Source organism: Homarus americanus, unplaced genomic scaffold (genome assembly GCF_018991925.1).
Source record: "Homarus americanus isolate GMGI-L3 unplaced genomic scaffold, GMGI_Hamer_2.0 scaffold14467, whole genome shotgun sequence".
Taxonomy (NCBI): Eukaryota; Metazoa; Arthropoda; class Malacostraca; order Decapoda; family Nephropidae; genus Homarus; species Homarus americanus.
This window is the reverse complement of record NW_024733734.1, coordinates 4653606-4725694: the sequence shown is the minus strand read 5'-3', so window position 1 is coordinate 4725694 and position 72089 is coordinate 4653606. Positions and strand designations below refer to the sequence as shown.

General features: G+C 36.6%; 1 protein-coding gene across 1 annotated transcript; it reads left to right on the top strand.

Annotated features, from left to right (window-relative positions):
- The first annotated feature begins 34835 nt into the window (after positions 1-34835).
- Positions 34836-39396, top strand: LOC121869879 (zinc finger protein 572-like). The gene is made up of 2 exons (XM_042371444.1): positions 34836-35042; positions 39091-39396. Exons 1-2 carry the CDS (start codon positions 34836-34838, stop codon positions 39394-39396), a joined length of 513 nt encoding a protein of 170 aa, XP_042227378.1.
- Positions 39397-72089: the final 32693 nt, after the last annotated feature.

Genomic DNA, 72089 nt, shown 5'->3' with positions numbered 1-72089 from the left:
TGTGTTTATGTATTATGTTTGAGGATTCTGGTGATGTGGAAGAAGCTACAGTACACTTAGGATCGGGATTCATTATTTTATTTTTTTAATAAACGATAACGGTTAATTTGTGCCCAATTATATTTTTGTAGTTTTGCATTTATTTTATACATACACTGTGCAGTATAATACAGTACGGAAACATCAGTAGTTAATGTTTTTATTGCTTCTGTTGTCTTAGTTCTTTTTGTCCTCTTCATTTTCTAGGTGGTTGCCTTGGTAGCAGAGTTGTAAAGTAACAAAATAAATTTACTTGGGTACTGTACTCAAGTAACATTTTTGGTTATCTAATTTTTAAAAAGTTCTAAGAAAAATTAGTACTTTTACTTAAGTATGGTTTTCTAATACTTTTACTCATATATATATATATATATATATATATATATATATATATATATATATATATATATATATATATATATATATATATATATATATATATATATATATATATATATATATATATATATATATATATATATATATATATATATATATATATATATATATATATATATATATATATATATATATATATAAACAGACAGCCAGGCATGAAGGATGAGGTACTATGGAGAGAGAGAGTCTGTCAACAAGGAAGGGACCTTTACCTTTGACCAGTGTGACCACTGTCTGTGACCCCTCTTGGACTTACCCAACCTTAGTTCATTCCCAAGTGACCCACCGTCACAAAGCAGCTAATCCATTAAACAGACCGCACAGAACTTGGCCCGTAAACTTTCACTAGTTAAAATGTTTATATTGTTGACTATTTATACTTATTTCGCTGTTACATTTTCGTAGTTACTCACTCTTATGTGATGAAACAGTAACGAATTGTGCGTGAAGATTCTTCTTTTAATAAATATTCCTTTACTCACCATAAACTGGCTGCATATACTTGAACAGCAGTCCACATTAAATAGAATTTCTCAATCACTCTGCAGACTGCAGAAAGATATGGTTCGGGCCGCATGTGGCCCATGGGCTGCGGGTTGCCTATGCCTGGCCTAGGAGATGGAATGGAGCTACTGCTTTCTTTGCCAAAATTACCTGTATGTGACTTACCTCTCAAGCTTAACACTCCTCTACCTGCATGTGCTGCTTGTGATGATCTGTATAGTCATTCTGGGCTTATTATTAATTATTTAATTGATTTATTACACCCCAGAGGGCGACAAGCCTAGTCACAAGACCATGCACTCAGACACTAATGCTCTGTACATTGGTACTCGCGTCTCGCAGGACACGCTATGACTTACGATATTGAGACAATATTGATATTATTTAAGGACAATGGGAGTTAGCACCCACCACAGCATGGGTAGCATACAAAATTAAAATTCCAGCATTACAAATAAGTAGGTGATGACATATAGTGGTTTGTGACTCTCCCCAAGGTAGGATGTCCCCAACAGTGGAACAGTTAAGGCAATACAGTAGTGTTGAAGGGTGTTAGCATTGGGACAGTTGCAGAGTTTACAGGAAGAGAAGTGTGGGTCATCCCCCACCTCAGATATACGCCAGCAGAGCAGAGACAGCATTATATCTGTGGACCATAAGTCCACATCGACGACATTTGCGTGGATAAGGAAGAAAGTGATTATAGTATTGGATGGATATATTTTCAGCCCATTCACCATCCCTGCAATGGATTGTAGGGAGAAGAGCAGCTGAACATACTGTATTATCTTTCAGTAGGTCATACTGGACTTCAATTTAGGCCTAAAAGATCCTGATTGCACAACCATCATTTAACTAACAAGTCCAGTACTTCTTACAACTCTGTTTGGTAGCCAGGTTTATGAAACACCATATCAGATTAGATGTTTGTTTTGGCAGGATTTGGGTGTTTTGACAAATTGTTACTCTGCCTGTGTGCATTATTGATATTCATTTCAATAAAGAAAGGACATTGGTATCAGAAGAGTCTAGTGTTTGCTTATGAGATATTTGAAAATATTAAGCAGGATTCCTTAATACAGTAATAATGTAAAGGAGCTCGGATATTACGTACAGTATAAGTTTTTTATTATTTGTCACTTTCATAACTTAATCTACATTCCACAGTAGGTACAGTAAATGACATTCTCTCCTTGTAGTGATGGTTACAACTACAGTACCGCTGTACATCTCCTCAAATTCTTACATTGCATTTGGTTATGAGATATCACATTTTTCTTCAATTGTAAATGCCATTGTGTAGAGTTCTTGAGTTTATACCCAGTGATGCAGTGTGAATCGTTGGACTACTGTACCAGGTATACTGTATGTTAACTACAGTGGCCATATTAACTTTAGGAGTGAGATCATGAAGAACACTTCTTGTTACAGAATAAAAGGTGTTTAAAAGTAGGAGAAAGTGGTGGAATTTGGCTTCTTGTCCAGTGTAGTACAGTACTTGGACCTCGATAGTTGTGCACTGTGCAACAGATCTGGAAGATTTGTTTGAGTGACCCAGAAATAAATGGAATACAGTAGGTAATGAGGGTAAGAGTATACATGAGTACAGTACAGTACGTATATGTGTTCATAATGAAGACAATTAATATGTTCTAGGCCTATGTAAGACAATGGTATTAACCATTTATAAATGAGAGCGGACGTAAAGGATGATGAACCTCTGCTAGAAAAAGTAGTTGATAAAGGAGGAAGGGTAAAAAAAAAATTGCAGCATGTAATCTTATGTAGTAGAATACTGTACCACAAATAAAGGGAAGATAGAAGGTGACAAGGAGAGTACTTATTGTATATACCTGTACAGCAATTAACAAAGGGGAGGACCACACTCACATAGTGTTTTAGAAGGATATTGAAACTATTATAGGGATAACAGACTTGCTGTTTACTGTACTGGAGTGTAAATTAAATAACATGAAGATTCATTTATTGATGAATGATGACAGTGGTGAATGCATCCTTAGACGATATACAACAGGTGTGATTGTTGCTAATACATACAGTACCAATTTCTAACACAAGTTGCTCATAAATATAGCATAGATATAAAGAAGTGAGAGGAGCGTGGTATTGTAGATATTTGGGTAAGAACAATCATGAGAGAAAGTGTATAGGAATTTGAAACACTGAGAGGTTTTGCTGAATCACTCGGCAGTAATATGTTAATTGATGTACTGTATGTGGAAGAAAAGAAGAAAATATGGGGGAAAATGTTCATGTTATTATTAATGAGAAATGCAATGTTTAGGTTTTGTGGGGTGACAAAAAAGTATTCTTTGAGGCATTCACAAAAGGACGAGGAAGTATTGTACAGTACAGGGTATAAGAATAAAAATTTGAGACAAGTAACAACGTGTTGAGTTGAAGACAAAATCAAGGTTGACAAAATTATTCAGTTCTCCAGTAACGAGTGAGGAAGAAACTTACAGAATAACAATTTTATTGGTTTAGCAACCGGAAAAAAGTACCCGTTCAAGTAATTAGTGAGTGAGTGAAGATTTTGAAAAGAATTTAAGATAAATTTTCAGGGAAAATAGAAAGTGACTGAGGAAGATATATGGTAATAGGAGGGAGATTAATGTGATGAGCAGTCATAAAATAGCATGACAGATTACTTCATAAAGTTCATTATACAGTACTGTACTGTTGTATGAGATGACCCCCAATTTTTGTAGTACTTCAAATTTTAGTTTTAGGCTATAGTTGATGTACAGTATAAGATAATTATAAAAATACAAACTTCAGTCATAATACCTCTATATTTTAGTTCCTTTGACTACAGTGCATTACTGTATTTAAGTTTCATTAGCATTTGGGTAAAGAGAAATAGTACAGTACATGATTATCAACCACTTTCCTTTTGCCTATGATAAGTAAACATACTTCAACAGCACCATGTTACAATAAAGGTACAGTATGTATTTGAACTTTAACAGCTGAAGAGTGGATGTATAATAAAAGGTCACTCTCTAGTGAGGGAGCTGGTGTTGATGAGTGAGATGATAATAGAGGTGGAGGAGGTGATGCACCGGCTTCTGTGGCTGTTGCACTGTCAGGCACAGGTGATCAGCTGACATTTACAGCCTCGGACTGTTCATTACGTACCACTTTTTATTTATTTTTACCAACGATAATTAATTGCTGTTTGCAACTTGATGTTCTAATAAAAATGCTTTAACAATGATAACTGAGAAGTGTGTATGTTTTTACAGCCATCTGGTGCCACCCACACACAGACATACAAACATATGATTAGGCTCATTTTTCATCTAAAATTTCCTAATAAAGGCAACCCCTCGTGTGTTGGGGGGGGGGATTTTTTTAGCTTCAAAAGTCGTCTTGTAGGCCTGTACGTTTAAGAGAAAATCCAGGTGATTTGGAGTTAAATTACTAATAACAGAAGTAAAAGCAGTATTTTACACTTGTAAAGGGAAAAATATAGAATCAATTAACATTTAACCCCTTCACTGCAGGGAGGCCACTTTTAATATTTTATTTGGCCAACGGCAGACAATTTTACTCGGTACAGAGGGGGCCCCGTATATACGTAAGGGGTTAAATGGAAACAACAAGTAGTGTTGTTGAGTGAGGTGAGGAATACGTATAGTGTACCAGGTAGGTGAAATTTTAGTGGGTACATGGGAAAGTGGATATACAGGTATATCATTTAATGATGGGGTTACGTTCTTGAAAAACCTAATGTTAAGTGAAATTATTACTAAACTAGGGATAACAGCAAAGCACAGAGGACAAACAACAGGTTCAAAAGGCAGAGCAGTACAGTACACCCTGATAATTTGCGGATTTTTATTTTGCGGTTCTCTATTATTCGCGGATCACACCCTTTAAAGCTACCCGCAGACAGTCTTGGGTAAAGAATGTCTGCGGGTAGTTTTAAAGTTGCCAGCTTATTCGCGGCCATGACAGGGAGCCATTCGTTCTAGAGACAGTAATGGGAAAATCCTCTCAAATAATCAGAAAAAAATTTATTAAAAGTGTTTAGTCTCCCCTCAAGTCCATTCCGTGCCTTGTTATTAATAAAGCACGGAGTGGACTTGAGGGTAGACTCAACATTTTTAAAACATTTGTTTTTTATTATTTTTGAGAGGATTTTCCCGTATTATTTATTTGTATGTGTTTCTTGTGTGTGTGTCTACACACACATATATACAATGCAGGTAAAAGAAATAATTGTCCTATTTCTTTGTAAACAAGTACAAATGTAACCCCCCTGGTCAGCAAATGTTATTCACGGATTTGGCGATTCGCAGCCATTTTGAGAACCTGACCCCTGCGAATTTGAAGGGCATGCTGTACTGTACTTCCTAATTATGATAATAAACAAGTTTATTATAAACCATTTTGAAGTTGAAATATTGATTTATTAACACCAAACTTTTATATCAACAATATGTTTCAGAGTTAATGATTTAGTGAACAAAGCGTGTGCCAGATTTGAACAAATTTCAAATTGCATACATCAAAAAAAAAAAATTGCTATGATAAACAATAAAATTTATACATTGCATATCATAAAATACAATTGCACATAATATTTTTGGCTGAAAAAAAAATAGCTTCTTCTATACTCAAATCATCCTCTAGGTGACATGACACGTTCAGCTGGGCAGTCACCCAGCTGACTCCAAGACATGTGGCTGTTGCCGCACTGTGCTGTGTGTATACCATGATGTCACATTGGGGAGGGAGTCAGGGAGCATGGCTGAGCTCGCAATGCAATTACAGCCCACTGCCCCCACAAATAAATAAATATATATACAGAAGGTCGTTTGTTAACCAAAAATTTTGTTAACCGAATCCATGGTTTCATTGGGATATTGGGTAATTGGTTCCAGCTCACAGAAAAGTACATACAAAGTAAAAAAACAAAATGCCATGCAGTACACTTACTTTGAGGAGTGTATGTAGAAGGTTCCTGGTTGATGATGATGATGGGAATTAGAAGTGGGGTTGGAGGAGAAGGGAAAAGAGAAGGAAGTGGGGATGGAGGAGAAATCACCTTTCAGGGGACCCATGCTTGATGCCGTCATTTCACCAATGAAATTTTAAGTTCACTAAGTGTAATTCAAGATTATTTTCTTTAAATCAACACTGCACTGCACTATATATTATCAATATGTTAACTAAAGTTCAGAATGACCAATAATTTCAATGAAATATTAAAAATTATTCAAGACACCAACAAAATAGATGCTCCCTCCACAGTTTTCAAAGCTCAACTGACGCCTTGTGGCCCACTCATGCATCTGATGGGCCCACAAAAAACTAGTTCCCTGTACTGCATATATTATCAATATGTTAAATAAATGTTAAAATGACAAATAATTTTAATATAAAAAAATGCAAAAATATTAAAGAGCACAGGGTCGCCCAGTCATCAAAACATTACCGAGTTCTTCACCCGCCACCCACCACAGCCGGCCTAAGTCAGTGATAGTGATAGTGAGATATGGACTTATATGGACTTTGAGGGGTTTGACAAAGAGGCCCTGCAAGCCTATGTGGTGGATAGTGATACAAGTGATACAGGTGAGGGCCAATAATCTGCCCTCTGCCTCAGAACCAACCCCCCATCCCTGTGTGCCCAGCCATCTTTTCTACTAATGTAAGTGTTCAAAAAACTAATATTATTGATATTTCTCTTAATTATTAATTGTGAGTGCATACCATCATAAAATTAAGATGTAATTTTTACTACAACGTAGGTATTGTGTCTGAAAAAGTGGAGTTTGGGGGTCGGGCCAGTCTCTATTGGAATTAATCCCATATGTTCTGTTGTTCACTTTACGCGGTTTTCACTTTCCTGAGGTACCCTGTGGGTTCAATTGACCACGTAAATTGGGGTACTACTGTATATATATACAGTGAACCCCGTGGGGGTTTCTTACGTGTTTCTACATTTACGCGGTACCCTGCCAGAACCGTAATTCCCACTTTACACAGTGCATCTACTCATATACGCGGGTGAAGTAGAATTTTTTTATTTAGCTCATAAAATTCATACAAATTACCCGGCCAGAATATAATTTACATTGCTGGAATTCTTACAATTTGATGATCATTTTGAATATAAACATCATAGATTTTGCATTAGACATAAAAATTTTAGATCTAATGTAAGTACAGTATTTTGTTTACTCTGAGTAAATATGTTATCTTTTGTGCAAAATATATGACATTTATATTAAAAATATTCCTGGTCTTACAAGGAATCCAGCAATGTCAATTATATTATCCTAACTTTAGTTTGAGGTATTATTTATTACTATACCTTAAAATCTAGTGTTTTCCCCCAAACATTTCTCAGAGAGGGAAGAGCCAGCGAGTGTGAGAAGAGGGGGAAGGAGTTGAGTCCATTATTTGAATGGACATTAACTTGGCGACTGTATTTCTCTATTTCTCTTAAATATTAATTGTGTGCGTGTACCATCATAAAATTAAGATGTTACTTTTAGTACAACATAGGTATTGTGTCGGGAAAAAGTGGAGTTTGGGGGGTCGGCCCGGTCTCTATTTCAATTAATCCCATATGTTATGTTGTTCACTTTACGCAGGCCTCCGTGGGTTCAATTGACCGCGTAAAGTGAGGGTTCACTGTATATTTATACAGTGATACCCCGATTTACTCGGTCAATTGAACCCACGGGGTACCGCGTAAAACGAAAAACGCGTAAATGGAATAACAGGACATATGGGATTAATTCCAATAGAGACTGGCCCGACCCCCAAACTCCACTTTTTCCGACACAATACCTATGTTGTACTAAAAATAACATCTTAATTTTATGATCGTATGCACACACAATTAATATTTAAGAGAAATACAGTCGCCAGGTTAATGTCCATTCAAATACAGTGGGGTATGCTATAACGAACGGATCCTACTACGAATATTCCTATAACGAACGGTTTTACCTATAAAATTGAGAATGCTATAACGAACGAAACTCCTACAACGAACATAATTTAATTTTTTTTTTTTTTTTCTTATTTATTGTTTTATTACAAATATTAATGATATTCTTTATTTCAGGGGTTTAGATGCATATGTATGCACTTTTTTACAATTTTTACAATTTTATATTATATTTTTCAGTGTTAAGTGGTTGTATTTGGGGGCCTGGAACGGATTAATCCTATAACAAACGAATGTTATAACGAACAAGGTTCTAGAACCAATTAGATTCGTTATAGCATACCCCACTGTAATGGACTCAACTCCCCCTCTTCCCAGCTCGCTGGCTCCTACCTCTCTGAGAAATGTTTGGGTGAAAACACTAGATTTTAAGGTATAGTAATAAATAATACCTAAGACTAAAGTTAGGATAATATAATTTACATTTCTGGATTCCTTGCAGGTCAGGGAATATTTTGAATGCAAACTTCATATATTTTGCACAAAAGATAAATTATTTGCTTTGTGTAAACCAAATTATTACATTAGATCTAAAATTTGTATGTCTAATGCAAAATCTATGATGTTTATATTCAAAATGATCATCATATTGTAAGAATTCCAGCAATGTAAATTATATTCTGGCTGGGTAATTTGTATGAATTTTATGAGGTAAAAACAATTATCTTCAGTAAATAAACAAATTATACTTCACCCAGACACAATACGCTATGTACTTTGTAGTAAAAATAACATCTTAATTTTAACATGGTATGCACACAATTAATATTTGAAAGAAATATCAATAATATTAGGTTTTTTAACACTTACGTTAGTAGAAGAGATGGCTGGGTACATGGGGATTGGGGTTGGTTCTGAGGCAGAGGGCAGATTATTGGCCCTCACCTGTATCACTTGTATATATGTTAGTGGCCCTCCGGTGAATCACTATCACTATTCACAGAGGTTTGCTGGGCCTCCCTGACAAACCCCTCAAAGTCCATATCCTCGCTGTCACTATCACTGACTTGGGCTGGCTGTGGTTGTAGTGGGTTGTGGGCAAAGAAGTCCGTAATACTACGTTGACGACTAGCATGGATGTTGTCGTGATACATCTGGACATGCGGCTCCATAATTTTCGACAGAAGGTTATTAGACACTTCATACCGATGCTTGACTGTGTCTTTGTCAAGGATGAGCTTGATTTTCTCCCCCAACTCGATGACTTCCTTCACATAACCATGGCTTGGTCCAGGTAGTTCAAGGTTTCTCGGGGGTGGTGGTCCCGCTGAAGCCATTGTGAGGGGAATAGCGGGCACAAGAGAGAACAGTATATACGCGGAGAACTGAGAACAATGAGACTGGCCCGACTAGGTCAGCGTCTTCTTCCCTCTGGTGGCAGGGCACGTCATGTTACATTAGACCAATCACAGCTTAGCGGCGGAGGGAAGTAAGGATGCTTGGCCCAGTCACAGTCTGGTATGTCATATGACGTCATCGATAACGTAAGAGCAACCTTATGCGCACCCTCCAGGCGCCGCTTCCCACGTAAATGATGGAATGAACCGCGTAACTTAAAATTTTCATTCTGGCAAGGTACCGCGTAAATGACCAAACGCGTAAACCAAATCCGCGTAAATGCAGACTATACAGTTGTACCCCACTTAACGCGGTTAATTGAACCCAGAGGGTCCCGCGTTAAGTGAAAACCGCGTTAAGTGAATAACAGAACATATGGGATTAATTCCAATAGAACCCAGCCCGACCCCCAAACTCCACTTTTTGACGACAAATAACTATGTTGTAGTAAAAATAACATCTTAATTTTATGATGGTACATGCACACAATTAATACTTAAGAGAAATAGAGAAATACAGTCGCCAAGTTAATGTCCATTCAAATAATGGACTCAACTCCCTCCCCCTCTTCTCACACTACACTCACTGGCTCTTCCCTCTGAGAAATTTTTGGGGGAAAACCAGGTATAGTAATAAATAATTCCTCAAACTAAAGTTAGGATAATATAATTGACATTGCTGGATTCCTTGTAAGACCAGGAATATTTTGAATATAAATGTCATATATTTTTCACAAAAGATAACATATTTACTCAGAATAAACTTTACATCTAAAATTTGTATGTCTAATGCAAAATCTATGATGTTTATATTCAAAATGATCAGCAAATTGTAAGAATTCCAGCAATGTAAATTATATTCTGGCCGGATAATTTGTATGAATTTTATGAGCTAAAACAAATATCTTCAGTTAATAAAAAAAAAAAAATATTCTTCGACACTATCTGTCAATCAAAGTACCCCACCTTGCCTTCCCCCCCTCTTCCAACCGCGTGGTCAGTCCCAACCCTCCCCCCACCCCCCACCAATCCTCCATTCAAGAGTTTTTAACATTTAGTATTAAATAATACCTCAGATTAAAGTTAGGATAATATAATTGACATTGCTGGATTCCTTGTAAGACCAGGAATATTTTGAATATAAATGTCATATATTTTGGACAAAAGATAACATAATTACCTAGAGAACAATTTTTATCTAAAAATTGTATGTTTAATGCAAAATATATGTTGTTTATATTCAAAATGATCACCAAATTATAAGAATTCCAGCAATGTAAATTATATTCTGACCGGGTAATTTGTATGAATTTTATGAGCTAAAACAAATATCTTCAGTTAATAAAAAAAAAAATAATTCTTCAGGGGTAACAGATGGTCGGTCGGTCGGTCCCTCCCTCCCCCCCACCCCCCACCAACCGTCCCAAGGAGATGTGTGGGATAACCACTAAATTTTAATAAATAATACCTCAAACTAAAGTTAGGATAATATAATTGACATTGCTGGATTCCTTGTAAGACCAGGAATATTTTGAATATAAATGTCATATATTTTGGACAAAAGATAACATAATTACCTAGAGAACAATTTTTATCTAAAAATTGTATGTTTAATGCAAAATATATGTTGTTTATATTCAAAATGATCACCAAATTATAAGAATTCCAGCAATGTAAATTATATTCTGACCGGGTAATTTGTATGAATTTTATGAGCTAAAACAAATATCTTCAGTTAATAAAAAAAAAAATAATTCTTCACGGGTAACAGATGGTCGGTCGGTCGGTCCCTCCCTCCCCCCCACCCCCCACCAACCGTCCCAAGGAGATGTGTGGGATAACCACTAAATTTTAATAAATAATACCTCAAACTAAAGTTAGGATAATATAATTGACATTGCTGGATTCCTTGTAAGACCAGGAATATTTTGAATATAAATGTCATATATTTTGGACAAAAGATAACATAATTACCTAGAGAACAATTTTTATCTAAAAATTGTATGTTTAATGCAAAATATATGTTGTTTATATTCAAAATGATCACCAAATTATAAGAATTCCAGCAATGTAAATTATATTCTGGCTGGGTAATTTGTATGAATTTTATGAGCTAAAACAGGCAGTCAGGCAGGGTGGCGGGTGGGGGGTGGTGCGAATCTAAAAATAGCTCTCGAGCCGGACACTCACCGCGTATATGATGAAAAATGCCGCGTTAAGTGAAAGTTCAGCTTTGGCAAGGCACCGCGTATATGCGAAAACGCGTTAAGTGAAAGCGCGTTAAGCGGGGTAATACTGTATATATATATATATTTTTTAAGCCACATTAGAGTATTGTAATGATTTTTCCACAACTTTTATGCTTTCATTACATGTAACAAAAGCAACATGCCACTTCATCCCCAGTTTCTCCCCTTCCCATTGAGTCAAACTTTGTATCGCTAAACCAAATTTTGACCTAACATTAGGTGAAAAATGGGTGTCGTTCTTTTATTTATTTTTATTATATTATTATTATTATTATTATTATTATTATTATTATTATTATTATTATTGCTAAATCGAATTAGCATTAAGTTAAGTAATGCTAAATGAGTGATGCTTGTAGTATATGAAAACAAAAAGTAAAAATTAATTCAGGAACTGCAGTGGCTTTACTATACCCTGTACATAGCTGTGGTAGTGATATATATATATTACTCAGGTTTTGATTGCAGGAAAAATTATTAAATATCATTGATGGGAAATGATGGTGATTCAAAGTAAGGAGATTATTGGCCATGTATAATTTTGCACTTTAATGACCAGGTTGTAAAGAAGTTTTGAAAAATTCCACAAAATGTTGAAAAGAGTATACAGCTCCTCCCTGACTTACGACGGGGTTAGGGACCCAAATCCAGGCCGTAAGTCGAAAATGCTTAAAGAATACTGTACATGGAAAATCTAAAATGGGTGTCTCTTTTTCTGCTCAGCACCACAAAACTCAATTTAAGGCTTGCCAGCCATTTTAAAGTGAATTACAAACGAAAATTTTGTCAGTACACAGCGCAATCGCTGACGTTGGGACTCGAAAATACGTAATTTGAGAAAAATTTTGGTACGACTGAGGCGGTCGTATGTCCGGGTGGTCGTAAGTCGGGGAGGAGCTGTAGTATAGAAAGGAGACCATGATAGACATTGGAAATTTCTGTCTCATTGTGGCATATGTGGAAGACTAGTTAGAAAATATGGCATGTTTTAAGGTGAATCAAGGCTGTCTCCATGGTTGGTAAATCATCCTGTTTACCAGTACCTGTACACTTTTCCCAGACCCAGAGACACTATGCTGGCCTCCTCAGCTTCTCAGTTCAGTACAATATAAAATTTGCAGGAATGGAATGCTGAGATCCTCCCAAGTCTTTTTGATATTCAACAGCAACGGTTATATGGAATTCACTTGTAATTCCCCTAACAGTGAAGCTAATACAGTATATCACACGATACTGTACAGTCATCCTATTACCATACAGGTATTAACTTTATTCCCACATTTTATATGTTCAGTACAGTATCACTTTTGTCCCAAGATGACCAGGACATAACATTTGACTACAGTACAAGAAGTGATTCATTTGTCTGTTCGTATCTTCTACAGTTTCACATTCCCTGTACAGTATTCAGCCAAAGTGGTTATCAAGGTGTCCACATAACACCATCATCGCCAACTTACTATTCTTGTATGTTACAATTTTTCATTTTTTTATCAGAAGATAAATATTGTTTCCACAACATGTGTACTGAGTTTTTAATCCATATATACTGTATCAGTTGAACTAATAATTCCATTTGTAATGAAAAGGTACTGTACCCCCTTGTACTTGTATTGACAGCAGTGGTGAGAAACTATGTTATGGCTCCCGTATATTATGTGCATTTGTAGTTAAACATTACAAATATCATACTACAGTACTTGTATTAATATAAAATTATAATTTCATTCTACTTCTGTATTCTTCCAACCCTTTTACATAAAGCCAAAGATAGAAAATAATACTGTAATAATAATTTTGCAGTAGCAGTAATTAGACCCATTCTGCTCTGAGTTACTACACAAAATAATTTTATTTTTGTTTCATTTGCTAGCCAGGTATGTACAGTAGTTGAAAACAAGTCAATCATTCACTGTAAGGTCAAGTTTTATATTTTATTATTGTCTCCTCTGTGGTTTATCCATATGTCATGTTGGCATTTGGTAGATACAGTACAAAATTGCTTACCAGTGTTTGTGTTATAGAATATATTCAGGTGTGTATGCTGATGTGCACAATAAGATACACCACAAATATTCTCGTGTGTACAGTATTACTGTACTAAATCGGCATTTTTTTCACAATATACAGTACAATAAACACATGTTATTAAGTAAATCCACCATAAAGTTGGTGGTTCAGTAATTTATTGTAATATTAACCCTTAAAGTCCGAGTGGCATTCCTCTACGTCCACCATAGCGACCCTGGGTGATGTTCTACGTCCATAATTTTCGCAGCATAGTTTGAATGTCCAGGCGGGATGAAGTACTTTACATAGGATATTTATTTACTTGGCAACTCAACTTGCATGTAATCTTTGTCTCAAGTCTAGTGGTCCAGTTACCCACCGGCTATCATGATGGATGCATGTCCCTCGATGTCTCTGTGATTTGCCTCGCTCCTCCGCACCTTCAACAGTAGTGCTATTCATCAAGAGTTGTTTGATTTGAGTGGCATTAATGTAGTATCGGCTGACGAAGACAGACCTGGATGATGCCCGCTTGAGGGTCCGGCGGGTCATACATATGTTTATTCATGTACCAGATAACAATGTAATATATACAAATTAAGTCTCATGTTGTTTATTCGGTGACTTTCAAATATAAAAACCTATATAAAATACACAAACTTAAAGTTTTAAAATGTCAATCATAGAAGTAACATAGAGTGGATTTAGTGTGTTTGGTCACATATCAGCTGCTGCAGCCTTGTACGGATTAGCTTTCGGGCGGACAGTACACTGCTAATATGTTGCATTTGGCCATCGCATTTTTACATTGTTTCCTCTCGAGTCCGGCAACCTCGGGACCTGACCGGTGCCGGACCATGGAAATTCACCCTTTTCCTGGATAGATAGTGACTTGTGCTTATGCTTGGAAGCACTAGCACCACTTTCTCTGCATCATGGTCTCTTTGAAGACACATTGAAGGGTTAAATGTCGTATAGTAGCTTCTCAAATTTCGCTAGTTTTTAATTCTTAACGTATTTTATTGGAACACAAAAAAATAAATAAAAAAAATTTTGACGGCGGAAACTTAAATTTCGACGGGATTGAACGGCCCGCCAACGTGCAGACGACGTGCATAATCGTGTAAACAGCGTCATTTCTCTTATGCAAAAGATTCATTATTGTTTATTACTGAATGTCTTTTTTATTGAATTAATGTTTATGTGTGCAAAATGAGCAATACAATTCATTAATAATACGTAGAATATTAAAACACATGAGGAAATGACACAGCATTGTTTTCGTTGATTACAAAGCCAGTGACTGACTGGTTCTACATATAAAACTGAAGAAAATAAGACCTTGGTTGTAGCTGTAGTAAAATTAATATGGTTGTTTTAAGTAATGTTATTTAATGTTAATAAATGGAACAATAGAAGTAGCTAATGATAATGGTAAAGAAAAAAAGGAGAGATCGCGTATGTAAGTGCGCATGCGCACACGTGAAAACATATTGTCATTACTTTACATAAGAATATGAAAGCAACACCTATTTACTGTTCATATATATTTTAATTAATGTTTCTGAATTTTTTTTTATTGAATTAATGTGTGTGTGTGCAAAATTAACAATACAATTTATTAATAATACATGGAATATTAGAGGAGACGAGACGGCTGCCGGCATTGTTTATGTTAAAGCTTACGAAACCAGTGACTGATTGGTTCTACATATAAAACTGAAGAAAATAAGACCCTGATTTTAGCTGTAGTAAAATTAATGTAAAAAAAATTAATATGGTTGTTTGAAGTACCTGTAATGTTATTTAATGTTAATAAATGGAACAATATAAGTAGCTAACCATTAATGGTAAAAAAAAAGTGAGACTGCGCGTATGTAAGTGCGCACATGTGAAAACATATCGTCATTACTCTACATAAGAATATGAAAGCAACACTTATTTACTGCTCATATATATTGAAGGGTTAAATGTTGTACTCTGTATAGACAAGCAGAGAGAGAGAGAGAGAGAGCAGCCGAACTGCCGGATGTAAACAAACCTTAATTTCCCGCGGCTTTTTTTGTTTGTTTTTTTTTTTTTTTTTTTTTTTTTTAAGGATTAGCCACCCAGGCATAGGTCACTGGCCCACATTAGCCTGAGGGCAAAAATTTAATACTCCTGTAATAATAATTCAGATAAGTAAAAAATATATATATAAAATAAAGCTGCCTATCTACCTATTGGACAACTAAAATCGCTCCGACCACAGAATGCCGGACTAGAGAGGTACAACTGTGTATAAAAAAAAATAATATATATATATATATATATATATATATATATATATATATATATATATATATATATATATATATATATATATATATATATATATATATATATATATATATATATATATATATATATATATATGCTGATAACCACAAGGAAAGAAGAAAGACGAAGTTCACACACACACACGATAGTTCATGTGCCGTTAACGCCCTAGAATGCTTCTGGAACGTGACGTTAACCGAAATGGACGTTGTCCGATCATCACAAAAACATGATAACTTTAAGTACAGAACCTATGGGATTTATTCTAATTGGTTCCAGGCACCCAAGACCCAACCACAAGTTTCCCATTTTATGGCCATTTAGACCCACTAAATGTATATATATATATATATAATGTTATGGTAAATATCATAAACACACATAGGCATGGCTAGGTTTATTACAAAGTAATGAAAAAGATATGCTCAATACTGTAGTCCACAAAACATGAAGCTGTGCTTTTTTTATTTGGTCCCCCATCATACGAGTCCGTTTTCTCTCACTTTAGGACGCCTGAGTCGTCCATTTTCTCTTAATCTTAGAGTGCACCTGAGACTTCGTTATTCCTTAGTAATGACACAGAATTTGATATTGCAACTGGGGTTGCAATTGTTGAGACAACTTAGATATGTCTGATTACAGTTGGAATATTCAAGATCCATTGTGAGTGATGTTTAAAGCTTCAACAGTCTTTATGGTTGGTAAAACTTGTCAAGTTTGTCAGTCTGAGTGGCATGTGTGAGTGCTTGTGTTTGTATAACCGCTTTCATTCAGACCCACTAAAGATATAATGTTCTGGTAATTATCAGAAACACACATAGGCATGACTAGGTTTATTACAAAGTGATGAAAAGGGTACGCCTCAATACTGTACAGTGGGTAGTCCACAAAACATATAGCTATGCTTTCTTTTATTTGAGTGCCCTGTCATTGGAGTCTGCTTTTCTCTCACTTCAGGACGCCTGAGTCCTCTGTTTTCTCTCACTTAGAGTGCACCTGAGACTTCTTATTCCTAGTAATGACACAGACTATGAAAGTAACCCCAATTGCAACTGCTGCAATTGTTGAGGCAACTAGATATGTCTGATTACAGCAAATGTGTTATTGTAAATTTGTAGGTGAAAGATTTTATCCTCAATAGATGTAGGTTAACATTACAACGGTAGGCAAATGCTTACTAAAGCCAAGGAAGGAAGGATATTCTTTAACACATAATATCTGGCCAGTATGGGAGGATCATCGTCTCCTGCCGGGTCGTGGGAGGTGGTCCAGCAGGTGTCACAAGTGTTTTTTGGGGGTGGGGAGGGCACCGACGATATGCTATCGGATTGTTTGCCGGACGTTAATCATGATCACTGTATTTATGTATACAGTGGTCCTCAGTTAATCTAACAACACAATTCGTCCAGAAGGTCATGTCGTTAACCTAAAATTTCATTAACCGAAACCATTGTTTCAATGGATTTTTGGGTATTGGTTCCAGTCATCGAAAATTACATACAAACTAAAAATAAATGCAGTAAAGAACACTTACTCTTGAGGTTTGCATGTAGAAGACTCCTGGTTGATGATGATGATAGGAATTAGAAGCAGGGTGGAGGAGAAGGAGAAGAGAAGGCATTGGGGTGGAAGAGGTCACCCCATGCCACCATTTCACCCATAAATTTAGTTTACTTGGTGTAATTCAAGATTATTTTCTTAAATCAACACTGCACTGCATTATATATTGTCAATATGTAAAATAAACTTCAGAATGACCAATAATTATACTGTAAAACTTAAAAATAGTTTATGTTAAGAGAGTCTGAAGCAAAGACTTCCTCCTGAGCAGGGACACACACTGACGCCATTTTGGGTGTGTTGAGTGGCTGTTTGCTGGGTTAAAAACTAGTTCCCTGTACTTCAATTATGTTAAATAATTGTTAAAATGACTAAAAACTTTAATATAAGACTTGGAAAATTATTGAATAGTACAATAGGGAAGTATACGGAGGCGAATTTTTTTTTTTTGAGTTTGAAAAATCGGCCCATGGTATTAATGATGTAGTTCTATGTGCAGAATCATGTGATATCTTCAGATTTGAAAAGTTTTCATTTTGCTAGGTAAATTTTAACTTGAAATCTTATGAAAATTCAGTATTCCCATCCTTTTACCAACACCACTAAATAGCTTATTTAAAGTAAAGTAAATGTATCAGGTTAATTTATTAGGATGAAAATGATGCAGAATAGTGAAAACTAATGATCTTGACATATTTATTAAATTTAATATTCCTTTAGAAAACAAAATCATCAAATACAAAACCGTTTTATTACTACTAATCGGGTGTTGCTGCACACCATAGAGAACATGTCTTTCTTTGCTTCTACTCTCATCACCCCTGCTGACCACCTGAGCTAGGATGTAGCTTCTCTCTCTCTCCTGGTTGTACACACGGACTGCTGGCCCGCCACTTGCTGTACACACAACGCTTATACTCTGGGTGTGCGAGGGCCAGGCAGGGTATGCATGGGGTTGTCCAGGAAAGCTCTGACTTGAACATTGGTGAGGCTGAGGTAAGAGGGGCTCACTGCCAGCCTGGATGTTATCCAGATCTATGAGATCAGTGAGGGTCTTGGCACTCTAGATTGACTTCAGGAGTCTTCCTGACCCAATGAATCTGCCACCAACTAATTCGCATGCCCAGATCCTCTTATAAGTCTCATATCCAAGCTCTTTTGACTGCCACTCTTCTCTCCTCCTCATCCTATTGCAGAGCATTGTTCCAGAACTGCTCGAAGGTAGCTGGTTCCCTTCAGTTTATGATGAGCGCACCCAAATTCTGCAGAACCTGAGAGCCGCTAGAGCCACCTGGGAATGTGAGACTGGACCTATCTGCGGGTAAAGCAAGTCTATCCAGGCATGACCCCCAGTTTTGATGGCACTGCAAATCATTTAACCATAGTACTGGTCAGTACTCAGGTCGTCAATGACAGTATGTGCAAGCTCAACGAGTGGAGGGCCAACTGTGATTTTTTCAAAGCTCGGATTTATTTCTAACTCAGTGGCAGAGTCCAGCATCTTGCCAAGAGGACCAGGCCATCTGTTGTTTGAAAGAGTCTTGCCATCCAGCTCCTGGATCAGATGTCTGAGTGGCAACTCGTTGGTGTGGAGGTCACAGCAAATCCAGACCAGCTTCCTCCCAATCTTCCGCTCTATCCACTGTATGACCCCCCCTTGCCACCCTGTGTTCGTGTTGGTGCTGTCCCTTCCAATGGCCTGCAGGGTCTGGTCTACGTTCCTCTCTCCGAGCCAGTTCACAATGTTATCTGCCACTATCTCAGCTGGTTTCCTGATGTCATCTTTCTCTGGAGTGAAATGCCACAAATACTTCCCTCCTGGTTCACTGCAGCAGGAGCAGTGTTCCTCCTTCACCATGGCAGGGAACAACTTGTCAGAATCTCCAACTTTCATGAACACTTTAGCGTCATCCCTTCTCCCATCAAAGAACAAACAATTGATTCCATTTTCTCTTATCCCCTTATCAAACTCCTCTTCTAGGTTACTGACAAGTTTCTCCTGAGCTCTCCTTACTTTGTTATGATCTATCACCAGGTGAACATCATCGGGTGTTATCAAAACCACCGTCAATCCAGGCAGCTGTTGCTATCTCTGCAGTTTCTCTGAGACCAGTGGTGTCGCATGCTGCCAGAGCTTGCTCGATATCTTTCCTATTTCCGAATCTTATGCCTGGAAGGTTTGGGATCGTTATTTTCTGTTAGGGACAAAGTCACCATTCTCCTGGTCAGCACTCGGATCAGCCATGGGGAATTCATTAAACTCTGAATCAGCTTGACTCCAATCATCGGCCTTTTTTACCTCACCCTGGGCCTTCTCGAGTCTCTTTTCCTCGGCAACTCTTCTCCTCTTCTGTCTCTGTGGCAGCCTCCTGTCTCTTGGACTCCGGAATATCTTGGCTAGAAATCATGAGAGCCCCTATACTGCCAGTCTTCTCTCTCTGTGCTTTGATAAATGCCAGTTCGATCACAGGAATCTTCAGTTCAAGCTTGCAAATACAGGAGATGTGGGCCTCGGATTTACAGTCACGATCGCATCCAAACTCAGGACAGAGAACAATTGGGCACTTGCAAGTAATTATATCAAATAACTGGTCCAGTTGCTTGGCAAAAGCTGTCCTTAACTGCAAGTTTTCTCTCCCAAGAGAGATATCTCTTTTGCTCTTTTCCCAACTGGCTAGCAGTCTCTCACTAATCTTTCTGACTTGTTATGACTGAGGCTGAACTTAGCGTTAGCCAGAGTGTACTGTGCCAAGACAGCTCTTTGGTCATATCACTGGCAATGTCTTTGTTTGTGTAAGTTCTGGTTCTTTTCACTGATTTGCCTGATTAAACACCGTATCTCAAAGCATCTCTCAATGTAGGCAACCTGACTTCAGGAGCCTTCCCAGACCCAAGATAGTGACTGAGATGGCTGGATTTTTGGTTCCTCGTCCTGACACAAGCAGCCATCGCAAATATTATCAACTTATAAATGCATCAGAATCTGAAACAGAAACAAATATTGTTAGTTGGGTTGTTAAAGAATGAAGTCAGAAAGCAGTGTTCACTATTTAATTGTAATGCACTAATGCAGCTGTACGTTAGATTTTCGATAAATTTCACGCTAAAATTTACCTAGCAAAAGGTTGCAAAATATTGAAACTGAAATTATTTTCTGTTTATATACACTAAAATCTACCAAAAAAGTGATGGGCCATTAGTTTTAGCTGATCTTCCCTCCTATGACACACCCTAATAGTACAACCTTCTTGATATTTACTCAAATAGTAACGAATTGAACCCATGGAGGTCTGCGTAAAATATGAAACGTGTAAATGAAATAACAGAACATATGGTATTCATTTAAATAGAGACTCGGCCGACCTCCAAACTCCACTTTTTCCGACACAATACTTACGTTGTAGTAAAAATATCTTAATTTTATGATGGTATGCACACACAATTAATAATTAAGAGAAATATCAATAATATTAGGTTTTTTAACAATTACGTTAGTAGAAAAGCTGGGTCGGCACACGTGGATGGCAGTTGGTTCCGAGGCAGAGGGCAGATTAGTTTCCCTTCGGCGAATCACTTTCACTTTCACTGCTCGCAGAGGTTTGCAGGGCCTCCCAGACAAACCCCTCAAAGACCATATCCTCACTGTCACTATCACTATCACTGACTTGGGCTGGCTGTGGTTGTGATGGGTTGCGGGCGAGGAAGTCCTCAATACTACGTTGACGACTAACATTGATGTTGTCGAGATAGATCTGGATATACGGCTCCATAACTTTCGAGAGAAGGTTATTAGACACTTCATACCGATGCTTGACTGTGTCGTTGTCAAGGATGAGCTTAATTTTCTCCCCCAACTCGATGATTTCCTTCACATTATCATGGCTTGGTCCAGGTAATTCAAGGTTTTTCTCGGGTGGTGGGGGTCCCGCGGAAGCCATTGTGAGGGGAATAGCGGGCACTAGAGAGAACTGTATACGCGGACTGAGAACAATGAGACAGGCCCCGACTAGGTCAGCGACTTCTACCCTCTGGTGGCAGGGCACATCATGTTACATTAGACCAATAACAGCAAGCGGCAGAGGGAATGCTTGGGTGGTAAGGATGCGTGGCCCAATCACAGTCCGATACATCATATGACGTCAGCAATAACGTAAAAGCGGCCTAATGCGCACCACTCACTGCGCCGCTTCTCGTGTATGGTCAAGAATGGACCACGTGGGTAAAAAATGGCGCGGCGGTCTGGACCTCTCCAGCCGCTCGCCGCGTAAATTACCAAATTTACCGCATAATTAAAGCATTTTCATTCTGGCAAGGCACCGAGTAAATGACCAAACACGTAAACAAAAACTGCGTAAATCCAGACAATACTGTGTTTATATATATATATATATATATATATATATATATATATATATATATATATATATATATATATATATATATATATATATATATATATATATATATATATATATATATATATATATATATATATATATATATATATATATATATATATATATATATATATATATATATATATATATATATATATATATGTAACCGGTCGGAATTTGCTGGACTTTAATTTCTCACTTGACTTGGGGTTTATTAAAAATTAATAGATGGTAATGGCAGTGGAAGCGCCCCTTTGAGAAAAATCCCGAACCAGCACAAGAACACTTAAATCTACTACACAAAATGAACTGTCCGTGACCCGTGGAAGGATAGCGTCTGTGACTGGGATGAATGAGACACACTGTAAAATTTAGACACTTATATTCCCTCCAACACTACAAACACAATCAAATAATGGTACACCAATATGCGCACCTCTTAACTTAAACTTTAACCACTACTCTGGGGAACAAGGTTATACCTGAGATCAGAATTATGAAGAACAATTAGAGGCATTAAAAGAATCAAATCACAGTATCACTCTGGTTCCACTTAATGGCACAAACATTCAAACAATATTATCAAAATTATTTAGAAACTATTAAACTACACACGTCAAGATAATATCAGTCTGAGGAATGGTGTTAACTACACCCGTAATAAGGGAGGGAAAATGTTCCTCTAGGTATCTCCTAGAGACCTAGACTCACGGTCTCAGTGTGTGACCATTAGTTTACTCAGATAGCCTCAGTGTACTCCCAGTGCGTCCATAAAGCGGAAGGGAGTGAGCCAATCAGACCTTGTACAGTTGAGAGAAACTTTAGCTTCCCGTTAGCAAGAGGGTTTCACTAGCTGCTCAGGACATGTGGGGTTGTGCACCGGAGTGGTAAGAACTGATCACCCACTGCTGATGCTGGTCCCGTGTCGTTTTAGTTGTCGGGAGCACTCGTTCACTCAAGAGATCCTTTGCTACCCCGCTAAACAGTGACAGGCCTACACTGATCGGTCCAATGGCGACAATCGCCACCCTCAATCATCAACGGCAGTCTCAAACGGCAGTCAATCTCTCGCAGTCAACTCCGGTCAACTCCAGTCAAGTGGGTTCTGACGGAAACCCTGAATTGAACTCACTGTTAGCTCTAGTTTACTTATCACTGCCCTATCTAACCCTGTCTGAGATCGAATGAGACTTACTTGTTATACTGCAATAGCGCAGCACAGGTGACTAGGCCACGTGACTATTTCTGTGATGGACGCGCAGGAACGTCTTATCTGTGTGAATGCTCTCCGGAACTGGGGCCTAGCCAGCGTCGCGTCTCCTCAAGGCCTTAGCTTAGGTCTACGTGACATATTTTCCGCCTAACTAATAACTCCTTGGGACACCCGTAACATTATTCAGACTGCTAAACTATCTATAATAATTTCAAATTCAATAATAGTCCCTTAACTTCATGAATCGCATCATTATTAATTCGGTAAATTACATTTAATATCATATAGGCCTAGTTCCGCAGTCTCTCGCTACGAGCAGGCAGCGCTCCCTCCCCTCAGATGACCTTGAACGCTCAGTATCACTCATGGCGGGGCATTTGAAATTACTCTGAAATTTCTGGATATTATATATATATATATATATATATATATATATATATATATATATATATATATATATATATATATATATATATATATATATAGTAGTATAGTATATATATATATATATATATATATATATATATATATATATATATATATATATATATATATATATATATATATATACAGTAGTACCCCGATTTACGCGGTCAATTGAAACCACAGGGTACCGCGTTAAGTGAAATCCGCGTAAATGGAACAACAAAACATATGGGATTAATTCCAATAGAGACTGGCCCGACCCCCAAACTCTACTTTTTCCGACACAATACCTATGTTCTAGTAAAAATAACATCTTAATTTTATGATGGTACATGCACACAATTAATACTTAAGAGAAATACAGTCGCCAAGTTAATGTCCATTCAAATAATGGACTCAACTCCCTCCCCCTCTTCTCACACTACACTGTTGGCTCTTCCCCTCTGAGAAATTTTGGGGGGAAAACCACTAGATTTTAATAAATAATACCTCAAACTAAAGTTAGGATAATATAATTGACATTGCTGGATTCCTTGTAAGACCAGGAATATTTTTAATATAAATGTCATATATTTTACACAAAAGATAACATATTTACTCAGAGTAAACATTATATCTAAAATTTGTATGTCTAATGCAAAATCTATGATGTTTATATTCAAAATGATCATCAAATTGTAAGAATTCCAGCAATGTAAATTATATTCTGTGCGGGTAATTTGTATGAATTTTTTGAGCTAAAACAAATATCTTCAGTTAATAAAAAAAAATATTCTTCACAACACTATCTGTCAATCAAAGTACCCCACCTTGCCTCCCCCCCTCTTCCAACCGCGCCAGATGGTCACTCCGTCCCAACCCTACCCCCCACCCCCAACCAACCCTCCCTACAAGAGAAATGTTGGGTGAAAAACTAGATTTTAACATTTAGTAATAAATAATACCTCAGATTAAAGTTAGGATAATATAATTGACATTGCTGGATTCCTTGTAAGACCAGGAATATTTTGAATATAAATGTCATATATTTTGCACAAAAGATAACATATTTACTCAGAGTAAACATTATATCTAAAATTTGTATGTCTAATGCAAAATCTATGATGTTTATATTCAAAATGATCATCAAATTGTAAGAATTCCAGTAATGTAAATTATATTCTGACCGGGTAATTGTATGAATTTTATGAGCTAAAACAAATATCTTCAGTTAATAAAAAAAAAAAATATTCTTCACACGGTAACAGATGGTCGGTCGGTCCCTCCCTCCCCCCCACCCCCCACCAACTGTCCCTACCAGATGTGTGGGAAAAACCAGAATATTTACCTTTTTAGTAATAAATAATACCTCAAACTAAAGTTAGGATGATATAATTGACATTGCTGGATTCCTTGTAAGACCAGGAATATTTTGAATACAAATGTCATATATTTTGCACAAAAAATAGCGTATTTACTCAGAGTAAACATTATATCTAAAATTTGTATGTCTAATGCAAAATTTATGATGTTTATATTCAAAATGATCAACATATTGTAAGAATTCCAGCAATGTAAATTATATTCTGGCCGGGTAATTTGTATGAATTTTATGAGCTAAATAAAATAAAAAAATACATTATGCCCACCGCCAAGATATGAGTAGATGAACCGCGTTAAGTGAAAGTTCGGTTCTGTCGAGGCACCGCGTATATGAGAAATCGCGTTAAGTGAAACTGCGTAAAGCGGGGTAATACTGTGTTTATATATATATATATATATATATATATATATATATATATATATGCTGATAACCACAAGGAAAAAAGAAAACACGAAGTTCCCAAGCGTTTTCGTGTAATTCACATCTTCAGGGGTGAGTACAAACTCCTGAAGATGTGAATTACACGAAAGCGCTTGGGAACTTCGTGTTTTCTTATTTCCTTGTGGTTATCAGCATATATATATATATATATACAGTGGGGTATGCTATAACGAATCTAATTGGTTCTAGAACCTTGTTCGTTATAGCATTCGTTCATTATAGGATTAATCCGTTCCAGGCCCCCAAATACAACCACTTAACACTGAAAAATATAATATAAAATTGTAAAAATTTTAAAAAAGTGCATAAATATGCATCTAAACCCCTGAAATAAAGAATATCAGTAATACTTGTAATAAAAAACAAATTAGTAAAAAAAAAAAAAAAAAAAAATTTTAATAATGTTCGCTGTAGGGAGTTTCTGTCAAGTTATAGCATTCTCAATTTCATAGGCAAAACCGTTATAGTATACCTCTTTACTATATATATATATATATATATGTTATATATATATATATATATATATATATATATATATATATATATATATATATATATAGTATATATATATATATATATATATATATATATATATATATATATATATATATATATATATATATATATATATATATATATATATATATATATATGTTGTTATATTTCACTCTTAACGCTGTCAATTGAACCCAGAGGTCCTGCTAAGTGAACAACAGAACATATGGGATTAATTTTAATAGAAACCGGCCTGACCCCCCAAACTCCACTTTTTGAAGGCACATACCTATGTTAGTAAAATAACATTCAATTTTTATGATGGTACATGCAATACAATTAATACTTAAGAGAAATACAGTCGCCATAATGTCCATTCAAATAATGGACTAACTCCCTCCCTCTCTCACACCACACCGCTGGCTCTTCCTCTCAGAGAAATTCTTTTTGGGGAAAAACCACTAAATTTTAATAACAATACCCCCAACTAAAGTTAGATATTGAATTGACATTGCTGATTCCTTGTAAGATTAGGTGAATATTTTGAATATAAATGTCATATATTTTGCACAAAAAGATAACATAGTACTCTAGAGAAAAAATTTTTTATCTAAAATTTGTATGTTTAATGAAAAATATATGATGTTTATATTCAAAATGATCACCAAATTATACAAGAATTCCAGCAATGTAAATTATATTCTGACCGGTAATTGTATGAATTTTATGAGCTAAACAACATTCAGTTAATAAAAAATAATCTTCACAACACTATCTGTCAATCAAAGTACCCCAATCTTGCTCTCTTCCAACTGCATTAGTCTCCAACCTCCCCCCCAATTTCCCCACTGTTAATCTCCCTTCCAGGGTTTTAACATTTAGTATTAAATAATACCTCAGATTAAAGTTAGATAATATAATTGACATTGCTGGATTCCTTAAGACTAGGAATATTTTTGAATATAAATGTCATATATTTTACACAAAGATAACATAGTTAATTTGAGAAAAAATTTTATCTAAATTTGTATATGTCTACGTAAAAATATGATGTTTATTCAAAATGATCATCAATTATAAGAATTCCGGCAGCCGTAAATTATATTCAGACCGATAATTTGTATGAATTTTTATGAGCTAAAACAAATATCTTCAGTTAATAAAAAAAATTTTTCACAGGGTAACAGATGGTCGGCTATCGTCCTCCCTCTCACCCCCACCAACCGTCCCAAGGAGATGTGTGGATAACCACTAAATTTTAATAACAATACCAAACTAAAGTTAGATAATATAATTGACATTGTTGGATTCCTTGTAAGATTAGGAATATTTTGAATATAAAATGTCATATATTTTGCACAAAGATAACATAGTTAATTTTGGAGAAAAATTTTTATTCCAAAATTTGTATGTCTAATGCAAAATATGATGTTTATATTCAAATGATCACCAAATTATAGGAATTCCAGCAATGTAAATTATATTCTGGTCGTGGTAATTTGTATGAATTTTAAGAGCTAAAACAAATATCTTCAGTTAATAAAAAAAATATTCTTCACTGTAACAGATGGTCGGTCGGTTCCCCCTCCCCCACCCCCCAACCCTCCCTACCAGATGTGTGGGAAAACCAGAGAATATTGCACTTTTTAGTAATAAATAATACCCTCAAACTAAAGTTAGGATATTACAATTGACATTGCTGGATTCCTTGTAAGACCGGGGAATATTTTGGAATATGAATGTCATATATTTTGCACAAAGATAACATATTTACTCAGAGTAAACATCATATCTAAAATTTGTATGTCTAATGCAAAATCTATGATGTTTTATATTCAAAATGATCATCATATTGTAAGAATTCCAGCAATGTAAATTATATTCTGGCCGGGTAATTTGTATGAATTTTATGAGCTAAATAAAATAAAAAATATTATACTCACCGCTGTGATAAGGAGTAGATGAACCGCCAAGTAAGTGAAAGTTCGGGTTCTGTCGCAGGCAATCACAGCATATGAGAAATCGCTAAGTGAAAACTGCGTAGCGGGTAATATTGTGTTATATATATATATATATATATATATATATATATATATATATATATATATATATATATATATATATATATATAGTAGTAGTATGTTGATAACCACAGAATGACGAAATTAGCGTTGTAATTCACATTTTGTAAGAGTACAAACTCCTGAAGATGTGAATTACAATTTAAAGCGCTTGGGAACTTCGTGTTTTCTTATTTCCTTGTGGTTATCAGCATATATATATATATATATGTTAGTGGGGTATGCTATAACGAATCTAATTGGTTCTAGAACCTTGTTCGTTATAGCATTCGCCATTATAGGATTAATCCGCTCTAGGCCCCAAATACAACCACTTAACACTGAAAATATAATATAAAATTGTAAAATTGTAAAGTGCATATAAATATGCATCTAAACCCTGAAATAACTTTCAATATCATTAATACTTGCAATAAAAAAACAACAAATTAGTAAAAAAAAAAAAAAAAAATTCTTTTAATAATGTTCGTTGTAGGAGTTTCGTTCGTTATAGCATTCTCAATTTCAGGAAAACCGTTCGTTATAGCATACCCTCAATTATATATATATATATAGTAGCAGAGTAGTATATATATATATATATATATATATATATATATATATATATATATATATATATATATATAGTTAGAATTTCACTTAACGCCGGTCAATTGAACCCAGAGGGTCCTGCTAAGGAACAACAGAACATATGGGATTAATCTAACAGAAACCGGCGACCCCCAAACTCCACTTTTGAAGGCACATACCTATGTTGTAGTAAAATAACATCTTAATTTTTTATGATGGTATAACACACAATTATCATTTTAAGAGAAATACAGTCGCTGCTAATGTCCATTCTGCTAAATAATGGACTCAACTCCTCCTCTCTCACACTACACCGCTGGCTCTTCCCTTCAGAGAAATTTTTGGGGAAAACCACTAAATTTTAATAAATAATACCCAAACTAGTTAGATAATACAATTGACATTGCTGATTCCTTTAAGACTAGGAATATTTTTGAATATAAATGTCATATATTTTGCACAAAAGATAACATATAGTTACCTAGAGAAAAAATTTTATCTAAAATTTGTATGTTTAATGAAAAATATATGATGTTTATATTCAAAATGATCACCAAATTATAAGAATTCAGCAATGTAAATTATATTCTGGATCAATTTGTATGAATTTTATGAGCTAAAACAAATATCTTTCAGTTAATAAAAAAAATAATCTTCACAACACTATCTGTCAATCAAAGTAATTCTAATCTTGCCTCTTCCAACTGCAGGCGGTCAGTCCCAACCTCCCACCCCCACCAATCCTCCTTCCAGGGTTTTTAACATTTAGTATTAAATAATACCTCAGATTAAAGTTAGATAATATAATTGACATTGCTGGGATTCCTTGTAAGACTGAATATTTTGAATATAAATGTCATATATTTTGCACAAAAAGATAACATAGTTAATTTGGAGAAAAAAATTTTATTCAAAATTTGTATGTCTAATGCAAAATATGATGTTTATATTCAAATGATCATCAAATTATAAGAATTCCGGCAATGTAAATTATATTCAGACCGATAATTTGTATGAATTTTATGAGCTAAACAAATATCTTCAGTTAATAAAAAAAAATTCTTCACAGGGTACAGATGGTTTATCGTCCCTCCTCCCACCCCCCCACCAACTGTCCCAAGGAGATGTGTGATAACCACTAAATTTTAATAAATAATACCTCAAACTAAGTTAGATGCCAATATAATTGACATTGCTGGATTCCTTGTAAGATTAGAATATTTTGAATATAAATGTCATATATTTTGCACAAAAAGATAACATAGTTAATTTGAGAAAATTTTTATCTAAAAAATTTGTATGTCTAATGCAAAAATATGATGTTTATATTCAAAAATGATCACCAAATTATAGGAATTCCAGCAATGTAAATTATATTCTGGTCAGGTAATTTGTATGAATTTTGCGATTAAAACAGGCAGTCAGGGTAGGGTGGGGCAAATCTAAAAAAATAAAGTTTCGAGCCGACACCGCACGTGATATGTGAAAAAAATCCGCAAGTGAAAGTCTGGCTCATGAGGCAATAATTATATTCTATCGAAGTAATTTATGAATTTTATGAGCTAAAACAGACAATCAGGCAGGGTGGGGCAAATCTAAAATAGCGTCTCAGGCGGACACTCACCGTATATATTGGAAAAATCGTGTTAAGTGAAAGTTCAGCTCTGAGGAGCACGTATATGATCATGATTAAAGTGAAACGCGTTAAGTGAGTAATACTGTATATATATATATATATATATATATATATATATATATATATATATATATATATATATATATATATATATATATATATATATATATATATATATATATATATATATATATATATATATATATATATATATATATATATATATATATAATTCTAGGAAGCCGGGTTATGGAATTTCGCTCTCGATTTGTAAATTATGACCAATGATTTCGCATTCTGGCCGTAAATCAACCCTTCTGATGGGGTAAATTTTATAAACACAAAGGCCTCACACAGCCATTCAGACTGACAGACTTGACAAGTTTCAACCATAAAGACAGTTGAACCTTTAAACATCACTCAATGGATCTTGAATATTCCAACTGTAATCAGACATATCAGTTGTCTCAACAATTGGAACCCCAGTTGCAATATCAAATTCTGTGTCACCACTAAAAAATAATAGTCTCTGGTGCACTCTTAAGATTTAGTAAGCAGGATGCTCAAGTTGAAGTGACGGACTCTATGACAAGGCACTCAAATAAACATACACAAAGCTGTATAATGCAATATTATGCAATATAACCCCTAAATTGGTGTTTTAAAAGGTATAAAATAAATTTAATTACTGTATTGTATGTGTTTATAAATGTTTATTTTCATTAATAAAAAGTGCTGATACTTTTTGGGCGAAAAAATTCCTTAGCAAGCATCTCCAGTTTTTAATTGAAGTCAATGGGAAATAGGTTTACGTTAAAGATTTGCGTCAGGAATTTCGGGGCGGAACTCTTCATCCTTGGGGATGCCTGTATATATATTTATATACAGATGGGGTATCTTCTATGAATCTAATTGGTTCTAGAACCGTTACGTTATAGGATTAATCCGTTCAGGCAAATACAACCACTTAACACTGAAAAAATTCTGTGGAAAATGTAATACAGTACTTTATCTTACCTTAGTGTTGTTCAGCACGGAAAGGCAGAGGAGGAGAGAATTATGGAGAAGAGGTGGAAGGAGAGGAGTCATCCTTCCTAGCCCTCTTTGGTGACTGTCTTACAGGCATTTTGTCTGTAGGTTCTTTTGTTACCTTTTTAAAGAAGGAATCCAGGGTTGGCTGCTTCAACCTTGATTTCTGGACCTTCCAAAAGTAGTTCATAACATTGTCATTAAACACACTGATGGCCTTTTGCACAGAACCAACATCAGGATGATAATCCTCAGCAAGTTTGGACAGTTTGCTCCAGCAAAAGAACGCATCCTTGAGATCTTTGGCTGGAATGATGCGGCTTTCCTCCTTGTCCTCCTCCTCCTCCCCTGACTCCTCAGAAGTTAAGCTCTGCTTCAGTGTCTCATTTTGTTCTTTGTGAAGCTCAAGCAGCTCTTCAGTGGACAGCTCCTTACTGTGCTCTTCCACCAACTTCTCAACATCATCATCATCCACTTCCAGGCCCATGGAATTGCCCAGAGACACAATTTCATGAACCACAGCCTCTTCTTCTAACTCTTCGAAGCCTTCAAAGTCTCTTTGAAGGACACATTCAGGCCACAATGGCCTCCAAGCAGCACAAAGACACCTCACAGTAACCTCTTTCCAGGCTGAGGTAATTAAAAAAACAGCATCTGCTATATTGAAGTGACTCTTCCAAAATTCCTTCAAACTAACATCACTGGAAGAAGTGGACGCAAAACATTTTCTAAACAGTGCCTTTGTGTACAGCTTCTTAAAGTTAGAAATTACCTATTGATCCATGGGCTGGATGAGAGGTGTTGTGTTGGGTGGCAAGAAGTGCACAGTGATGAAGTTGAACTTCTCTGGCAATTCAACCATCAAATTAGGAGGGTGGGTTGGTGCATTGTCCATCACCAACAAAGCTTTCAGTGGAAGATTATTCTCCCTGAGGTATTCCCGAACACTGGGTCCAAACACCTCAATCACCCACTCAGAGAATAAATTCCTGGTCACCCAAGCCTTTGGGTTTGACCGCCACATAACACTAAGGTTGGTCTTCCTAATGTTTTTGAAAGCTCTGGGGTTTTCTGCATGGTACACAAGGATTGGCTTTATTTTGCAGTCACCAGAAGCATAAGCACAAAGAAGGAGGGTAAGCCTGTCTTTCATTGGCTTATGGCCAGGGACAGAAGTTTCCTCCCTGGTAATGTATGTACAGCGAGGCATTTTTTTTCCAAAAAAGTCCAGTTTCATCCAGTTGAATACCTGCTTAGAAACAAAGCCTCCCTCTTTAATCACATTCAAAAAAATGTCATGGTGTTCCTTAGCTGCTTCCTTATCTGCACTAGCAGCATCACCATGTCTCACAACACTGTGTAACTTATTTCTCATTCTGAAACCAGTAAACCACCCCTTGGTACCCCTAAACACTGGCACATCACTATCACTTGCACTGGGAGTCTTGGCTTTAAGGTCCTCAAACAATTGTCTGGCCTTCTCACAAATTATAGCTTCACTAATGCTATCACCTGCTATTTCTTTCTCCTTTATCCACACTAAGAGTAAATTTTCCGTCTCCTCAATCACATTACACCTTGCTTTGGTAAGTCTAGAGATTCCCTTAGCCACTTGCACAGTTTTCAACTCCTCTTTATTCTTTATAATTGTACATATACAGTCAACCCTCACTTTACGCGTTCCCACATTCCGTTTCCACGTTTACACGGTGCTCTGCCAGAACCCAGGATGCTCACATTCCGCGGTGGGTGTACCCCTTTACACAGGTGAAGTATAATTTTTTTATTTAGCTCATAAAATTCATACAAATTATCCGGCCAGAATATAATTTACATTGCTGGAATTCTTACAATTTGATGATCATTTTGAATATAAACATCATAGATTTTGCATTAGACATACAAATTATAGATATAATGTTTACTCTGAGTAAATATGTTATCTTTTGTGCAAAATATATGACATTTATATTCAAAATATTCCTGGTCTTACAAGGAATCCAGCAATGTCAATTATATTATCCTAACTTTAGTCTGATTTATTATTTATTACTAAAAAGGTAAACAGTCTGGTATTCCCACACATTCATCTGGTAGGGAGGGTTGGTGGGGGGTGGGAGGGAAGGAGGGACCGGCGACCGACCACCTGGCACCACGGTGTGAAGAATATTTTTTTTTTTATTAACTGAAGATATTTGTTTTAGCTCATAAAATTCATACAAATTACCCGGCCAGAATATGATTTACATTGCTGGAATTCTTACAATTTGATGATCATTTTGAATATAAACATCATAGATTTTGCATTAGACATACAAATTATAGATATAATGTTTACTCTGAGTAAATATGTTATCTTTTGTGCAAAATATGACATTTATATTCAAAATATTCCTGGTCTTACAAGGAATCCAGCAATGTCAATTATGTTATCCTAACTTTAGTTTGAGGTATTATTTATACTATACCTGGTTTTCCCCCCAAAATTTCTCAGAGGGAAGAGCCAGCGAGTGTAGTGTGAGAAGAGGGGGAGGGAGTTGAGTCCATTATTTGAATGGACATTAACTTGGCGACTGTATTTCTCTATTTCTCTTAAGTATTAATTGTGTGCATGTACCATCATAAAATTAAGATGTTATTTTTACTAGAACATAGGTATTGTGTTGGAAAAAGTGGAGTTTGGGGGTCAGCTGGTCTCTATTTCATTTAATCCCATATGTTATGTTATTCACACTACGCATTTCTCACTTTCCACGGTACCCTGTGGGTTACATTAACCGCGTAAAGTGAGGGTTGACTTTAGTCGATTTAGCCATCCCATACTCATCACTAAGTTTACTTGTTCCATCCTCACGTTTCTTTATGATTTCTTTCTTAGTTTTAAGAGTTATGAGCTTTCTCACTCGCTTTGGATGATTCATTGTTACAATTGTACACTTGTATAACAATATATTTATACAAATAACTCTATTTCCACATCAAAAGACGAAATTTCAACAATAACAGTGGTGCACTGGCTACACAATGAGACAAAGACGGCGCCTGACGCTCTTGTTGTGGGTCGCGGTACAACAATATTCATGCGCCAGGCGAAATAGTCCCGTATTCATCCGCGTTCGTTGTAGGAGTTGCGTTCGTTATAGCATTCTCAATTTTATAGGTAAAAACGTTCGTTATAGGAATATTCGTAGTAGGATCCATTCGTTATAGCATACCCCACTGTGTGTATATATATATATATATATATATATATATATATATATATATATATATATATATATATATATATATATATATATATATATATATATATATAAAATATATATATATATATATATATATATATATATATATATATATATATATATATATATATATATATATATATATATATATATATATATATATATATATATATATATATATATATTACTGTATAGGAATTGTAGTTGAGTTGTCATTGATCTTGTGTGCCCTTTGTGGGTAACCAGTTGTGGATTGATTTCATACATTACTGAAATCTGAAACACTTGTCTCGCTGACAATAGACCAGAAAATGGCACGGTTACGAAACCTTTTTGTGGTGAACTTAGGAAATGCACGAATTTTCTTTACAAAATCTATTTCACATTTGCTTTAACCCCTAAAAAAAGAGGGAATTACTGCTCAGCTAAATTGTATAAAGTACAAATGATAATTGTAATGGGCCATACACAAAGTGAACTAAGAGGTGGTCTCTCTTGTAGGTCCCTGGCAGAAGTGCGCAGCCAGTCATGGTGGGAGTGGCGCAGCAGCCCCCTGGGCCCCAGCAAGCTAGTGGTGGTTCACGATGTTCAGTCAACTCTTGTCCGTATTGTGGACGGGAATTCATTAAGACAGGGGACCTGACTCGCCACATCCGTACTCATACTGGAGAGAAGCCGTTCCAGTGCCTTCACTGCCCTTATCGCTCGAGCAGAAAGTCTACACTTAGGAATCATGTTCTTGCACATCATCATTAATGCTTCTTAATGAAAATTAATATTTTAAGAATTATTTCAAAACTAGAGTATAGCTTCTAAGACATTATACAATATTTTGAAAAACTGAATAAAGAAAAGAAAATAGGCCTTAAGGCCCTAAATCTTTTTTGCATAGTTTAGGGCTCAAAATGTTTAGAACTGTGGACAACAGTTCAGTGAGATAACATATGTTGCTTGTTTCGTTAACTAAGTTGTTACAAGTGAAACCTGAGTATAATTGAAAATGGCTGGCAAGATTTTTGCCCCACAGATCTTGACGTTCAATTTAATGCTGTATGTACTGTGCTGTACAACAGAAAGTCAAGTACAAATATCATAACAAGTTTTTATTTTGATTAATATAACAATTGCAGCATTTTGTTGAATCAGGATGCATTTACTTATTAATTTTATTTTATTTTATTTTACTTTATTGTTCCAATTAAAAAGAAAATTTAAGCTACTACAATTTTTGTACAGTAAGTGTAAGTTGCCAGTTCAGCATCAACTGTGAAGGAAATCTTGCAAAGTAAAATTTCATTATAACCTTCAGCAAGTTTGTTTCAAAGAGATTTGGTTATACAGGGTGCAGTATTAAAAATTAATAATAATAATATTTGTACTGTATAGGAATTTTTAATCTTGTAAACGTGAGGATGGAATATGGCTGGAAATAGTCGATAGTTTATATTTAAACAACATGACACCATTTTTTTTTTTTACAATATCACCACATTCTAAAGAGATGTACTGATAGTGTGCATATTGTCTGAAAAGTGGATATTAAGATTGGAGCGTAAGTGGATTGTGAAATGAAATACTGTATCGATGAAAAAATACAGTACAGTACCGTACAGTATTTTATTATACAGCATACTATACCAAAGTTAAATGTTGAATATGACGACGACTTTAACACATTTATCTTGTTACAGATCTTCCTTATTACGGTACAGTAATTTTTTTTAAAAGGATAGAAAATAAAAGTTCTGGCATATAAAACCTACATCTTTTATGATATACATTACATTATTTTTTATACATAGTTTATAAGTTCCTGTAATATAAGTGATACTGTACTGTACAGTATATCCAAAATGTAACACTGTACTGCATGGCATTGGGTCAACCATCAGAAGCCTCATGTTGTTAAGTATGAATTATAGATTTACTAAAAAAAAAAAAATAGAATAAATAAATCAATACAATGATCATGATAGAGAATACTTGCACTACTGTACTCTGTAAGTTATTGATATACAGCAACAGTACTGGAATATATATATATATATATATATATATATATATATATATATATATATATATATATATATATATATATATATATATATATATATATATATATATATATATATATATATATATATATACCGTATATTACTGATATTAATAACACGCTGGTTTTAATTAATACGGTACCTTGTTTGAAAAATGGACTTAGCGGGTAAATATATGGTGTGGGGTCGTGTTATTTATATCTCAAACTTTGGGTGTGCGTGAGCTATAGCTTCTCTGGAGTATGAGTCTTGTATTAATTTCAATATTGTGAATAAACTTAAATGTGGGTTATATTATGATGTTAAATAAGGAATGAAATAATGGCACTGTAATTTTGTATTTTATTTCTCTTTACCTTACCTCAATTTTTTCTTAACTTTAAAAGGTAAAAGCCGATGAAAGTGAGTCCAGTATTTTCCTGGTGTATGTTTGTCTGTCTGTGAGTCAATTTTTATCTTGTAAGACCAGTTTGTTCTCATTCTTTAAATAGATTCAGTTGGGACAAAGTAGTTAGCATAATGTGGGTAAAATCTCAACAAGGATCAGATGTGGGTTGTGTGTGACCAGTTATGATCACTCTTCTTTACCAGATGCCAAAGGAGTGGTTGTGTATGATGAGAAGTACCAAGTGTCTGTTGTCCAGTAGTAGTTCAATCCCTTTATATTTTCTCAGTAGAATTTGGACTGCAGATTCTGATAAAGTTAAAGAATAAATTTTACATTGCTTTCTTTAAAAGATATTGACTAGTATAAGGTGTGTGTGTGTGTGTGTACATTATGGTAAACCTTTATTTATAGTAATAGAAAACGGGATATTAAATTGAACTTCAAAAAGCTGGTTTTCCGGCATCTTCGTGGTGTAGATTAATATGATCTTTTTCTTTTCTATTTTTAATTTTTTTTTACTCTTTATTTTCTCGCCCCCTAGGCACCATTGTGGGTCGATGACCTGTACCCGGGTGGGCTATTCCCTGTTATAAAAAAACAATGAAAAAAAACCAGTTTATTGATCTGCTTATACTGTACAGTACCTTAATGCTCTCTCTCTCTCTCTCTCTCTCTCTCTCTCTCTCTCTCTCTCTCTCTCTCTCTCTCTCTCTCTCTCTCTCTCTCTCTCTCTCTCTCTCTCTCTCTCTCTCTCTCTCTCTCTCTCTCTCTCTCTCTCTCTCTCTCTCTCTCTCTCTCTCTCTCTCTCTCTCTCTCTCTCTCTCTCTCTCTCTCTCTCTCTCTCTCTCTCTCTCTCTCTCTCTCTCTCTCTCTCTCTCTCTCTCTCTCTCTCTCTCTCTCTCTCTCTCTCTCTCTCTCTCTCTCTCTCTCTCTCTCTCTCTCTCTCTCTCTCTCTCTCTCTCTCTCTCTCTCTCTCTCTCTCTCTCTCTCTCTCTCTCTCTCTCTCTCTCTCTCTCTCTCTCTCTCTCTCTCTCTCTCTCTCTCTCTCTCTCTCTCTCTCTCTCTCTCTCTCTCTCTCTCTCTCTCTCTCTCTCTCTCTCTCTCTCTCTCTCTCTCTCTCTCTCTCTCTCTCTCTCTCTCTCTCTCTCTCTCTCTCTCTCTCTCTCTCTCTCTCTCTCTCTCTCTCTCTCTCTCTCTCTCTCTCTCTCTCTCTCTCTCTCTCTCTCTCTCTCTCTCTCTCTCTCTCTCTCTCTCTCTCTCTCTCTCTCTCTCTCTCTCTCTCTCTCTCTCTCTCTCTCTCTCTCTCTCTCTCTCTCTCTCTCTCTCTCTCTCTCTCTCTCTCTCTCTCTCTCTCTCTCTCTCTCTCTCTCTCTCTCTCTCTCTCTCTCTCTCTCTCTCTCTCTCTCTCTCTCTCTCTCTCTCTCTCTCTCTCTCTCTCTCTCTCTCTCTCTCTCTCTCTCTCTCTCTCTCTCTCTCTCTCTCTCTCTCTCTCTCTCTCTCTCTCTCTCTCTCTCTCTCTCTCTCTCTCTCTCTCTCTCTCTCTCTCTCTCTCTCTCTCTCTCTCTCTCTCTCTCTCTCTCTCTCTCTCTCTCTCTCTCTCTCTCTCTCTCTCTCTCTCTCTCTCTCTCTCTCTCTCTCTCTCTCTCTCTCTCTCTCTCTCTCTCTCTCTCTCTCTCTCTCTCTCTCTCTCTCTCTCTCTCTCTCTCTCTCTCTCTCTCTCTCTCTCTCTCTCTCTCTCTCTCTCTCTCTCTCTCTCTCTCTCTCTCTCTCTCTCTCTCTCTCTCTCTCTCTCTCTCTCTCTCTCTCTCTCTCTCTCTCTCTCTCTCTCTCTCTCTCTCTCTCTCTCTCTCTCTCTCTCTCTCTCTCTCTCTCTCTCTCCCTTCTCATTAACATAATTATCATTGTTCCTTATAATAATATAGACTCACTTTGAAGTGGTCTTGAAAATCTGGCTTATAGTGTCTGTATGAGCCTCTGCTGTTAGTGGCTCTGTCTACACTTGTTCTTAAAAATTTTCCTTATAATTTCCCAGGAAATTAAAAAAAAATATATATATATATATATTTAACTCCTTGTATTTATACCTGTAATAAAAATAGTTGCATATAATTACAAATTACTGTAATCATCTTATAATTTCTTTCCAACTGTTTTCTTTGTTCTGCTTCCATAACTTTACACCTGCCTTTGCCCAGTTACCATTTCATACTTGGTGCAATTAGGGAAAATATCTTGTCATTGATTGCAAAGTAATTTTTTCCCAATTCTGTTTTCCAAGAAAAACACGTTTTTATAATTAGGGTAATACGTTGAGGGATCTCAGGGGACGTCTCTGTTGTAGGTGGATGTGGTGGATCCCGAGGACCGAAGATGCTTGGACAGTGCGTTGCTGGGAGCTCTGAGTAGTGAACAAGCCACCACACCTACTTGTCCCTTCTGTGGCCGTATGTTCCGCCAGTCTGGGGTTCTCACAAGACACATCAGGACTCATACTGGAGAGAAGCCCTATATGTGTCCTCACTGCCCATACAGAGCTAGCAGGAAAGCTCATGTGGAGGAACACTGCAAGCGAAAGCACCAGATGCCACAAGCTGAAGATCCATTTAGATATAAAATAGGACCTTGGGACGCCCACAGCCAGTCTTAGTATTATGCTGACACACCAAAAAATGGAAAATCGTGGTCTAGTGCACCTTGCTGAGGAGTAATATTTTATAATGATGATACTAGTCCAACATATTTCTTAAGAGGTCAAGGTGTGCATAGAATAAATGTAGATACAGTTTAGTACAGTATACTGTATATATTTGACTGGGGTGCTGTAGATATTTATTTCATTTGTAACTACTCTAGTTAATTAAAGAAGGAAGCTGTGAAAAGATTTATTTATTTGTAGCAGAACACACACACAATCTCTCTCTCTCTCTCTCAAAACAGTAAATATTATTATAGAGTGTCATATTTTTTTTACATTTATCTTCAACACAGTTGTGCCTGTCAAACAACATATAGTACTGTATAGTTTCAGCTTTAAATGCTGTACTGTACATACACGAGGTACAGTTACATGTTGTTTTGGTTAATTTGTTCAAAAGTTATATCACAGATCTTCAGATAAGTTTAAGAACAATATATATACAGTACTGTATATTTTTTCTTGTGTGTGTGCATGTGTTTTTGTGTTAGTGGTGACTGAAAGAAATTAAAGAGGTTACTGGACATGAGTACAGTACAGTATGCAGTTTTGAACTGGTATAACTTTTGGAAAGTTTACTAGTATTTAAGCTTTGTTATTTATCTGCAAATGCCTGGTTGTATTCCCAGTGGAAAAATAAAATGTAAGATGCATATTGTGTTCCTTAATCATTTTCTAAATTGTAAATGACTTAAGACACACGGCTCACATTAGACCTTGTGTAACCGCCGCCCGATGATCTTTGTTTTAGGTGAGGGCGTTAGGTGGGAAGGAACCGTCGCCGCAGGTGGAGGTTGGCCGCTACACCTGTATCTTCTGCTCCCGATCCTCTTCCAAGAAAGAAGACATGAGGCGGCATCTTAGGACTCATACTGGGGAGAAGCCTTTCAGCTGCCCCTACTGCCCCTACCGTGCAACCCAGAAAGCCCATGTTATTGCACATATGAGGCGTAAACATTATGCTTCGATGCAGTTTTAATGAAAATCTTAAGAGTGAATATCAGATACAGTATACGTACAGTACTCTAATAAGTATACAGTATTGAGAAAATGTACAGTATATTGTACCTCCCTTTATTTTTTAATTTTTAATGTACTTTAAGAAGAAGAGATTATATAGTAATTCATTGCACCTTTTAAAATGCTACTGTAATAATTAGATTTGATGATCAGTTATATGTGATTTATAATCAAAGTTATAAACATGAAGCTAATTTTGATTTGACAGAGTACAAATATCCTTCATCCCTCCCTTACGTTAATACAGTAAAACAAAACAACAACTTGGTTACTCTGTGATCATACGCTCTGATATTTTGCTGAATAAAAAAAAAATAAGTTTGACGAACAAAAATAATAATGACCTATTATTGCATTTATTGTCTCATAAATAACCACGAAAAAATCACTAGTTTGCTCCACCTGAAGAAATATTCATTCATAGACAACAATATAAACAAACATGAGCAGGTGTATCAGTTGTACAGTGTTTGATCAAGTACTGCGCTATAACTTGGCCCCAAATAACTTAACATATCTTCATAAAGGGAAATATATATTATGTACCCTCTTAATGTGGGTTATGTTTTTGTATAACCTTTATTAATGTAAGTTATATTAATATATAACCTTTGTTGATGTGTTAAGTCAGACCTCCTCCCTTAAGTTAGCTTTGTCTCCTGAGGTGTAATTTCCTTCAGCTGTTGTGACCACCAGTGTGATGATGGTTCATGTGAAAATATATGTCCATTGGGATATGATTACAGTACAGTTTTATTTTGTTCAAGCTGATGAATTAATGTGAAAAATAAAGTGCTGATATGGAAGAAGCAAAGTTTCACTTGACAATTTATATTCCTTGATCATATAATGCCGTACTGAAAATTAATTACGAATTACAGTTGATGGTTTTTTGCAATTTATCTTAGGGCTGTACAAGTAAAGATCAGCCAACCATATACAGAACAGCTATTGATATACACATTTCAAAGGAAGAATGTAATTTATTATTTAAATAATGTGTACAGCAAATGTAGATGTCCTTAATGGCTGTACACTACATAGATCTGTATATTAAAGTACAGTACAATACTGTTACAGTATCTGGTTTTGTGAAATTCATACAGAATAATATTATTTGCCAGTTTGCATTCATAAACCTCATAGATTTGGACACAGTATATTGGTGCATAATGTTGGTAACTTGTTATTTTGCAATGCAGTTAGAACCTTGGTTGCTATGTTTTGGAGATGTGTTGTAGTTCATCAGCAAAGGGGTACCGTAGTTATCTATTTCATTAAATCACTGTCAGTGTTGAGTTTTCTGATTTATTTTGCTTGCCATTGGATGTTTGATAAGCTAAGCTGCTAAGGGATGCCTGATTACCTAATTTTACAAATGATTAAATTTGTAATGTGTGCATATATGCACCAGAAATATCCTGTATATTTTTTTTCTCATACTTTTCATTACCACACACACACAAGGTTCTCTGAATGTATCAAGATTTGGCTTCAGGGTTCCAGAAGGAGGTCAAGTTAGATCAACTTTCAGCAGTTCAAAATCAACTTGTTATTAGAAATAGAGGAGTTCAAGGGTGAAAGTGTCAGTGACTATCCACAAATGATTTTTTTAGAGTTACATTATAGTATTAAATTTTACTTATACAATAAAACCTTGAATACATGCAGTACAGTATACCGTACAGTACTGTCTTTACCCATGACTTGTTGCCAGTACAGTATTGTACTGGCAGAGTGATTTAAAAAGTTTAGCTTTATGATGCAGGGAAGGTGTATTAGGGGTTCCTCTGTTAAAGCATCAACTTTACCTTTTTGTCCATGAGGGACAGCTGGGAAGGCTTGTCATTACACGTACAAGATGGCAATTCCCTTTTTAAAAATGCTGACAGACAATGGCCACTGAAAAGCATTTGATCATGGTGCACTTATGCATCTGTTGTGAACACTTGCTGATAGTTTTCTCTCATAAACTGCTGACACAGTTCACAAACTTACACGGGCAACAATTAGAAGTCAATTTTGTACAAGAAATTATGATTGTATGGTTGATCTACTGTAATATAATGTCAAGCTGTCATGGAAGCAACAGTATTCAAAACAATAAACAATACCTGTACAGAGGTCCCCGGGCTACGAACGAGTTCCATTCCTGAGGACGTTTTTAAGTCGGAACACATACCCTATGTCCACTATATCATAGCCTAAGTCTTTTTATATATTTTGAATCACTTAATTTAAGAGAAAAGAGGAAATTGAATGACAAAATATAGTAAAGGAAACTAATAATTAAAGTTTAACACTTACATTGAAACCTGGGACTGGCTTGCATGTAGAGATGGGCATTTGTAGGAGTGACAGATGCTTTATTGGGGTGGTGGAACTGAAACTTCCTTCTTTTCATCGTAAATCTCTGTAGCATTGTTGATATATTCAGTAATACGTCTATGAATCTTGTTGTTAGAATTTAAACAATCCTTCTTCAATAAGCCTGAAATCATCTGCCATCTATTTTGTAATGAATCCCTTTGGTTCTGGAGTTTCAGCTCTGACAAAATTTGCTTCTCCAGTTTAATCAGATCCTTGTGGCTTAATTCTTCAGCATGAGACTCAAGCAACTGTGTGTCATCATCCTCATGAATATCAAGCTGGAGTTGGTTCTCAAGGTCTACCACTGTCTGTGTCACTTCCCCTACATCATTTTCAAAGCCCCTGAAATCGTGGACAAACTGTGGGCAGTGTTTTTTTCCAAACACCATTTGCCCCGACCTTGAAATGGTTAAACCAGCCCCTACTAGCAACAAAATCTTCCCCTTTGCTTTCACCACCACATTTAGCCTTCAAGTCAACATGGAAGCTTCTCACTTTTTCCTGAGTCAAGGCTGGACTTAGAGGCAAATCTAATTGATTTTGATCTTCCACCCGTATCACTCACAATCTTTCCATTTTTATTAACAGTCTACTTCTTTGTTTATCATTATAATTGAGTATATTGGTGTAGATCTTTTTACATATTCAAGAATTTTCTCTGTCTTTCAAAATTGTTCCGATTGTTGACCGACTGAAGCTCAGCGCTTTACCAATGACTGAGGGTGTTTGGCCTTTTTCAGGAAGTTTAATTACATCAAGTTTCACTTCCATTGTGATTGTTTTCCTTTTCTTGGATGGACCACTATCTCTTGCATCAGGTTTGCATTTGGGAGACATGAGGGCAATAAATGAGAGTTAATAAGCAAAAAACAACAGTTTGCACTTGATCACACAGGTTAATGTGGTGAAGGTAAAACGCACTTATGCTCCCTCAAGGCGCGTGGCTGGGTGACGCATTACTCCCCACATGCCGCTCTGCCTTGTTGCTACGTCACACAAACTAGTTCTCAAATGATAATATTGTACTACGAACCAGTTGTACCTATGTCGGATTCTTAAAATAATTGACCTTATGGGACCTCGTTTGTATTGGCGGGCGTTCGTAAGTTGGGGACCCCCTGTGTATACATATACTGTACTGTCTACAAGGGGTCCTCATTATACAAGTGGTTTTGAACTTAAGTGGTCAAATAATTGTGGACCTACATGTAAAAAGTTCCTGCAGTTAAGAGGATTCTCAGGCTGAAATCCAACAATCTTTGAGAGCACAAGCATTTGAGTGATTGAAATTCCTGCCATGCCTCCCATTCTCTTAAAGGTCATCCTTCTCACCTGAGCATTATGCTCAGTACCAGTCTCCTGTGTCCACAGGCATTATTTTGAAGTGCTCCAAGAACTATAATTATCAACTTTGTTGTGCCGTTGGTGACATTGGCGGACTATTTTTGTAGCCATCAGCTCCAAACCGAAGCAAAGTGGTGTAGTGGCTAAAAGGAATCATGGTAGCTATGGAATGGACATGAAATTAGAAGTTTCATGTCGTAAGAAAAGTGGTGAGCATGTCTCAATGAACCACTTTCACTGAAATGAGCATGCAAATACGTGGTTAGGTAGCTTTGTGCCACATCAACATACCGACCCCAGAGACTTTAATTACCTTAAATGAGTTGTAAAGTTAAATACTTTCATAAAATAATGTGTAATCAGATGTTTAACAGATGTTTCTAAAATATATATAAATGTTTAAAGATACCAAATTAAACTTTATGAGTGTCACTTACAATGTGATGGTCTTGATTAGACTCTATTCCTATTAATTCTTGTGGGAATTAATTCCCCTTTATAAGTAGTTTCATTATCAGTGGGTTTTTTTCTGGTTCGTATTAATCACTTATAACAAGGACCCCGTGTATGTGTGTGTGTGTATTTTTTTCCTTGATACTGTACTGTATCCACTTACCCTTGATACATGCTGTATGTGTTGTGTGAGGTAACCATTCAACGTTGTTACCAAATATATTACCTGTACAGTACTGAAGTTATTATTATGCCAACAGACTTCTAAAACAGTATGATGTCAGGGAAAAGGTGTGCAAACTGGTACAGTGTTAAGATACTTTTTTATCTTGTTTTGGAGGACCAGAAGGCCATACTATACAGTGTTTTGGAGGACCAGAAGGCCATACTATGCAGTGTTTTGGAGGACCAGAAGGCCATACTATACAGTGTTTTGGAGGACCAGAAGGCCATACTATGCAGTGTTTTGGAGGACCAGAAGGCCATACTATGCAGTGTTTTGGAGGACCAGAAGGCCATACTATACAGTGTTTTGGAGGACCAGAAGGCCATACTATACAGTGTTTTGGAGGACCAGAAGGCCATACTATGCAGTGTTTTGGAGGACCAGAAGGCCATACTATACAGTGTTTTGGAGGACCAGAAGGCCATACTATACAGTGTTTTGGAGGACCAGAAGGCCATACTATACAGTGTTTTGGAGGACCAGAAGGCCATACTATACAGTGTTTTGGAGGACCAGAAGGCCATACTATACTGTACTGTATATCAGCAATTTTTGTGGAGGTTGTAATTCCCTTTTACTCTTTTATTTCTCAGTCTGATAGTTATTGTGACTATTTCATCCGGAGAACTAAATGGCTGTCTACCATCAAAATGTTTATCTTACTGTTTATAAAAGTTCAGTACTGTACTGCATTGACAGTTTTTCATGGAGGTGGGCATGTGGGGAGAATGGATAGGACCAACTGCATCAAGAGATGCACGAGTTTAAATGTGGAAGGGAGGAGAGCCAAGGGTAGGCCAAGAATGGTGAGAGGTTGTAAGAAATTTCATTACAGTAAACCCTCGATAACTTGGCTTTCGATATCTCGGAATTTCATATAACTCGGCGTGGATATGGTCTCGGAATTTATTGTGAAATAAGTCGGTTAATGCTGAGCTATATAAAATTATCTGGGAAAATCTCGGCATATTTGGCCACGTGGGTAACACTCGCCGCGCTGCACCTCACACTTGGTCAGTCTGGTGTTTGTTATTGTTGTGGTCGGGTGTGTGCTGGCTCACTCCACCCAGTACATGGAAGTGGGAAGGGAGGGTGTTGTAGCACCCCAATGTTGGGTATAAAGTACTATATATTGCACCTCAGAGTATCTAGGGCACCAGAATTATTATTCAGTCTGGTAAAATTTGGTTCCTGCAGTACAGTACTAACTCAGTAACACCCAACAGCCTTCCTCCATTCATGTCAGGCCAGCCACTGTGTGCAGAACATCTCCACTATTATGGTAAATCCAATGTTGTAGATTTTAGTTAATTCACATTTCAATTCATTTAATCTGAATTCCAACTATCTGAATCTTCCAGGTGTTCCAACTTTGTCCCCTTTGGTAAAAATGCTAATTTAGTCCAACAATCCACAAGCAACTGAAGTCATTTATTTGTGTGTCTGACACCTGTAGCGCTTTAACAGCTTTTTAAACAAAAGTTGCTGTGAAAAACAACAACATTGATACACAGTATATCATAAAATACAATAGCACATATTTTATGTAAAAAAACACACAAACCATCATCTAAGTGATGCCATAGTTCAGCCAGGCAGTCAGCCAGCTAACTGAGATGTGTGTGTGAACTGTGACACCACATGCACGGGAGAGGCGGGTGAGTCAGCTTACCGAGTGGCCTTCACACACACACACACACACACACACACACTCTGAAGGGTCAAGATGTACCTGTCGCTCCTCTGAACCCTCCTCCCCACCGGAATATCAACACGTTCTCGCCAGAAGTTACAATTTCATTTAGGAAAGGAATGGAACCAGTGTTGAACAGAGGTGAACAGTGGTGAACAGTGCTTAAGTCAGTGAGAACATGTCAACAGTAACAGCTGAGTCGTACCCAAGTTAACCTTCAAACAGTGAGGTTAATTATTTATTATTATTATTATTATTATTATTACTCCTATGCTCTTCATATTTCTTATTTTAAAGTTTTATATTATATTTTCTTTATTTCTAAGCTACATTGTATTTTAATACAGCAATATCTCCATTAGCTGGAATCCCTCAAACCCAGAACTCTCCAATAGCTGGAATTGAAAGATTTTCCGAGGGGCACATTTTCTTGAAAATTCTGAGAAAATGTTCCCAGTACCCGGAAAATTCTGCGGATGGGGGATTTTTTTTTTCGGGTTTGAGAGATGAAAATCAGGCGCATTTTCTGGAAATTCCGAGAAAATTTTTCGGTTACCCGGAAAATTCCAGGGATGAGGGATTTTTTTTTACGGGTTCGTGAGATGGTGTAATGTGCAATTTCTGGAACTTCCGAGAAAATTTTTCCGTTACCCAGAAAATTCCGGGGATGAGTGATTTTTTTCCCCGGCTTTGAGAGAGTCGTCTCGTTACCTGGAAATCTCTTATTCCCGGAAGTGCTCTGCACCAATTGTTCCGGCTAAGGGAGATATCACTGTATTTATTCTTTTGTTGTGTAATAGAGAAAACGGATTTACTAGGGTGAACTATTATTATTTTTGTTAAAATTTATTCTTTATTTTGTATAAATGACCACATAACAGTAGTATACATAAGTGAAGCACTGTTTACTGTTTATGTAGCGTTTCCCCTCCATCACCTGCTTCACCTACCATTTCCCTGAGTCACCTACCATTCCCTTGCATCACCTTCCATTCCCCTGCATTACCTACCATGCCTCTGTGTTACCTACCATGCCTCTCGCCTACTACAATGCTTCATTTTTCACCTGCAGTGCTGGTACTTTTTGACGTTTAGTAATTACATGCACACATATATTGGTCGATAATTTTTTATTGTATTTTGTAGGAGGGGAGAAATGTCTCGATAAGTCGTAATTTGGGATAACTCAGCAAGGCCAGAACCCCATATATGCCGAGTTATTGAGGGTTTACTGTAAAGTAAGAATTTAACAAGAAACCATGCAGCAAGGCTAACACCCCCCCCCCCCTGCAAGTTTGGAAAATGGCCTAAAACATGATGATGAAGATGACTGTTTATAAGTCATATATTATTGAATTGTTATTATATTTTTCATGGCACTTTTCTTAGAGGGAAGGAACATGACATGGATATAAGATATTTTAAATAACAACATCATCAACCACAACAACATTTTATGGCCATTTTCCTCCGGTATATACTATACCATACAGTGAGTTCTGCTATAACGCGTGTTTTGACAACGCGATTTATGAATAGAGGAACGATATTTGTATAACGCGAACGCTTGTTTGCTGTAACGCGATTTTTGCTTACTATTTCTCCAATTTTGTGGTATTAACTGTGAATATGGTAAAGAAAAATATCTCCAAGAAGCATTCTGGTGATCGCCTTCCCGGTGATGATCGTAAAAGAAAGGCTATAACCCTTGAAGAGAAGCTCGATGTTATCAACCTCAAAATAACCCTTCTCCCCCATCAAGTTATATTCATATTTTTTCAAGGTAAAGTGTTACATTTACTGTATGATTTCATTATTAGATATGAATGTAACATTTATTTAGACTGTGCTATCCTTTGTGTTAGGCTAACTACTAAATTTTTTTCGATTTCGAGTAGTAATCTGCACCTAACCCTATTTTCTCCATAAGCCCTGTTATTTCTATTACGCGAATTTCTAAAACACAATGTTTTACAAGAACACAATTATCGCGTTATAGCAGAACTGACTGTATAGCAAAACCTGAATACTGTACTGCACAGTAAAATAAATTACGGCTGCTCCCTGACTTACGACGGGGTTAGGGACCCAAAACCAGGTCGTAAGTCGAAAATGCTTAAATACTATGTAGAAAATCTAAAATGGGTGTCTTTTTTTCTTCTCATCACCACAAAACTCACTTTTAAGCTTGCTAGCTATTTTAAAGTGAATTACAAACGAAAATTTTGTCAGTACACAGTGCAATCACTGACGTTGGGAAGAAAATACAGTGAACCCTCACTTTACGCGGTTAATTCAACCCACGGCGGCCCGCGTAAAGTGAGAAACGCGTAAAGTGAACAACATAACATATGGGATTAATTGAAATAGAGACCGGGCCGACCCCCAAACTCCACTTTTTCAGACACAATACCTACGTTGTAGTAAAAATAACTTCTTAATTTTATGATGGTATGCACACACAATTAATAATTAAGAGAAATATCAATAATATTAGGTTTTTTACTTACATTAGTAGAAAAGATGGCTGGGCACACTGGGATGGGGGTTGGTTCCGAGGCAGAGGGCAGATTATTGGCCCTCACCTGTATCACTTGTATCAATTGTATCACTATCCACCACAGAGGCTTGCAGGGCCTCTTTGTCAAACCCCTCAAAGTCCATATAAGTCCATATCCTCACTATAATTATCACTATCACTGACTTGGGCCGGCTGTGGTGGGTGGCGGGTGAAGAACTCGGTAATGTTTTGATGACTGGGCGACCTTGTGCGCACCCTGCTCGCGCCGCTTACACAACATGGCGGATGGTGGGAGAGGGCGGGAGAGATGGCGGGAGGTTTGGATCCAAAATGGCGCGGCTCGCCAGCCGCTCTCCACGTAAAGGGGTACACGCACCGCGGAATGTGAGCATTCCGGTTTCGGCAGGGTACCGCGTAAACGTGGAAACGCGGAATGTGGGACTGCGTAAAGCGAGGGTTGACTGTACTTAATTTGACAAAATTTTGGTACGACTGAGGCGGTTGTATGTCCGGGTGGTCGTATGTCCGGGTGGTCGTAAGTCAAGTAGGTCGTAAGTCGGGGAGGAGCTGTATACTGAAAATTTTATATTTTTTGCTAATTGGTTTTTGTTTCCTTTCTATTTCGTTAAAAGTTTTGCCATGATGTAAATCTACAGAAATTATTTATAAACATATTTTTTCTACAAAGGTGAAGTTAATGCAGATGTACAATATAGAAATGGTATGAAAGTTGAATTACAACAGTCAGTAAGATGGCCCAAGCTTTATTGGATAAGCTTAGCACACAGGCCAGTAACACCCTCGTCTGGTTCTCTTTGTAGGGCTGTGAGGTGAACCGTCAGCGAGAAGTTTCCCCATTCTTGTGCCCCTACTGCCGGACAGTCTCCTTCATGAGCGTGAGCGACCTACGCCGCCATGTACGCATCCACACTGGGGAAAAGCCTTATGCTTGTCCATACTGCCCGTATCGTGCCAAGAGGACGACTCATTTGCAGGATCATGTGCGAAGGCGACACCCTCCATCTGTTAATGTGGATCACTCACTAGTAGCTCAGTCACTGCCAACTACTCCACACTCAACACCACATTCAACACCTTGACACCACATGCGAGTGGTAAATTGACAGTAATTGTGATAGATGTGTACAGTACTTGTATGGGTGGTGGTAATCCATTATACATCCACACTAAATTTTCCTATAATCTATTATTTTCCTGTAATCTATTACTTTCATGTAAGCTGTTGGAATTCTATAATTAGTTGTTTTCAGTTCCAAACTGAATAATACAGTATGTAGGTGTAGCACAAAGGAAAGGGGTGTATAATTTATGAAGTTGATCATTACTCCTTTCTTATATACAAAGTCTTATTATGTTTGTTCGGTTCATAGGGCAGACATCAGTGTTCAGTTTATATTATACAAGTTGAACAGTTTGAAGGAACTTAAGGTATAGGCTCTTGTGTTCACTCTTTATATTTTTACTGTGATATGAAAACAATTTAAAAATTAATATACAATAAACGTATATGGTTCAGATAACAAGGGTACAGTATTTCACAGTTGTTGAGTTACTGTACAGTGTAAGGCATATGTTTGGGAGTCAGAGTTAGTGTACTAAGGAAGGCAAAGACAGGTAGTTGGTAACCCAATTTATAATAGAAATGAACAGATTATTTATGAGCAACTTTTTCAAATATTCAGGCCTGCAAAGTCATGTTGATATTCAGCTTATGTAATACAGTACTGTTACTTGCTTTTTAACCTTTATCGAACAAATTGTTGATATTGATTCAGTAGGTGTGTGTGTAAACTGCTGGCTGCAAGTAGAGTTTTAAAAGAGAAATTCTTTACGTTTTGGGAGATGCAATTGAATTTTATATACTACTGTAAAATAAAATGACATATCATATCTGTTTATATTGTCAACTGCCTGTATATACATAGTATTACATACTTATTGAAGGATGTGTGTTGTTCAAGTGGCTTATTGAAGCCTAAAAGAAATTTAATTGTGGAAAGACATGATCAGGGAATGACATACAAAGACTAACCTTATATACAGAAAGAAATCAGAGATCTTACGTTGATCTTCCCTAGAGTTGCCATCAGCCACACAGTGCCTTTGAGTCTGGCCTCCTCTGTGCAGCATTGGGGGAAAACAGAAGCAGCCACCTAGTACAGTATACTGTATATAAACCTAAGTACAGTATTCAATTATACAGTATGTAGGTGAAAGGGGGAGAGAACTAACATTGTAATGAAGGGAGAATGGGTCAAGAGATAAAAGGTTAAGAAGGGAGAATTAGTAAGGGGAATTGTTATAGATTCTTTGAACTTCTTTGATATGCAGGCTGTCAACATCAGGGTCATTATGGCTGGGCAAAGATTCAATGCTGTCACTGGTACTGTATAGTATATGGAACTACAGCTTCACCAGCTTTGGGCAGAACTTTTTTTTTTTTTTTTCACAGAAAGAGAAGCAGTTGAACTTGAACAAGATTTCCAGTTTTGGGTGGGCCAGATTTAGGTGTGTGAGTTATGTGCAGTTTTCAAGATTCTGTAGAGGTTACATCATTGCCAAGTATTCAGGGTCTCAGAAAACTGTACACACTGCCTTACAGATTTTTAGGGAGAGTGTAAATGTTTGTACAGTACAGTATTACAACATTCCTCATTTGTGGGAAACCTTGCACAGCAATAAGTGAGGACAATGTTGTCTTAGTAAATACCTGTACAGTACAAACATTCACATGATCTCCACAAAAACCCTATATTTATTGTGCTCAGCAACAGTGACGGGAGGTCAAGATGAGTTTGAGAAAGGAAATTGGGAGGAAATTTTGTCAAAATACTGTGGTGAGCTTCACTGGCTTTTATCTACCCCTACTGAGATTCTTATCCCAAATTTAAAAGAAGGAAGTACTGGACTATAAATGAGGCCAGAGTGAGATTGAGCAAAAGAAGCAGAAAGAGAGTTGGTGAAAATGCTGCTGTTAATGATGAATGTATAGATTAATCTGTCACCAGCTACTAAGATGGAATAACCAGAGGTGAAAGAACCAAATGAGTGAGGAAGACTAAAGGAGAGAAAGCTTAGAAATCAGAACTTAATACCAGACCCTATCAAAGGCTTACCAAATACTGTAAAAGCTTCTTATGTCTAATTTAGCATTTTCGATATTTAATCTTGCATTTGAGTATACAGGTAGTACAGTCTTATATAATGGCTGTAATGCTGTATGGAAGGTGGAAGTTAGTTATGGATAATCATACTGGTTCCTGAATCCTTACCCATAAGTTTTTCCTTTTCATTATGTCATCACAGTCTCTGGATAACACAGCCCCATCTGGGATGCAACCTCGTATAAAAATACGAGTTTACTGTATGCCTTCAGTCAAGGGCCAGAAAGAGCTACCAGTAAAAGAAGTTATCACACTTCTTTTAGACAACTGATATGCAATGATTCGAAGCCAAAATGAAAGTTGAATGAGACTAAAGAAGTATTTTGATATGCCAGGTTCCTTCTCTATATGGCCCCAGTTGTTAAGAGATAGTAGATGAACAGAAGTTGAGGGAGATTTTAATGTGGGAACTACAAGGGATTTGTTGGCAGAATTTTTTTTAGTTTTTCATACACTTTCAACCTTCATTGTCACTTAAGAGTTAGTAGTACTGTACTGTATTTTTGTGTTACTGACATCAATTGTTTCCTAGCATTATATTGATGAAAATGTGGTTCTTTCAAGTGTATCATTGAAACAAAGGTGGAATTCCAAATTGTATTCTTAGAGTATTTCAAAATGATACAGGAGTACAACATAAAGGTCCTTGGTGATAGTTTTAGGGTGGGTGTAATAATCCTTATCTTTTGAGATAAACACAACCTAAACTGTACCAATGATTTATACAATAAGTGGCTGTAATTTATATTTTGAATGCACAGAAATTATTTATTTATAAAGCATGAAGTTGAACCATACATCTACAAGTTTAAGAGACAAACACAGTAATTAGTTGTGTTCTCTTGTAGTTCCAGGAGCAAGGTCGGCTGCTTGCATGTTGCTTCAGGTGTTCTGCTTGCCAAAGAGAGAATCTTCTCCGTGAAGGTCACATTAAGGACATCCCTTGTAGGGATGGAAGTCGCTCTTTCCAATGCCTGTCATGTGGTCACCTTTGCAAGATCAATGTCCACATTTGGAACCATCTAAAGGGTATTCAAGAAGAACAGGATCCTAGTTAGGCAAGTTCAGTTCTGAGACAATATTTACAGAGCTTTTCCTTTTGTTTTTATGCTTCAGAACTGTTGCCTCCAAATTCCTGGGTTACACATGACCCTCACTTTTACAGAAGATTAGAGGGTAATGGACAACAGTTTATGTCAATATCTGAAAAGTTTAGGATAAAGTTCATCACCCACATTCTACACCACTAAATGCTCTTCATCAAAAAAAACAAAAACTAACCTTACCTTTATTAATGTCCTTCCTTCTTCTCAAACCATTGACCACTTGTGTACAGGCTCCCCTCTCTGCTGAAGAAAATTGTCTGACATTAGCCAAATGAAATATTAAAAGTGATGTCCCTATAGTGAATCGGTTAAGGCTCTTCGTAATAACCTCTACATCATAAACATCATCAGTAGTGAAGTTTTTCATAAATAATACAGTATTGAAACTTCAACCTTGGCATGTACTGTAGTCATCCCTGATATGCAAAAGGGTTGGATTCCGCAAAATCTCGCCGTAAATTGAAATTCCGTATACCGAACCCAACTTTCCCCTACACTCCTATTATATAAGTGGAGATAGGATCGTACACAAGAAATTCTTACTTGGGCAATGTAATAAATACATATAATAGCACATAAACACCAATAATAATGCAGCAATTAAACCAATGGAAGAGAGAGAGAGGAAGGTTTAAAGGGGTACCAAAAAGAGGGCCATGTGGAAACCCATGGAAAGGTACAGTAGCTAAAACAGCTATCTGTGCAGGAGGAGGTCGATATGCTCTGAAATTTTACATGTGACTAGTGACAGCCCTCATATACCAATATTTATCGTCCATGGTCTCATATTGTTTCCCATAAAGTATGCACAGACAGTTGTTTTAGCTCCTGTACATAAGAAAGGCACTGTAGAAACCCATGGAAAAGTACATAAGAAAGGCACTGTAGAAACCCATGAAAAGGTACATAAGAAGGGCACTGTAGAAACCCATGGAAAGGTACATAAGAAAGGCACTGTAGAAACCCATGGAAAGGTATACAGTGGTCCCTCGGTTAACGAACACAATTCGTTCCAGAAGGTCGTTCGTTAACCGAAACCATTGTTCCAATGGGATTTGGTTCCAGCTCACCGAAAATTACATACAAACTAAAAATAAATGCAGTAAAGTACACTTACTTTGAGGTGTGCATGTAGAAGGCTCCTGGTTGATGATGATGATGATGATGATGATGATGATGGGAATTAGAATGGGGGTGGAGGAGAAGGGAGAAGAGAAGGCAGTGGGGGTGGAAGAGAAGTCACCCCATGCCGCCATTTCACCCATAAAATTTTAGTTCACTTGGTGTAATTCAAGATTATTTTCTTTCAATCAACACTGCACTGCATTATATATTGTCAATATGTAAAATAAACTTCAGAATGACCAATAATTGTACTGTAAAAACGTAAAAATAGTTTATGTTCAAGAGAGTCTCAAACAAGAAGCTTCCTCCACAGAGCAGAGACACACAATGACCCCATTTTGGGTGTGCAGAGTGGCTGTTTGGCGCACTAAAAACTAGTTCCCTGTACTTCAATTATGTTAAATAATTGTTAAAATGACTAAAAACTTTAATATAAGACTTGGAAAATTATTGAATAGTACAACCTTCTTGATATTTAATCAAATGGTAACGAATTTAAGGCCTAAAACTGATTACTGTATTGGCGGACAAAAACTACAGCTGGTGAGCAGGCAAAAACATGTTGGGAAAAATTTGTAAGGAATTCGTTAACCGAATTTTTTTCTTTAACCGAAGTGAAGAATCTTATGGAAGGTAATTCTTTAACCGAGGGATCATTGTACATAAGAAAGGCACTGTAGAAACCCATGGAAGGGCACTGTAGAAATCTGTGGAAAGGTACATAAGAAAGGCACTAGAAAACCATGGAAAGGTACAGAAGAAAGGCACTAGAATCCCATGGAAAGGTACAGAAGAAAGGCACTAGAAACCCATGGAAAGGTACATAAGAAAGGCACTAGAAACTCATGGAAAGGTTCTAAGGAAGGCACTGAAAAGGTCCAGGGAAAATTATTATCCAAAATAGCTATTGGCTCCAGAAACACTACTGTACTTAGAAGCTGCAGAAATAGTGCCCTTGTGAATAAAAGAAACAGCCTTTAAAGTTCTGTAATCATATTCACAAAAAACTATATTATGTTTACTGTATTCCAAGCTTTAGAATGCATAAACATACATCCTGTAGTTTATAAGAAATCTCGTAAAAATAATTAAGGATATCAACAGAAGGAAGTACTGTACTGTACTGTATCTGAATGCATTATTAACCACTAAGTACCAAGGGCCAAACTATGTTATAAAGTATGGATGCTGGAAAAGGAGTGACTGGCAATGTTACAGATGTGGTAAGAGAGCAAAGGAGAAAAGAGAAAGAAAAATGAGCTGCTGATAATGCACTTATTGTGAGCAAGTTTGTTGTGATCTTCCAGAAGATGTATAAAAACTACAACTTTACTCATTTTAGTTTCAGAATGATGCACAAATATTTTTTAAATATCCTGCAGACTCTGAAAAATTGCCTTATCTGAATTTTGGGAAATAACAAATTCATTCCTAAATGCTCATTGAAAATTAATGACTTGAGAAACAAGTGATCGGGAAGAAGCTGGTAACAATGTTTTGTTATTCTTTTGTAGGGCAGTGTGGAGTTGGAAGATTGGATAGCTACTGATGATCGGCGTGGCCTTACGTGCCCTTATTGTTTGAGGTCTACCTTCAGGAAGCATCATGACCTCAAACGTCACCTAAGGACCCACACTGGAGAAAGGCCATATCAGTGTCCCCTTTGCCCCCACCGTGCTATTCGAAAAGCACATTTGCAAAATCATATGCGAAGCAAACATCATGTACAAGTCTTGTGATAACTTGACGTGGATCTTTTGAAAAATGAAAAAGGAAGCTAGTCAGAATTTTCTAAGTACATTGTGATACTGTACTAGTTTATTATTTCCTATAACATTAATAAACTATAACATATATTGGAATATTCCTAATGGGAAGCTTGATCATCATGAAAAGAAAAAATGCTGTGTAATAAAAGCATATATATGTATATACAGTATATAAATATATATAAATATATATTTAACATTAAATTTGGGAAACACCGGTAACTAGTGGCTTGTTCTGTTCTAGGCAACGGAGCCGCTGGTCTGTCCATACTGCCACAGGTCTACCTTCAAGCAGAAGAGTGACCTAAAACGTCACATCCGAAGACATACTGGAGAAAAACCTTACCAGTGTCCTGAATGTACCTATACAGCTGTGAGGAGCGACTACGTCCAGGACCACATGGCTCGGCGTCATCCCCAGACGGCAAGAAGCCAAATAATCGTTAAACACCGACACTGGATGATTGGCTAGTCCTGTACCTCTTATTTTTATAGAGAAAACATTACTTTGAAATGGATATTCATCATTTAAGTGGGTTTTTTTTTCATTTCAGTTATGGAATAACAGTTACAGTTATTAGGTGCAGTAGTTGGGTATTTTTTCAGCATATGGTAGTGACTGTGTTGTCCTGTCAGAATATTTGTTCTACCACATCATTATGTACAGTATAGGACTTTATGTTATGGATTACTTGTGTTTGCTATATCTTGTTTTGATAACTCTAAGAATGTTTGAATGTTATATAAGCAAATTATGTGAGGCCTCTTTGTTGTTATTAAACTTTAAGATTATCAGAGGTGAATAATTAAAACGGAGTAGACTGAGTATTTATCCTTTGTGAAGATAAAGTGTTAACCAAAGTACAGTAATTGTTGGCTACTCTGACCTCCCAAAGATTTCAAAAGAAAGCAGTGTGGCTAATGTGTGGACATATGTAACCCTGTGTGCACAAATACTGTATGAGACTATCAGATATACCCCTTTTTATATACCTGTACATAGTCATGTATTTTCCTTGCCCCTTTTTTCCAAGCTATTATGAGATTGTTAATAAATATTGTGAATAATTTTGTTTCACTCTTCATCCAACAGCTAGATATACAGTACATTAGATTACCTGGTAGGTGTTATATAATGGGTCCCAAGAACTAAAATCCCTTGAAAAAACTGAGGTTTCCTATTAAACTTTTAGGGTTCCATATTGGAGCAAAGGAGTGTCTTTGTTGTGTTGCAAAACTGTACTGTATTTATGTTAAACTGAGTTGAAGTTTGGGAGTTATATCATTAGCATTTGTATTAATAAGAATAAGAATATTGATTCAGTAAAAGCAAACATATTTTCAACTTGTATGGCATGTATAGTATTGTACAATGCAGGTAGGTAGTGCAGTGTACAGAGACCATACATGTTTGTGATTTCTGCAATGGGTTATATAAAAGAGGTTGTGAGTCAATGGGTTATATAAAAGAGGTTGTGAGTCAATGGGTTATATAAAAGAGGTTGTGAGTCAATGGGTTATATAAAAGAGGTTGTGAGTCAATGGGTTATATAAAAGAGGTTGTGAGTCAATGGGTTATATAAAAGAGGTTGTGAGTCAATGGGTTATATAAAAGAGGTTGTGAGTCAATGGGTTATATAAAAGAGGTTGTGAGTCAATGGGTTATATAAAAGAGGTTGTGAGTCAATGGGTTATATAAAAGAGTTGTGAGTCAATGGGTTATATAAAAGAGGTTGTGAGTCAATGGGTTATATAAAAGAGGTTGTGAGTCAATGGGTTATATAAAAGAGGTTGTGAGTCAATGGGTTATATAAAAGAGGTTGTGAGTCAATGGGTTATATAAAAGAGGTTGTGAGTCAATGGGTTATATAAAAGAGGTTGTGAGTCAATGGGTTATATAAAAGAGGTTGTGAGTCAATGGGTTATATAAAAGAGGTTGTGAGTCAATGGGTTATAGAAAAGAGGTTGTGAGTCAATGGGTTATATAAAAGAGGTTGTGAGTCAATGGGTTATAGAAAAGAGGTTGTGAGTCAATGGGTTATAGAAAAGAGGTTGTGAGTCAATGGGTTATAGAAAAGAGGTTGTGAGTCAATGGGTTATATAAAAGAATGAGAATGCAGAGAAGTTATTAGGGTTGTTATGAAAGGTAAGTGTTGTGATTTTTTTTTACCCAAAGTGAAAAACTTAGTAGTATATTATGATACAGTATTACACAGTACCCGGTAGGTGATGAAGGGATGTCAGTAAGGTATTGTCAGACTGCTCGGAGAATTGTAGGGAAAATTATGATAGAAATGCAATAGAGAAAATGAGTTAAAGTGTGTGGGGATTATTGGACAGGAGATGGTGACCTTAGAAGAAGCTTAAGAAGTACTGTATAATTTTACCCCCCAAAATTATGTAAAAAGCATTTGAGTCACAGTATATGATAGAGAAGGAGTAATAAAGAAGAGATGTACTGTAGTGGGATAGACACCAAATCAAATTGACACAAGTAGAGAGATGAAAGAGAAGTATATTTATGAGGTGTTGAATATTAGACAAACAGGAACTTAAGCCTCTTCATTGGGTATTGATGGAGGTAGAATAGTGAATTGGACTAAGTAATGCCAGTGTCCATAAATTATTTGACCCATTTTAAAACTTAACCTTAGCCACTTGTGTACATGTCCCCTCTCTGCTGAGTAAAATTTTCCGCGTTCGCCAAATAAACTATAAAAATTGGTGTCCCCCGTAGTGAAGGGGTTAGACAACTATAAGCAACAAACAAACAGGGTGGAAGTCAAATAAAATGATAGAAAAAATTTAGTAAGTTGTTTGACAAGTATGATAAATCCAGTGTGTTCTGTCTATAATAATTTTGAAGTTATTAAGTGTGAAATGGGTTAGATAATTTATGGTCACCTTGTATAGCTGGGAACAGCTAATTTACCACCAAGATGAAAATTATACTGTATAGAGAAACTAGATTTTAGTACAGTATAGTACTGTATTGTATTGTATTTATTATTGTTTTCTGGATAATATGTACAGTATGTTAGTTATAATGGATGATAACAGCCTACTTTTGTGTGTGTCTGTCTGTGTACAAGATGCATATACTGTACAGTAACATGTAAGGATGCTCAGCTTTGTGTCCAGTACTCAAGAGGAGTTTGTGTTACACCATATAAGAAATAAGAAATTGTTATTTAAGCATGTTAGATGTTGTCTTTCTGTCTTGTACTTGATAATTAATCAATAGAAAATTTGAGAAAATATATTAAAAGGACAGAGTATGTTATAACTTATGAGGGAGGATGAGAAGGTAAAGGATGTTGGTGTATGAGGTTTTAAACAGTGTGTGTGGATGTTGATAAGTAATGTTGTAACAAGTTAGTGTGATGAGAGGAACATTGCTGAATGACAGTTCAGTACAGTACATGGCTTTTTTTCTTTTTTTTCTAAGAACTACAGAGGCTTAACTTGTACAGTACAGTACCGTACTTCCTTAAATAGTAATTCAGAGTGGTTTTGTAGTGATTGTTTGCAAGAAAAAACAATTATAAAGGTGGCTTTTTTCTTAGCATACAGTATTTGGGAAGTTTTGCAGTGTGTTTATTACTGACTTACAGTTAATCTTTGAATATTGACACAATAAATTTTCATACTGTACCTGTAATATTCTGGGGTTACCTGGACTATGTAGGAGACTGCAGTCATTTCATTAAAATTCAGACTAAAGTGTTCCTAATGTTTTGCAGTTGAGTATTACAAGGAGATAGTACTGTATGAAAGTTCAGTAATATGGTAACAAGGAGGACAGTGTAAACTAATTAAAGATGGACTGTTTCTTCAGTTAGCAGTTGACATGAGATCGCTAGAATTCCAAATGTGTTAAACCTAATAGTACTGTATATTTATATTAAAATACAGTAATGAAGAGGAATGATGACAGAGGCAAAAAATAGATAAAACATACATACGGTATATTGAAAAAGTGGCCTTAAACATTTTTAAGGAAATCCGTTATGTGAAACTTACAAATAATGAATAAGAATATGACAGAAGAAGAAATTTAGATTATTTGTACGTACAGTATACAGAGAAGAGGGCCTGAGACAAGCACTGGCAAGAGGTTCTTTGAGTTGTTAAGAAGTCCCTGGAGCATTAAGAAGGTAACCGGATACAGTATAAAGATTGTTTTTTGTTTGTTTTTTTGTGAAATAAATAAAAAAGACATACTATAGAAAACACCACATCAGATAATTTCACTAAGCATAGAACATTTATGTGTCAACACTGCCTTTGGTTCTGTACCTCTGGTTGAGAAATAAGTTCAAGGCAACAACTGGCACCCCCCCCTACAAAAAAAAATTATTAATACAGTATGTACAGTACAGAACAGCTCATTCATTTATGCTAATAAAATACTTTGTGAAGTACAGTAATTGTAGTGCCCCCTCCCCTTAAAAAATACTTACTATGCACAGAACAGCTTATTGATTTAAGATTATATAATACTGTATAGAGTGAAATAGCTGAGGACAAGCCAGTGAAAGACCATGACAGACTCTGACACCGCTTGTTCTCTTCTAGGGTTCTGAGGGCGTGGTGCTGACGTGTCCCTACTGCTACAGGTCCACCTTCAAGCAGACAAGTGACTTAAGACGACACATCCGCATTCATACAGGGGAGAAGCCCTTCAACTGTCACCACTGCTCTTATAGTGCCGTCAGGAGGGAACACCTCAATGACCATCTGTGGAGACGACATAAAATTGTGGCCAAGAAGAGAAGCCAAACAGTAGTTAATCTCTCACTTTGACAATATTGTACAGTATAATGTGTTGTGCTCTGACCACATGATAGAAATACAGTATAACTTATAAAGTGATATAAGAACAATTAATTGATCTTTCTATTTTTATGGTGATATTATCTGGGCAGTGAGAATAGAAACTTGTAATAATTTATCCTCCCAATTTGAGGAATTTAACTATGGTAATTTAGTTGTTAATTGTTATTTACTGGTATTTGATGACGTACATACAGTATATACCAATAGGTAATACTGTTATTTTATATATATATATATATATATATATATATATATATATATATATATATATATATATATATATATATATATATATATATATATATATATATATATATATATATATATATATATATATACCCTGTACTGTATATGCTGATAACCACATAGGAAACTTTGTGTTTTCTTGTTTCCTATACAGTATTGGCATTTTTATGGATCACATACACACACCTACAGTGATTTATTTGCATATTTATATACACACACACAAATAGAATTAGATATTTGCTTGATATTGCAGGTATCGCGTTTTTCTCTTTTCACAAATAGTACAGTTAAAGAAATTGAAAACTTTTCACAGTGATACTATTTATATCAATTTGCATATTACAACTGCAAGTTATGCTTCTTTTAGGTAATTTAACAATAGTACTGTAAGAGCTTCACAACTGTATAATGTACCTTAATAACATAGACTTGGTTAATGTCGTATATTTGCTAATGTTATGTAATTGAACTTCATTAGAATATGTGTTTGCAAGTTGTAAAAACAGAAGTTGTTAATTTGTAATGCCGTGGGTCTGAAGGATTTTTGTGCACACTTACAGTATGTAACTATGTCTCGTGTTTAAATATATACCAAGTGAACGTCTTTGTTGAGTTATTGAAGGCCAGTTGTGTTTTGTGAGCGTATCATTCCTTTATTACTGTTTAAATGTCTTATATATTGTATGGCAAGTCTTTAAAGTACAGTATGGTGAGCAGTAATACTAAACCTAACATAATACACAAGTGACCCTCGGATACTGTATATTAGAGGTAAGTTCAGTACAGGGTACTGGAGGGAGTTATGTGGACAGATAACTCAAGATCCCCCAATGATTTATGTTACAGCACATGTGAATTATGTAATCCTTTGATTGTTTTTATATACTGTTAACAGCTTCTTTAAACAAGAGTCATGGTACAGTATACATGTTATTATAATGATTGGAAACTGAACATACTACTGTACTCTATAGTCTGAGTGTACTGTACCCTGTACTGAGTATTAACATCAACACAGACATACACACAAAAAAAATACATACAACACAGGTGAGCTCTTATCTTTTCAATAGAGTGATGTATATTTTGGAAAACCTTATGATATTGTCAACTTTCTGGATAATTTATGCCTGAAACTTAAGTTGCTTAAGTTAAAGGTAAGAAATATAAATTACCAGATTTTGTCATAACAGTAATAAACATATTGGGTACTGAGTAAACAAGGAAAAAACTGGGGGTTGTAGATTTGACTTTGCTGTATATGCACATCTTCATTGTCGGTGAACTCATAGCAGAGCTGGGGTTTGGTGAGGTGAATCAGAATTTAACCTTCTATAATTACAATGTTCCTATGTGGAGTTGGCTTTTGGGTTCCGAACAACTGCCTTACGAACTGATTCTTCAGACACTAACCCATTTGTTATCGGGGTACTCGTGAACCTTAATGTGATTATTAGACCACAAAGATCAACATGAAATTTTATGCTCGACTGTGAGCATAGAAGTTAATCAAGGAAAGACCTTCAGCTCTACTCTGTTGTTTTTATATAATGAACATAATTGACATAAAGGTTTACAGTTGTTTGGCATATGTATAGGGAATACATGGACAGTTCAACATATATACAATACTACATAGGTAATACAACAATAGTAAACAGTAAAGTAATTCGACCAAGGATAACTGTTAAAACCACCAGATGCTTATTTCTAGGAAGATTATTATTAACCTTACTTAGGACCAAAATACTGACAAACTCCTTATTTTATTTGTGTGATTACTAGGTTGGAGAATTACATGAGATGCATGAAAACTTTTTATTAATTTATTTATCATTTCACCACTTATCAGCTTTTTAGTCATTGGGCAGTTGGTCTCTTCCTTGTTACTGTACCCAGAGAAAACCTGCTATATTTGGTAGGGTCACACTGAATAACATCTTTCTCACATGTAGGGATCCCAGAACTTTAGGCTACCATCTACCCTGGTAACCACATCCACATAGAAACTTATCATGTGTGTTAAAGAAGGAAGGGGGTCACAGAAAGACACACTACCAGAAAAACATTAAATCGTTGACCTTTATATTCCAACTTGACTTTGGCACCGAAATATTAACATAATATCCCTTAGGGCTATTCTTGTAGGCTATTCTTGTAGAACTTAGAAAGATACATAGACAAATAAACATACAGAGGGAATTGTTTTTGTTTTTTTTCCATGGGAATGATAAACCTTTGGGAATTTAAAAAATGGTGGTTTGATGACTTGATAATTGGAAGCCATTGTACGGGGAAAACATGAGGCAGTTTGTGGCTTTGCAATCTTATGTGATGAAGGAAAAAACAAAGATGAGACGAACTCCAGTGTAGTACAGTACATGTACTTTCAAATAACCTAAAACAAATTCATACAATTTCAATAAAGCACAGCATCAAACAAGCAGAACTTACTTAATCACTGCCTACAAGTCCGTCACCATCTCAGTATTCATGGCATTTCTGGAAGGCTGATCTGGACAAGACAGAAGAGGGTTTCCATCAGGGTGCTATGATGATCATTTCAGTGTTAATACATAAGGAATCTGTTCTGCTAAAGTACCATATCTCCAAGTTGACATAATAACAGCTTACTGAGAATTCTGATTAATGAAAGCAAAGGAGAATGTGTTTGAGGTGGATTTGGAGGAGAGATTAATAAACAAACTGATTGAGAAAGGAAGGGTGATAAAGAGAGAGGAGATATAGAAAGGTGCGGTAATAAACAGAGATTGTGGGGTAAGATACAAAAACAATAAAGCATGAGAATACACTTGGATGGACAGGAAAAACCATGGGAAAGACTCGCTCAGTTCTCCACCGGACTTACACACTCAGAATTTTAGTTTTCCTCACCATTAGTTAATCTTTTGAGTTTATTTTTATTTTACTCATTGATTGATTGGTTGAATTTTTTCAGTACAGTGGTCCCTCAGTTAACGAACACAATTCGTTCCACAGAGTTTTTCGTTGACCAAATCTATTATTTCAATGGGATATTGGGTAATTGGTTCCAACTCACAGAAAAGTACAGTACATACAGTGTATAAACAAAATGCAGTACAGTACAGTACTGTACACTTACTTTGAGGTGTGTATGTAGAATGTTGCTGGTTGATGATGTTGATGGGAATTAGAAGTGGAGGGTGGAGGAGGAGAAGGGAGAAAAGAAGCATTTTAATGCTTCTTGGAAGGCGAGTCACCTTCCATAATAATGTCAGGAACTTCTGGACTGACAGATTCTCTAACATGAAAATCCTCTCTCTTTTTTGGAGAGGAACACAGGGGAATCATCTTTCTCACCCATGGGTGGCGGGTGAAGAACTCGGTAATGTTTTGTTGACGGCTAGCATTGATGTGGTCGTGATACAGCTTAACATAGGGCTCCAGGGATTGCAAGTGATGGTTATTAGACACTTCATAGCGATGCTTGACTGGGTCTTTGGCAAGGAGGAGCTTCAATCTCTCAGCTGCCTCAATGATTTCCTTCACATCAGCATGTGTTAGTTTCTGCTCTTGTTCTTCTGTAACACCTCGCTGCTCACTGACGGCATCATCTTGCAACATATCGTCTGCAGTCACCTCAGGGTGCCTGATTACCTCCAGGATGTCATCGTTGGTGGTCTCGGAGAAGCCTGCAGCTCTAACACTTTGTGCAGCCTCTCTTGCAATCTCCAATGCCACATCAACAGACTGAGCCTCTCCAGCCACCACTTGCCTCTGCCTCCCACCTGGGATACCCTCCAACACATGACGCCACGCGTGACGAATCGTTGCCACAGACAGCTGCCCCCATGCCTCCACCAAGAAATCAACAGCTTTCTTCACGTTAAACAGTTTCCAGAACTGCTTGACTCGCACTTAATGGTCAGCCAAATCTTGTTCGTAATCCTCGTCCTCGCTCTCGCTATCGGTGCCACTCTCTAAGTTCTGCAATTCATCCTTGGTGTTGGTGAATTCGTTCAGGAGCCGAAGCTTTTTGGCGGAGAAAGCAGCCTTCACGTTGCAAATCAACTCCTGATCCATGGGCTGGATTAACGACGTAGTGTTAGCGGGAATGAAGACCACTTTTACGTTGGAGGTGACGATCCAGCAATAGGGGCGAGTGTCCTTGTGCGTTGTCGAGGAGCAACAAAATGTTGAATGGCACATTATTTTGCGCGCAGAATTTCTTGACATCAGGAACAAGATAGTTGTCAAACCAGGAGAGGGACAGACCAGAGAACTTCCACGCCTTCCCTGAGGTTAGCCAGTGGATATTTAACTTGCTCATGTCCATATTCTTGTAGGCATATGGCTTGCGGGCTTTGTGGATCACAGACAACTTCAGCTTAGCCGTGCATTGGTGATGAACAGTACGGTGATGCGCTCCTTCTGCATTTTGCGCCCCCGACACTTGCTCGCAGACTTGACGACGAAAGTCTTGGATGGCAATTTCTTCCAGTACAACCCTGATTCATCCATATTGAACACTTGGTCGTCGGTGTACTGTCCTTCCTCCATAATTTTACGTAAAAATGGGGGAAAATTCATGGCGGCAGCCCGGTCGGCACTTGCTCCTTCTCCGACTATCTCAATATTGGTGATCTTGTTGCGTCGTTTAAAACCTTGCAGCCACTCAGCGGAAGCAATGAAGGGCTTGGGCTCTGCAACTCCCATTTTTATTGCCACTGATTTGTAGAGTTCTCGGGCGTAGTCCTGCACTGCCCGAGTGTCGACAGCCATGTTCCTTCTTGACTGACGAATAATGTAGCTTACCAACAAACCCTCGGTCTTCAGCAGCACCTTATTGTGGCAATATTTCACCAGCTAGGCACCTACAGACTTTGTAATGTTCATGTGTTCATTGATTTTGCCGGCATCCTTCTTGATCGTGCGGATCGTCGATTCATTCACTCCATATTGTCTGGCCAGATTCACCTGCCTCGTGCCTTTTTCTAACTCCTGAACAACCTTGTACTTAACCTCATAGCTTAAGGTGCGTCGCACCTTCTTGGGCTTGGGGGTGCTTGGGCCGGGTAGTTCAAGGTTTCTCAGGGGTGGTGGGGGTCCAGCGGTAGCCATTGTGTAAAAACAAAAAACAAAATAGGTTCCTGGGCACGAGTGAGTATACGCAGAGACAATGAGACTGGTGCGGCCAAGGTCATCGCCCCTGGTGGCAGGGGCACGCAATGTTAAATAGACCAATCACAGCGCGCGGCGGAGGGGGTGAGTGGGTGGTAATGATACGTGGCCTAATCACAGTCCGCGACGTCATCGGCACGAGTCTGACGTCAGCGCCAAGCACCTTGCTCGCCGCTTGCCGCATAAATTAAGGAATGTACCACGTAACTAATAACTATCGTGTCTAGACAGTTGCCGCGTAAATGGCCAATCGCGTATAAAATATCTGCGTAAACCCAGACTATACTGTATACAGTGGTCCCTCGGTTAACAAATGCCTCGGTTAACGAATTACCTTCCATAAGAATCTTCAATTCGGTTAACGAAAAAAAAATTGATTAATGAAATCCTTACGAAAATCACGTTTTGTTTTGAACATCAGCTAATAAGCTGAGGAGGTACTCAGCCAGTTCAGTAATCTCTTCTATGTTTACATTCGTTTCCATTGGATTAAATATCAAGAAAATTGTGCTCTTTAATATTTGTGCATTGTTTTATACAGTATTAAAATTATTGGTCATTCTAAAATTTTGCCATCCAAGCTCTGTCTACATAAAGTTTTTCAACTAATATTTTTGGCTCAATATATGTAACTTTATTCATTTATTGAAACTCATTTACATGCACACACTGTCCTAAGGGCAATGCTGAACTGTACATGTAATCAGAATAATGTACAAAATGATTACTAAAATTTTTGTCTAGTGCAAACTATGGCATGTTTACATTCAAATTAATTACTATCTTACAAGAATTCCAGCAATGCAAATTAAATTCACCCCGGTCACTTCTATTAAATTTTATAAGCAAAAAACAAAAACTCAATAAAAGGACATAAATTAACAATTAAATTCTTCACACCACAGGTGCCAACTGTCAAACATGTCACTGTCACCCCTCCCTCCCTCCCTCCCTACCCCCCACCTTCCCGAGAAACGTTTGAGGATTTTCACTAGGCTTACAGTTTTAATCATCTCAGACTAAAGTTAGGAGAATATAATTTATATTGCTGTAATCGTTGCAAGGCAGCGAATAATTTGAATATAAACGTCATATATTTTGCACAAAAGATAAAATTTTTGCTCTCTCTAATAAAATTTTTAAATTAGATCTAAAATTTGTATGTCTAATGCAAATTATAGCTTGTTTATATTCAAATTAATCACTATCTTATAAGAATTCCAGCAATGTAAACTATATTCTGGCCAGTTATTTATATACAATTTTATAAGCAACAACATTAAATAAATTAAAAATTTCACCAGACCTTCCCCCTAACTGTCAAAGTACAACTTAACTCCCGTCCCCCTCCCCCCCTTGCCACGCTCCCTCCCTCGCAACGCCCTCCTCCTCCTCCTCCCTCCTCTCCTCCCTCCTCCCTCCTCCTCCCTCCTCCTCCCTCCTCCCTCCTCCTCCTCCCTCCCTCCCTCCCTCCCTCCCTCCCTCCCTCCTCCCTCCCTCCCTACCCTCGCCTTCCCAGACAAAAGTTTGGTGGTTTCATTAGGCTTTAAAGTGTTTATCTTATATAACATCTCAGACTAAAGTTAGGAGAATATAATTTGCATTGCTGGAATCCTTGCAAGACAGCGAATAATTTGAATATAAACGTCATATATTTTGCACAAGAGATAAAATTAATCACCTGTATCACATTACAGTAGTGATTTAAGAGGTCTAGTGTATATGTATGATATATATAGTGATTTAAGGGCGATTTAGGGGAATTTTAGGACTGTTTCTGACTTTATGTATTTTTGGCTTTACTTTGTATATACTTATCTGTGAGCTGGAACCAATTACCCAATATCCCATTGAAACAATGATTTTGGTTAACGAACGACCCTCTGGAACGAATTGAGTTCGTTAACCGAGGGACCACTGTACAGTATATATATATATATATATATATATATATATATATATATATATATATATATATATATATATATATATATATATATATATATATATATATATATATATATATATATATATATATATTTATTTATACATACACAGTCAACCCTCGCTTTACGCGGTCCCACATTACGGGTTTCCATGTTTACGCGGTACCCTGCCGAAACCGGAATGCTCACATTCCGCGGTGCGTGTACCCCTTTACGCGGAGAGCGGCTGGCGAGCCGCGCCATTTTTGGATCCAAACCTCCCGCCATCCGCCATGTTGTGTAAGCTGCGCGAGTAGGTTGCGCAGTGTGTGTCTTTGTTGCGTTATCAGTGACGTCATATGACGTATCGGACTGTAATTGGGCCATGCATCCTTACCTCCCTCCGCTGCTAGCTGTGATTGGTTTAAAGTAATATGACGTGTCCACCCGCGGGAGGGAGGGAGGAAAGACGATGCTTGACCTAGCCGCAGCAGTTTCATCCCTCCAGGCCACACCGTGTAAACGTGCATCCATTGTACTGTAAAATGGCTTCCGCCGGACCACCGCCCCCAGAGAGAAACCTTTCCTTACCTGGACCCAGCCGCATTAAGCCAAAGAAGATACGACGTTCCCTAAGCTACAAAGTGAAATACAAGATCATTCAAGATTTGGAGAAAGGAACACGTCAAGCTGATCTCGAGCGCCAGCATGGAGTAAACGAATCTACGATTCATACTATTAAGAAGGATGCAGCCAAGATCAAAGAACACATGAGAATCACAAAGTCTGCAGATGCTTCAATGATCAAGTATTGCCAGAACAAGGTGTTGCTAAAGGTTGAAAATTTGCTGGTGAGTTACTTGATTCGTCAGGCGCGACGCACCATGGCGGTGGACACACGATCCGTTCAAGAGTACGCCCGTGAACTGTACGCAGCAGTGTCACGTAAGATGGGAATTGCAGAGCCCAAACCCTTCAATGCTTCCTCTGGTTGGCTGCATAGGTTTAAGAAGAGGAACAAGATCACCAACAACAACATTGGTGGTGAAGAAGCGAGTGCTGACCGTGCGGCGGCTAGAGATTTTCCTCCGTTTTTACGTGAGGTTATGGAGGAAGGACAGTACACCGACGACCAGGTGCTCAACATGGACGAATCTGGTCTATTTGGAAAAAAGCTGCCTACCAAGACCTTCGTTGTCCAGTCTGCCAGCAAGATTCGGGGCCGGAAGTTGCAGAAGGAGCGCATCACCGTCCTCTTTACCACCAATGCCTCCGGTACCTGTAAGCTCTGTATATATACAGAGGAGGGTGAGACCAGGTCCACAATGGTCAGGTATTATGTAATGACCCTACTAATACCTGACCATTGTGGACCTGGTCTCACCCTCCTCTGTATATATACACCTTGTTTTGTACTTCTCCTTAGTCTGTACTCACCCCTGAAGATGTGAATTACACTTAAGCTTGGGAACTTTTTTTTTGTGGAAAGTTACACCATAGCATCACGATACTTGTAGTGATTTACTATATATATATATATATATATATATATATATATATATATATATATATATATATATATATATATATATATATATATATATATATATATATATATATGTATGCAAGTAAATCACTGAAGTTATGCTGTGACCCAGGTATATGATAACCACAAGGAAAGGTCACTGACCCACATTGGGGCCTGAGGGGCAAAAATTTAATACTCCTGTAATAATAATTCAGATAAGTAAAAAAAATATATATATAAAAATAAAGCTGCCTATCTACCTATTGGACAAACTAAAATCGTTCCGGACCACAGAATGCCGGACTAGAGAGGTACAACCTGTGTATATTATATATATATATATATATATATATATATATATATATATATATATATATATATATATATATATATATATATATATATATATATATATATATATATATATATATATATATATATATATACATATATATATATACATATACAGTTGTACCCCACTTAACGCGGTCAATTGAACCCAGAGGGTCCCGCGTTAAGTGAAAACCGCGTTAAGTGAATAACAGAACATATGGGATTAATTCCAATAGAACCCAGCCCGACCCCCAAACTCCAATTTTTGACGACAAATAACTATGTTGTAGTAAAAATAACATCTTAATTTTATGATGGTACATGCACACAATTAATACTTAAGAGAAATAGAGAAATACAGTCGCCAAGTTAATGTCCATTCAAATAATGGACTCAACTCCCTCCCCCTCTCACACTACACAGCCAGCTAACAGATGGTCGGTCGGTCCCTCCCTCACACCCCCCACCAACCGTCCCAAGGAGATGTGTGGGATAACCTCAAACTAAAGTTAGGAAAATATAATTGACATTGCTGGATTCCTTGTAAGACCAGGAATATTTTGAATATAAATGTCATATATTTTTCACAAAAGATAACATACTTACTCAGATTAAACATTTTATCTAAAAATTGTATGTTTAATGCAAAAAATATGTTGTTTATATTCAAAATGATCACCAAATTATAAGAATTCCAGCAATGTAAATTATATTCTGGCCCGATAATTTGTATGAATTTTATGAGCTAAAACAAATATCTACAGTTAATAAAAAAAAAAATATATTCTTCAACACTATCTGTCAATCAAAGTACCCCACCTTGCCTCCCCCCTCTTCCAACCGCGTGGTCAGTCCCAACCCTCCCCCCACCCCCCACCAATCCTCCATTCAAGAGTTTTTAACATTTAGTAATAAATAATACCTCAGATTAAAGTTAGGATAATATAATTGACATTGCTGGATTCCTTGTAAGACCAGGAATATTTTGAATATAAATGTCATATATTTTGGACAAAAGATAACATACTTACTCAGATTAAACATTTTATCTAAAAATTGTATGTTTAATGCAAAAAATATGTTGTTTATATTCAAAATGATCACCAAATTATAAGAATTCCAGCAATGTAAATTATATTCTGACCGGGTAATTTGTATGAATTTTATGAGCTAAAACAAATATCTTCAGTGAAAAAAAAATAATTCTTCACCGGGTAACAGATGGTCGGTCGGTTGGTCCCTCCCTCCCCACCACCCCCCACCAACCGTCCCAAGGAGATGTGTGGGATAACCACTAAATTTTAATAAATAATACCTCAAACTAAAGTTAGGATAATATAATTGACATTGCTGGATTCCTTGTAAGACCAGGAATATTTTGAATATAAATGTCATATATTTTGGACAAAAGATAACATACTTACTCAGATTAAACATTTTATCTAAAAATTTTATGTCTAATGCAAAATATATGATGTTTATATTCAAAATGATCACCAAATTGTAAGAATTCCAGTAATGTAAATTATATTCTGGCCGGGTAATTTGTATGAATTTTATGAGCTAAAACAAATATCTTCAGTTAATAAAAAAAAAAATATTCTTCACGACACTATCTGTCAATCAAAGTACCCCACCTTGCCTCACCCCCTCTTCCAACCTTGCCAGATGGTCGGTCGGTCCCTCCCTCCCCCCCACCCCTCACCAACCCTCCCTACCAGAGAAATGTTTGGGAGAAACCAGAATATTTACCTTTTTAGTAATAAATAATACCTCAGACTAAAGTTAGGATAATA

Excerpts from the sequence above, each read along its gene's own strand:
- LOC121869879 (XM_042371444.1), top strand. The coding sequence starts at position 34,836 with ATGGTGGGAGTGGCGCAGCAGCCCCCTGGGCCCCAGCAAGCTAGTGGT. Across the intron at positions 35,043-39,090 it reads AGTCTACACTTAGGAATCAT|GTGGATGTGGTGGATCCCGA; the intron begins GTTCTTGCACAT and ends TCTCTGTTGTAG.